Source organism: Carassius auratus, chromosome 23 (assembly GCF_003368295.1).
Source record: "Carassius auratus strain Wakin chromosome 23, ASM336829v1, whole genome shotgun sequence".
In the NCBI taxonomy this organism is placed as follows: domain Eukaryota; kingdom Metazoa; phylum Chordata; class Actinopteri; order Cypriniformes; family Cyprinidae; genus Carassius; species Carassius auratus.
In genome coordinates, this window is record NC_039265.1 from 12,593,690 (window position 1) to 12,661,189 (window position 67,500).

A 67,500-nucleotide genomic window follows, 5' to 3' on the forward strand; every position below is an offset into this window, starting at 1 on the left:
CTAGGGCTTTTCACACTGTGCTAAACCTGGGTAAGTGTAGCTCTGTGTCATATGTTTCACAAACGTATAAAGCGGAAAACAACTTGAAACAATAGCGGTGTCGAATCCTTTGTAGCATGTGTATACGACCCTAGAATTAAACAAGACCGCCTTCGTAGGATGTGCGGAAAGAAAACAGGAAATATCACTTTGCTATGCCGACACATTTAGAGCATCGTTGCGCGCTCACACTACTTAAATGAAGGAAAATTATTTCTAAATTTGGAAAGTTAATTTGCTTTTCCTTTTTTTATTGTGTTCATTATTTGAGGAGCTGCAGCGTACGTAAAGCAGACATCTGTTAGAGAAAGAAGAAGGAGGATATTGAGATCAAAGTGTAGGCAATTTAAACTTTAGAATTCCCAGAATTAGTCAGAATTGCGAGATTTAAACTTTAAACTTTAAAAAATTGCAAGATGTAGTCTGGTGAAAATAAATAAAAAAAAAAGTCAAAATTGATGTAAAAATATATAATACAGAAAGAAAAGTCAGAAATTTGAGATGTTAACTCTTTTTAAAAATTGCGAGATGTATATTTTGAATTCTGGTAAAAAAAATATATATATATAATATATATATATAAATTTTAATTTATGCATTTAGCAGACGCTTTTATCCAAAGCGACTTACATTGCATTCAGGCTATCAATTTTGTATATATATAAAACAAGTCAAAATTGCAAGAGATGTAGACGTAGAATTAAGGGAGAAAAAAAAGTAAAAATTAAGAAATGTATATTTTGAATCCTGGTAAAAAAAAAAAAAAAAAGTCAAAATTGCAAGAAGTAAAAATAAAATAAAGAAAGAAAAGTTTGTAGCATGAGATGTAAATTTAGAAACTTTGAGAATAAAAAAGAAAAAATATTGCGAGATTTATATTTTGAATTCTGAAATATATATATATTTATATATATATATATTTTTTAAGTAAAAATGGCAAGATGTAAAAAATACAATATCGAAAGAAAAGTAAGAAGTGTGAGATGTAAATTTGAAATTCTGGGGAAAATGTCACAATTGCGAGATGTAGACGTAGAATTAAGAAAAAAATAAATCAATTTCGATTTATACGAATTCAGTATTTTATGATATAAACTCACAATTGTGAGAAAATAGTCGCAGTTACCTTAAAAAAAAATAAATAATAATAATTCTGTAACAGAAACAAGCTTCCATAAACAGGTTGAGTTTGTGACACTGGACACTTACACCACAAATATGCAAATGAGAACATCTACCCAGGGTTTAGGTATGAACAGTGTGAAACGTAAGTTTATGAGTAGGATTACCCAGGAATAACTGTTAACCTTGGGTAAATTATGGGCCATGGACTCCATTTACCGCAGGTGTCCTTACCAAAGATTGGCTCTAGCGGTGAATACAGTCCTCTGAAGTTCAGCTTGAGGGACAATACAGTGGACTGTCCTACAGGTGAGACACCAGGACACGTATTAAACACAAGATTAACACTGACTCTACAGCGCCGTTTCATCTGTCAGTGTCCGTCTTCTCTTCAGGAGACAAACCTCCACAGAGCGTGGATCGTGAGGAAGGCTGCGGGTTCGCACAGCTCCGGGTGCCGTCGGCCAAACAGCAGAAACCTCTGGAGAACATCAGCACCAAGCTGTACGTGGGGACCGAGGTGAGACGCTCCTCTGTGCATTTCATAAACTGCTCGTAATGTCACTGATTTTGACGATTAGTCTATTAATACATGTGTTTTTGCACACTGCTGTTCTGGCTGTGCTTGCATCAGGATGGTGAACTCGTTTACACTGACTGGAGAATTGAGAAGGACAACGACTCCGGACGTCTGCTGAGTAAGACACTAAAACAGCCGAACGACACATTTTTACACATATATACGCAGATTTAGAGGTCAGAGGTCATGAGTGATGGTTGAGTTCTATCGCTACTGTGTTCTTGATCGAGAACCTGAACCTCCGGCTGCTCCCGGGTAACCCGGACGTTAGAAAATTAAGAGTAAATCCTTTTGAATTTAAATGGTTTGCTGTGATTTAAACCAAATAAAATAAAATATGTTTTTATTTCCGTTCAAATATATTATTTAGCATTTTTTGATGCAGCTAACACTACATTCTGAAAAAAAGAAACTTCATAAAATGTAAAAAACGTACTAAAAAAGACGTCAAAATACAATAAATTCAGAATCAGAGTTTCTTAAAAATATTAAATATTTGTTTCGAAATAAAGTAAATATTTTAAAAATAAACGATTTAAAATAAAACATTTACAAAAAAACTAAATTATTTATTTAATGTAAGCAATCTATTTAAAAAAATAAATAAAAAGCAGAGCATTTTTATTCAATATAAAAAAACAGTAAAAAAATACCAATTGTAATATTTAATTTGAAATAAATTAGAAATAAAATACACTAATATTCTAAAAGAAATCAATATTTTATTTTATTTTACTTAAACAATTTAAATGAATAAAGAAATGCTTATAACAAAAATAAACACTCACTAAAAAATATGAAATATTTGATTTGAAAAAATTAGAAATGTTAATAAATACTTATTTAAAACTATCAAAATAAAACACAAAATAATAAATATTTGGATTGAAATAAATTACAATATTTTTTTTTTATAAATAATAAATAATGTTTGTTTACCTGCATGTCATGAGAGCATTAACTGCCGTTAGTGAAATGTGAACATGCTTAAACGTTTAATTGTTGAAGTACTAACTATTTTTGAATGTTAAATATATATTAAATATTTTCATGAGACAAAAACAGCATAAACAGCTGAAATCTCACTGTAGAGGCTTTGAGCAAAGCAAACCTCACTAAAGCCTTCACTATTAATGAGGGAACCACACAATTACCTGGTTATTATGAGTCTGTCAGGTATACTGCACTTCTCAGACGCTGACGAGTGTGTAATGAGTCCATCAGTCTCATTGTTCATGCGGTTTCCCACAGGCACCAGACAAACACTGAGCTCATCGCTTTGGGCAGAGATCAAACCTAATTCCTCCAAACCACCACCTTCAGCCTGTAAACCCAGAAATATTACAGCAGATTGAGTTTCATTAGTGCTGAGGGGCAAAAGCAGCGTGTCTGAACTGTGAGCATTCGATCTCAATCAAGACTTTCACTAGGATTTCATCTGTTCTGTAACTCATGCTGCATTGATCCTTCTCCCTTCAAAATACCTTTTGCCTCTATTAGTGTTCACCGGACACGCAGGTCAACAAATACATGACATTTTTTAATAAGTGTTTTATTTTTATCAAATTTAATAAAAAAAAAAAAAGAAATAGAAAAATAATGCATACAATCGAAATAACAAACTTAGTTAAAAAAAGGAATATTTGAAATAAATTAAAATAAATAAATATTTTAAATAAATGAAACAATACAAAAAAAAACTTTTACTAAAAAGACAAAAAACTATCAAATAAAATCAATCCAAATTTAAATTAATAATTAAGCTTAAATAAAAAAAATCTAAATAATTAATTAAAAAATACTAACAATTACTATGAAGATAAAATATTTCATTTGAAAATTAATTTAAATAAATAAATAGCTTTAATATAAAATCAAACCAAAACATGAAATATAAAAAAATATATATATTATGAAATTATAGATTGTTATAAAATAGTTTATCAAATACAATTTTATAATTTTATATAAATAGTATATATTTGATATAAATGTATATATATAATTAAATTAATTTAAAATAAAAATTACTACAAAGATTAAATACTTTTTTTGAAATAAATAAAAATCATTTTATTTTTTAATTATTTGAATGTTTTTTATGGTTTAATTATTAATTTGCTTTTCAATAGGAAATCTGACTGTACACAGAACTTGAGATTAGATTGCACTGTTCTAATCAATACATCACATTATTGAAATATATTAATAAACTACATGTTTTTGCACTGTCGCAGTGCATTCTGGGATTGCCTTCTTTATAGGCTTCCACTGAAGGGACAATTCAGCCAAAAATGATCATTCTGTCATTATTTAATCATCATGTCCTTTCAAACCTGAATGGAAAAATCTCAAAATACACTGTCCGTGATGCCTGGTTTCCTGGTCACTTGTACTGTGCAGATGTTGTGTTTTCTGTCAGGCTCTAAACCCATCCACCGGCTCCTGGTTCACGACACTCTGGTGAACACCGTCAGCCGCTCGCCGTTCTTCAGAGACATCCTCCTGACGGTCAGCAGCTTCAGCTTCTCCATCTGGAAGGAAGGGGTCACGGTGAGGTCACAGCAGTGTTCTTTATACACAACAGTTCAACTTTCTGCCTTCACCTCGTAAAGTTCAACTGATTCAGGAGTTTAGAAAGTCATGGAATTATTATTAGTAGTAGTAGTAGTAGCAATAATCTTCTTGTAGACCCTTTAATATGCGATATATCAATATTTTAGGTTCAAATTTATATGAATTTACAATCTTTTTACCATTTTGCACAAATTAAATTGAAAATGTAATTTTTGTTTCCATACAAATGAATTATTTTGCTGTTTCCCCCATATATACATCATCAAAAAAAGTAAAAAGTTAAATAATTAAAAAAAAAATATCACAAACAATAAATAAATAAATAAATAAAATATTTGTTTATTATTTTTCAGTAATGAATTTAAATAAATAAATAATTTTAAAATAAAAACAAAGTGTAGCAATAAGAAATCTTTTAAAATAAAAAAATATATATATGAAATATTGTATTTGATATAAAATAATTTTAAAATAGAATCAAAGTAAAACTAAATAAAATTAATATCAAATAATCTATTTGAAATAAATAAAAAAATACTTATAAACTACAAGCATAACTTCTAAACTACTAAATAAAAAAATAAAATATGTTTAAATTGAAACAAATTAAAAAAATACTTTCAAAATGAAAACAATCAAAATAAAACACACTAAAACATTATTTTAAATAAATGTAAATATTTTAGGTTCATCAATATTCCAGGTTCAGATTTATATGAATTTCTCTCCTTTTTTATATCACTTAAAAAAATGTTTTGCCTTTTTTTTCTTCCTGTTATAACTGATCCTTTTATAAAACATAACCTTATGTGTGTTTGTAAATAAATAAAACAAATGAATGCACCTTATAAGAGACTAAGTTAATCACAGTTGAGCACGTGCGGTCTGATTCTTCACCTGATCTCTGTTTCAGAGCGGCCCGCTCCTCCGTTCATCCTGCTCCAAGATGCTGCGCACGACGGGTCACTGGTCCCTGTCCCGGCCGGCCGTCTTCTTCATCGGGAAGGAGGACGGAAGCATCGAGGTGTGGGACCTGCTCCAAACCAGCCACGAGCCGTCCCAGATCCAGAACATCAGCAGCGCAGCGGTCACCTGCATCAGCACCAGCAGCATCTCCTGTAAGACACACAGCGTCTGCTGACCAGAAGAGCAGGCCTCAGAGGATAACACTTCCCTTCTCTCCACAGCCAAGCAGCATCTTCTGGCCGTCTCAGACCGTCTCGGGACGCTACACATCCTGCAGATCCCCTGGACCCTGCGCAGATCCTCCAACAGCGAGGTGAGCACATCAGCTAAACTACATGAGACCCTGCACCACAGAAACACTCATCAGAGTCAATTTGTGGGTCATCAAGAAATCATCTCTCCAGTGATGTGTGGTTTGTTCAGAGGATAATATTTGTCTGAGAGACAACTATTTTGTAAATCTGGAATCTGAGGGTGCAAAAAAATCTAAAAATTGAGAAAATCATCTTTAAAGTTGTTCAGATTAAGTTCTGAGCAATGCATATTACTAATCAGAAATTAAGTTTTGATATATTTACGGTAGGAAATCTACTAAATATCTTCATGGAACATGATCTTTACTAAATATCCTAATGATTTTTGGCATAAAAGAAACATTTATAATTGTGACCCATAGAATGTATTGTTGGCTATTGTTACAAACATACCCCAGAAACTTAAGAGTGCTTTTGGAATAAAATACATTTAGGATCAACACTTCCCACAATTTATCCGTTCAGTGCATCGCAATGGATTTTGGGTTTAGCTTAAAATATATACAGTATTTAAAGAAATAGTTCGCCCAAAAATTAGCATTTGCTGAAAATGTGTGAGTTTGTTTCTTCATCAGATTTGGAAAAATGTAGCATTGCATCACTTTCTCACCAATGGAAGTGAATGGGTGCCGTCAGAACGAGAGTCCAAACAGCTGATAAAATCATCACAATAATCCACAGTCCAGCAGTGAACATCTGGAGAAGACAAAAGATGAAATATATCCAGCATTAAGATGATTTTAACTCAAACACATAGAGTCTATAATCCATAATAACACTCCTCCAGTGAAACAGTGCATCTCCTGTTGTCTCTCGCATCAGAATCCAGACACAGATTGGTTTAGAGCACTTTTTCACTGGAGGAAGTGTTATTATGAATTATGGACTAGATTTTAGATAAAACGTTTTTTTTAATTAGCTGTTTGGACTCTCGTTCTGACGGCACCCATTCACTTCCATTGGTGAGCAAGTGATGCAATGCTACATTTCTCCAAATCTGATGAAGAAACAAACCCATCCTCTTGGCTCAAAATGTAGTATCTTATAAGGCAGCTGCATCATGTGGTCAGAGCAGCCTGTAATGGTGACTATGATGCTGTCTAGGTAGGGCTCGGATCAGAGCGTGCGTGTATAACAGCGCAGTGTGTTTCCTGCAGAGGCAGATCGTGAAGAAGTACTTTGAGAAGGAAGAGGAACGGCTGGAGTACTTCCAGAAACGTCAGATCCAACACGAGAAGGAAAAGAAAGAGATGGAAGCCGAACAACAGAGGAAGAAGACGGTGTGTGTGTGTGTGTGTGTGTGTGTGTGATGGCAAACGCAGATGAAACCTGCAGCTGTAGTTGAGCTGGAATGTGTGTTTGAGTGATTCCAGACCCGCTCAGACTTGCTGAATATATATTTACCAAATCTGAAGGTATGCTGCCGTCTGTCTCTCTGAGGGTCAGAAACACACTCGTTTGTTTTTCACACCCCACTGATGCCCACGCACACACGATGCTGGAGGGATTTCAAGACAAACACTGCATGTTTGTGATGGAGGGCGAGCCGCTACAGGCAAAAACCAGAGCTTCTCATGCACCGGTCAATTTGGAGGTTCTGGGATATTCGGCGTTTCATGTTATTTCAGACTAGAGTAAAGAAAACATCTAAAATGCACATTTGTGTTTACTGTATTGCACTAGATCCATTTGCATCTGTTTTTACCAGTTTTATTCCTCTCTATATTCTTACTGAGGGGTTTGTTCATGTATCATTCACACTGATTTATATTAACATTTTAATCTTTAAAAAATTGTGAATATTTTTTCTGCCTTTTGACAGTATCTTATGATTCATAACGTGATAAAAAAAGAGAAATCCAAAATCCCTAATATGTCTCCAATATGTCAACAAAATTAAACAAAAAAATCTAACTGGCTTTATCCAAAGTTCAGATTTATCTTCTGGACGTTTATGCGAGAAAGTGCATATTTAACAAGATAATGCATAAGCTAAAAACAGTAGTATGAATAAAAACTCGTAATTCACTGTACAATGTGATGTTCTTTCTCTGTATTTTCATCTTGATTTTCAAGTTAAAATATCTAAATATAAGATTCATTTATAAATTTAAGATAATAAATAAAACGTTTATCAAAATGAAGGGAGTTTGTGCTTTAAACACGAAAAATATATTTTCATCAGATTATTTAAATTTAACCTTTTTTTTTTTCAGAAAACAAGCCTTAATCTTGACTTTGTTTTTTAAATCCTGATTTAAGAATGTTTAAAAATTAGTTGTGGAAAATATTGAGTAAGATTTGTATTTTTTCTTTTTCATCGTGTGCACTTGTTTTGACTGATTTCGGACTGCTCTTGGACTCACCAAGCCTCGTGAAGCTTTGAAAACGTCTTTGAACTTTCCTGTGTGATGACTTGTGTTTGTTACGGTTTGTTGTTGGTCAGGAGCCGGTGATGTCACTCAAACAGGAAGAGGAACTGGAGGCCGAAGCGCTGAAGGAGTACGAGCAGTTTCTGGCTCTGGAGAAGGTCATTTTGAGGAACATGGGGCTCCTGAGTGAAACAGAGGACAGAGCAGACCTGTAACACACTAGAAGCATCATCAGTACACAATGAATCGTGAAGTTTCTAGAGTTCTGCTTACTGTGCCGTTTGAATCCGATTCGATTCTAATTGATTAGTTCCGAATTCTGATGGAAATTCCATTTGCAAAGTATGAGAATTCCTTTGGTTTTTGAATGTTGTAGCTACAGCAACTTTATTGTTTCTGCTTCCTGAATGTAAAACATTAAAAGCCCATTTTTTAAAGCGGGTGTTTTGTTCTTGTAAGCTTCTGCGCTCTGACCTTGAAGATTGATTCTTCCTCGGGTTACTGGCTTGGGTTCATCTCCGTAATCAAACACGCTCTTAATTCAGCGGCTTCAGCTCCGACAGCTCATCTATAGCAGCGTTCAGACACTAATGTACAATATTGATCAAGCTCAGCCCGGCTCATATTGATTCAACAGATTCTAAACTTAGGTTTTAAGCAGCGTACGTGACAAGAATCCACATGCACAGCAGGTTTGGTCGAAGACTTTCAAGTCTACTTTATGAAAGGCATTTCTATGGGTAACTTTGGAGCAAAGAACTCTAGAGTTGAGTGCTATTTATTGTCTACCATTTAAAAATCCAGTACTGATAAAACATGAGAAGAGCTCATTTCTGTGTAAACTGACTATGTTCTTGGATAAATCATCCCATTCAATCAAATACAATAATTTTATTTTACATCATTTATACAGAAATTAAATTCCGAAATTCCTTCAAATTCAGAATTGTAAGATAAAAACTCACAATTCTGAGTAAAAAAAAAAATGGGGGGACAATTATAAGATATAAAAATAAATTTGCATGATATCAATTCTTCAAATAAAGTTTCCATCTCACAAATCTGAGAAAAATGTCAAAAGTGCAAGATACAACAATCTGGATTATTAGCAATTCAGAAAAAAAAAGTTTTTTTCACAATTCTGACAATTTTTCCTCAGAATTCTACATTTCTCTCACAGTTCTGACATTTCTTTGAATTCTGAGTTTATATCTTACATTTCTGAAAATTGTGAGACATAAACTCAGAAATCGAGAAACATGCTCAAATTGTGAGATGAAAAAGTCACCTTTTTTTATTCTTTAGTGAGATATAAATTCACAATTCTGACATCTCACAATTCAAATTTTTTTTTTTTTTTTTTGCAATTGTAAGTTTCTATCTTTTTACTCTGAGAAAAAAAGTCTTGCAGTTTTGAGATATGAGTTCGGAACTGCAAAAAATATAATAATAATGAATAAATAAATTCAAAAATCTTAACTATATAACTTTAATACTAAATAACTTTATTCTGTGGCAGAAAAAAAAACTGTGAACTTCTAAAAATTAAATACAGTTCACAACTTTACTGTTGCATATTATATTGCATAAAAATCCCATTTTATTTCATTTATAGTTAATTCTTGACACTGAAAATGAAGGTGAAATTGAGTGCATTGCTATATATATTCTGCACATATTTGCAGTTGATTAGTGTGCAATAAGCTTAATTCCCAAACTCGAGTTAATCTTGCACTTTGTGTATCTGTTGCATGAAGCCGCATGTCTTCATGAACCAAACAATCACATCTTCTGTTCTGCTTCTGTAACTCTCATTATCCAGCTGCATTACACGTCTATCTCAGCGTTTTCTTTCTTTAATCTGTTCCTGTTGGGCAAACAAAGGCAGTTTTGACTCAATCTGGCCGCGTTTCAGCAATGATAAAGCTTTTTTCTCCTGTAAGCTCCATCTGATACTCTGACAGACGTGTAATTTTACAGCCATTTATGAGGACGAGCTGCAGATGTTTAGGTATGAATGCTAAACGTACAATGACAGAAACTGCACGATCACCTCTGTGAAGCGCCGGGCCAATCAAAGGTCATCTCTTCAAGGCAGCCAATCAGAAGGCTCTGTTGGACATCAAAGGGTCTTTGGGACGTGAATGAGCCAATCACACGTCTGAACTGCAGCCAAACGCTGACAGATGCTCTGGATGTTTATCACAGAGCGCAGGTGTCGCTGAAGACACACATCTGCGCTGCTGGAGAAACTATTTACCCAGAATACCTGCAAGATGTAGAGAACACAGGGACAACAGGCCAGTAATCTCACAGGGGCTCGTGGGTTTCAGAAAAGATATTAAAGATGTATCAATGATAGTTTCCTCCACAGGGTTAAAATATATATATATATTTTAATTATTTTTTTCTCACAATTCTGAGTTTATATCTACCAAACTACCAAGTAATGTTGGAATTGTTAGATTTTCTATTGCTTTGCGAAAAAAAAAAGTCAGAATTGGGAGAAAAATAAAGTGTGAAAATATATATTCAGGAGTTTTTTGTGATAAATCATAATTGTGAGATTCCAAATTGTGAGCTTTAAAAAAAGGCTGAAAAGTAAGATAAAAAATTAGCAATTAACTTTATTTTTTATTCAGTGGCGGAAACAAAAACTAAGACTTGTAAGATTACATATCTTGCAGTTCTGATTTTTTTTTTTCTTCAAAAACACAATATAAAGTAAGAACTGCGAGACGCCGTGAAAATAGCAAGATAAACTTACAATTCTAGGAAAAGTGTGAGTTAAAAAGTCACAATAGCATTTTTTATTCCATGGCAGAAACAAAACAAAAAGTTGAATTGCAAGATGCAAACTTGTGAGAAAAACTCAGTTTTTATTTAGCATTTCTGCATTTTTTCCCTCAGAAATGCAAGATTTGTTTAAATTGTGATATAAAAGGTCAGAATTGCAAGGTTCCTGGAAAAAAAGTTTTAAAGAATTTAAAAAATATTAACGGTCAGAATTCTGAATTCATTTCTCGCAATTGTGAAATTAGTCATAGATACCCGTTTTAAATCCTGTGATGGAAATAAAAAGTATATTCTTCTGCAAGTATTATTAGATGTTTTTTTATTTGTTGATTCATCAGTTGTCTCATGACATGTCAGCTCGCCAGCTCATGTTCCACTGACAAATTACAGGAACGTTTGGAAACGAAACGTGAATCCGTGGTGGACAAGCGTGACTCATTGTATCCGATGCTGACCTTCGATTCACATGACCATCTGCAGAAATAGGAAGCTAAATATATCCAGACATCAAAAAGAACAGTCGAGTCATCAGAGATGCATGAAACATAAACTTTAATGTGATCATATACTTCTCAATATCAGTACAAAGAATATCTGCTCTAGTCGTACGTTCATTTAAGCACAACCAAACTTTTACAAAAAATGCAGCAGAAACAAAGGAGGAAAACAGGGGAATGTTTATCAAAGCAGCTCACAAGTTTCCTTCTTGCTGATCGATCAGGAAACTGATCTCAAATCAGACTTTAAGAAACCAGATTAAACACTCCAAATGTGTGGTACACACTTGATTCACATCAATACACATTTAAAAACATGCATACTGAAATCTACCAACTGGAATAGCTAATATCCTAAATTTATTATTATTCATAATGCATTTGTGACCATCCCTACTGAGAAGAAACAAATCTCCAGACGACTAGATTTGGTGAGAACACAATTGGTTTATCTCCTTTAACCCAAATTATTTAACTGGTTTCTGCTTTCTGTTTGCTGTGTAACAGTCCTTTATTAAATCTTTTAAAATTAGATTTTCAACCAAAGACTGTAGCATTGTCAGGCGAGAAGCGTAATCAGAAAACAAACCGCTCGTGTAAAGATTCAGCCTTTCTTTCACAAGTCCTGCAAATTTACAACCGAGCCATAAAAGCGAGCAGCTGCCAAATGGAAAAAAACAGAATTTCACGGTAATTAAAATAATCTCTATCTACACGCATAAATACATCCCGCTGTAGGAGACACTGAGAAACACTTAATTTTTTGACCGTAAAGCTTTTGACCATGCAATGCTCACATTTCCTGCACTTTTGTGACCACAAAATACCCAGAATCCCTTGCAGTTCTGAGTGTGGGTTATATTATTACATTGATCCGACAAAATATATATATATTTATTTAAGGCTGATCTACAGGCCAAATACTACAAGGTAGCTGACGAACATTTAAATATGCACAAACTGAATTGTACATCAGTGAAAATACGTTTTTTGACTATATTCATACATACATACATGTGTGTGTCAAATACTGATGAGTTTGTATCCCTGGACTGCTGAGTTACCTAAATTACCATGATTTAGATTTTTAGTCTTAAGTAAAATTATGTCCATTCAGTATATTTTAAAAGAGCGCCCATCGAAAGCGAAATAAACGTCAGCAATTTTACGTTACTTTTTAAAAAATTATTCTCAAAAACTTACATTAAAGTTCTAACTATTTATAAATATTCATTTTACTACTTACTACAATCATATTCATTTCCAGCTGTCCATAGCTTGTTTAGGGGGGAGTTACTCAACTCAAACCGTTTCCGTTTTAATCTCATATGACCATAACCTCAACTAGACCAGCAACGTTTAGTCTCTCTCTGAATGGAAAGGGTGTTGGGTGTCCGATACTGCTCTTGGAGAGCCGCCTTCATGCAAAGTTTATCTTCAACAGATTTGCATGAATGTTAAAAGATGGTAGTTAAAGACTATGATTAGAGTTGGAGCCGAGGTTGGCCTTCCAGGAACAGGACTGGACAACCCTTGTTTAGATAGTAAGGATTAGGATAGGGTTAGGGTTAGTAAACAACATTCAAAGTATAGGGAGCAGGACACAAGGACCTCAAACTATTGGCTAACACCAGTTCAATAGGTAATTTGAATTGGAGAGCCCTTATGTAGGGTTCAAAGTTGTAGGGTTGGGGTTAGGGGACGTAATCCTGCTCCTGATTGATCTACCTTCCCTAACAAGAAGCTCGATTTCCAGGAGGAGGAACGAACCCCCTGGTATGGGTGTAAGATTTAGGATAGGGGGCAGGGATCTCAAACTACCAGATGATGATGTCGATTTAAGGGTTGTTGGGTTGGGGTGTTCGGTTCTGCTTGTGATGACCCACCCTCCTCTTTACTTGAACACCAAGTCCTTGATTGGCTGGTATAAGTGAGTTTGGAGGTACTCGAAGGCAGATATCCAGGAGCAGGAACAAACCAAACCAAAAGGGTTTAGGTTTAGGATAAAGTTACGCTAAAAGTTTAGGGTGCAGGGATTCCAGACTGCTGGCTAACACCACCCTACTAGGTCATTTGCATTTGAAATCTCTGATTTAGGGTTCAGGGACATAGGGTTTGGGTTAGGGTACTTAATCCTACTCCTGGTGATCTACCCTTTTGCTCTTTAGGTAAAGCTCAAGACCTTAATTAGCTGGCGTCATTGGAGTGAACTGAAGACTACAGTATGGTGGATCTCCAGGAGCAGGAACAAACACCTTTGGTAAGGGTGTAAGTTAGATTTAGGCTATAACACTCAGAGTTTAGGGAGCACTTTGCAAGAATTTTAAACTGCTGGCTAACATAACCTCTGCATTTGAAACCACAGATATGAGGTTCATGGTCATATGGTTGGGTTTCGGCTGCTGAGTCCTTTTCCTGGTGATCTACCTTTCTCTTTAATCAAATCTCTGGACCTTGTTTAGCTGGTTCAATTGTGTTTAAAGCACTGGAACTGAAGATTACAGGAAGCTGGATCTCCAGGAGCAAACACTCCTAGTTAGGCTGTAAGATTTAGGATTGGGTTCAGATATAATATACAAACTTTAGGGAGTAGGGTGCAGGGATCCAAAACTACCAACTAATACCACTTTACTAGGTAATTTGCATTCAAGACCCCTAATGTAGCGTTCAGGGTGAGGTGCTCAGTACCACTCTTTGTGATCTACCTTGTTTTTATGTGAACCCAAAGAACTTGATTAGTTGGATTAAGTGTGTTTGGAGCTGGAGATGAAGTTGGTTTTCCAGGAGCAGGACTGGACACCCCTTATTTAGGGTGTAAGGATCAGAATAGGGTTAGGTAAGGATATATCATTCAGACGTTTAGAGAGTAAGGTGCAGGTATCTCAAACAACAATCTAACACCACCTCCACAACAGGTAATTTGTGTTTGAGATCCCTAATGTAGGGTTCGGGGTCTTAGGATTGGGGTTAGGGCAGGGAATTCAATATCTCCATGAGAAGGACTGAGTACCCCTGGTTTAGAGATGTATCTGTAGTACCTAGTTCTCCCACCGTAAGGCTTCACACCTGTACCTGAACTGGCCGTGCGTTTAACAGCAGGCCCCATAAGTGCATTGGTTTTCATGGTAATATTTTATACCTCCGTTAAAAGTTAAAAGCTCTCGCTGTCATAAGCACCACCTTAACACAATGAAGGCACCTGGTGCACCCCTCAGGGTTCAATGAGTTCTTCTCATAAGAAGAAAAAACAACATGGAGACCAGGATACAAACGAAAACACAAATCTGAAGTGAGGAATGTCTTCTTGTACAAGCATCCCAAGTGTGCATGGGAGCAAGAACGTACCATAGCGCTGATGTCTCTAGGGAATCACCACCATATTTTGTCTGTCCTTGTAAAGAGTCAATACCCTATGTTGAGCTTGTTCTTGTTGAGCTCCCTCTCCAGGTTGCCGATTAGAGTGTCGATGCTCTCCTGCAAGTCCCGCAGGTTGACCCTGTTGCTTAGGACTGGGCTGATCTCTTGGATCTTCATGTAGGCCTGGTAGTTGTGCTCTTTGGGTCGGTGCTCTGGGAGGATCTGATCGTAGGGGCTTGTGGGAAGAGAGTCCTCCACTTGTAGCTTGTCCAAAACTACTGGATTCTCTTCCTCACTCACTTCCACTTCCTCCTCTATCTGCATTTCCTCAATCCTCTCAACTGTCTGGTCCAACTCGGGCAACTCTAGTTTGGCGACTACGTCTCCAGTACCCTTTGATAAGTCCCCCAGTTCCTCCTGTCCTGCATTCGGAGGTTCTTCATTGGGAACATCGTCATAGTCTGCCTCCTCCGGGCAGCTCGGTTGGAGGTACGTTTCCCGGCATCTGCTCCAGTCCCCGGCATAGCGGTTACTGGGACTGTCCAGACGGCCAGCTCTGGGCCGCAAAACACCTGCTATGTCTGCCTCAGTTAGATTGAGCACCTGTGGACGCTCTTTCCTCCTCCTTACGGCAGCCGTCACTGATGGACGTGACTCCACCGAGGCAGGAGCCGGAGATGAAGATTTACTCTGAGCATCCACAACTGCAAAAAAAGACAACAAGCAATGGCTTTACCAATTTGCTTATATATATATATATATATAAAAAAAAACACATTTCAGATACTGAGAGTATATATAGAATAACCAATATTGGGGAAATTACTTTGATATTGGCCACGTTTAAAGCAACACAAATTGGAAAATGTTAAGCGTCTTACAAAAAGCATCCTAATATACTGAGAAGCTAGTACAGGAGGGTAGTATTTTTGTATGCATATAATATGATATTGTAGTTTTAGTTACTCCCCAAAACTGGCAAAATATATGTGGCCTGATTATGAAAAAACTCCAAGCATGCAGAACAAATTAGATACATGCCTCAAAACCCCAAACCAACTCAAAGATCCTAACTACTGACACCAACCCAAATTGGCTAAACCTCAAATACTTTGTTGAACTTGGCCCTACAAATCCTCCAAACTTGCCACAAAAGTCGTAAACCTGGTAGATCAGTTGAAGGGCAGGAAAGCTGCAGAACGGTGGCAAGCTATCAGTATTTTTAGCTTCTATTTGAACAAATCTGCGTGCTAGCAAGATATTGAGCTAGTGTCATGAAGGGCTAGCGGAGGACACACAAAGCACACCCATTTAATCCTGTTTACCTGTCTGCCTTCTAAACCCTCTGAGGACTTTAGCAGTGGCCTACATGTGATGGGACAAGTAAAATAAACAAACAAGCACAAATAAATACACAAAGTACTATATAATTAGATTAGCCTTAACGCATTATGTTGTTTTTATAAAAAGACTACTTAAAGAATGTTAAAGCAGGCTTAAGTCTAGACTTTCTATGTACACACTTCCTGTTAAACTGATTTTAACTTCGCTAACTTAGCTTAGTTAATCACCTGACGTTATTTACAGTAGTTAATCAATGCTAAGTTCTGTTTAAACTAGAAAGGCCTGCTTTAGAAACAGCGTTTTGATATTTAAACTGATTTAAATAAATTAAGATACATTTAAGATTTAAGACTCTCTGAAATTTAAAATGAAAACGCTAACAAAAAATACCCTCAAGAAAACAACAAACACAGAGACACTATAGAATATGCATCCATATATCATGTGCCCATGTTGAGACACACAGTTTGACACACAAACAGACAAAAAGACAGAGCGGGACGAGGGCAGCTGGCCTCATGGGAGTTTCTCCACCCCTGACGGAGGCTCTTTTGCAGCGAGAGGCCCCTCTAAACGGGCCGATTGTTCTGAGGGTGAGGCGGGCGGGTCGGCCGGAGTTGAAGGTTAAGACAGGAATGTGCGTAATTACAGACTGAGGTTTACTGTACTGTTCCTGCGTGCTGGAGGAAGTCACGCACACAGCGGGGCAGAAGTCTGTCTGAAACCACGGCCTGTGGCGAGACGCGTCAGGATGGGCAGCAAGAGTGTGAGATTAAAGCCCAACACTAGATTTATGAGACTACCCCGAGACAAGGAACAACTCAACTATACATGACACACTTGTGTTGTTTTAAAGCCGTGTGACTTTCTTTCTTTCGAGTGTTTTGGAGAAATGTACCATACAGACTGGTGTGGTCCGGACTCTTGCTAAAACTAGCTGCAAATACCCAGTGTATTATTTCATTTAAAAACAGGCAGATACTACTAGCACTACTGAGGACGAAATGGTAAAGGAAGGTAATAAAGGAACTACTAAAAGATGAATAAAGGAATACAATAGCAATTTCTCGTTTTCAATGATAATTGTTATAATGATAATACTTGTGATAAATAATTGTATTGCATTAAATTATCCAAATTAAACAAGTGAATCAATCATGTATTATTACAGAAATATTATACTGTAAAAAATATAAAAGTATTAAATTATATAGTACTAAAATTAAAATAGTAATACCTAATAATTAGGATTGAAAGTGATACAAATTTGTCTGTTATCCACATTTTTTATAATAATAATATTCTTTTTATAAATAATTTTATTTGAATACATTTTCAAAATTAAACAAATGTATAAAGAATATATAGTTATAGCAATAATACTATTTTATTGTAAAGCATTATTTTGTATTACATTATATAGTACAACAACAACAATAATAATACTAAAAGTATTATTATTATTGTCAGCATAATTATTTAATTTTATTGACATAGTAATCAACATTAAGTCGCTATAATATTAATAATTTTTCTAAAAAAAAAAAAAATTAAACTATAACTATAAACTTTTTTACAATGCTATTATACTGTTAAAATATTATTTATTATAACCACAATAATATTTTTTATTATATTGTGCATATTATATATATATATATTTATACACACTCACAAATATTTGATTATCTAATTTAAACAAAAAAAGTAATTGTATTGTACTGTAAAAAAACAAAAAAACAAAACAGAACAACAGTAAAATTACAATACTTACAACTCATATTTTTGCAGAAAACCAAAAGTCAACCTCTTTATTTTCATAATCAATTTATAAATGTTAGAAATTATATCTCCTTTTGCATTTCACAGGAGAAAGAGACACTGGTCTGAAACGAATGTGTGTTTGTTTGTTCGTTTGTTTGTGTTTAACACCATTCCAGCTTCTGTGGTGACTTTCATGGCGAGATATATATATACACACACATACACTGAGACTTGAAATAGCTTGTATTTTATTGCTCTTCTGTTGGTTCTGATTGCTTCTATGTTCCTCATTTGTAAGCGTCTGCTAAATGGCTGAACTCTAGTGAAATGGTGTATGTCTCACCTGGCCAGAGCTGGAGCAGGTAATGAAGGACCTCGATGTGTTTCTTGAAGTGTAGAGCGCTTGCGAGTTCCTCGGAGTCGATGAAGACCCGGTTCCCGTGAGAAGACGCCTCCTGTCTCTGGCTGAGCAGAACCGGCCCGAAACACACCGCCAGGTTCTGACAGGTCATCTTATTGACCTCGTGATGGGACGCCACGCGCTTCAGGTGATCCAGAAGCTTCCGAAGGGTCGTCTGAGCACAAACACACACACACACACACACACACGTGAGAGATCAGAAACAGGACAATGGACGAGAAACCTCTTCCCTCCAGAACCGTCCCGTACCTTCTCAACATCCGGCAGGATCTCCAGCAAACTGACGGCGTGATCCGAGTCTGCCGGGTCGTTCTCACAGACGCCGCTTCCCATCTGCAGCGGCCTCTTGGCCATCGAGTCCAGAACAGACTCGTAGAGAGGCTTCGAGATGAGAGGATGAGGAAGCTCTCGGAGGTAGTCCTTCATCACGCCTGCAGAGAGACAAACACACTGGGTTTATGTGTCTCTCATCGCTCTTTTATATCTGTGCTGCTGTTCGGATAACTTTATAAAGCGATACACGTCATAAAAAATAATTATTTATAAATAAATAAATGAAAATAAAACAATAATTTAAAAAAAATTTATTACAAATGAAGAAATTCTAAATGTATTAAAATAAGTAAATATAAAATGACACAAAATAAAAGTGCATTAAAAATAAACACAAAAAAAGTTAAAATAAGCAAAGAATGGATTTAAATAAATAAAATATACTAAATAGATAAATATTGATTAAAGTAAAACTGTAATATAAATAAGCGCAAAATAACAAATTTAAGGGAAAATATAATAAAAGAAATAATAAAAATGCTAATAGGAATTTTAAAAAGGAAATTAGTAATATATATATATATATATATATATATATATATATACTAATAATAACACTAATAACAATTATTAAAATTACTAAACTAATTAATTTAAAATACTTCAAAAGCAGAATATAAATTAACTAATTAAAACATAAATAAATGCATGTTAATATAGACCAATGTAAAAATAAATAAATGAAAATAAGACAAATAAATACTAGATTTAAATAAAAAGATTAAAATAAGCTTTGTAAATAAAACACAAAAAATGAAGTCATAAAATAAATACATGTAAATTATTATAAATATTAAAATAAGTAAATAACAAATGTAAAACAATAATATAAATAAGTAAATAATTAAACAATGCATCTAAAAAGGAGGTATTATTTATTGTTAGTATACTAGTACTATAATAATGCACAGAAAAAAAATGAATCTAATATAATAAATGTAACTATTTTGATGTTTATTATATAAGTATAAGTTTCACAGTATGAGTTAGGTCTTTACACAGGAAACTATAGACTAGTAGGGTTCTGTAGCATCTAAAAGACTGAACATCACTGTTATAAACTGATGAACTTTAATTTATCTGCTGTTGGGAAGATGTGTTATGAGGTGTGAGGTAGTGACAGGCTGCTATTGGTCAGTCAAGCAGGTAGCCCCGCCCCCAGACTCACACCATTGGTCGAGCCTGTTGTTTATATATCAGGCCGCTCAATATAACAGACCAATATTTTGTTTTAATCTTCTGGAAGTCTATTAAATGTACTTCTCGTTTAGCAGAAATGTCACTTTAAATCAGACAACCATCCTGTAGGAAATATAAACTGGAGCCGTTTCTCCAGGGCTCTGATTGGCTGGATTCATTCCCGCTCTACAGGCCTGGGATCAGAGGAAGCGCTATTGTTGTGTTTTTGTGGAAGTGTTGGAATTTGGCCCGGAATGTTGAGGTTGGGAACAAAGAGAGCGAACGGATCCAGACGCAGAATTCCCACCTGAAATATTGTGCTGCACAAATGTTTTCAACACTGATAATAACCAGAAATGTTTTGATGATTTCTGAAGATCATGTGACACTGAAGAGGAATGATGCTGAAAATACAGCGGAGCATCACAGAAATACATTACAGTTTAACACAGATTCACACAGAAAACAGCTGTTTTAAATCATTAAAATATTTCACAATTTCTACGGTATATTTGATCAAATAAATGCAGCCTTCGTGCCTCATTAAAAAACATTAAAACACCTCAAATAATAAACAGAGGTATTATCACAGACAAAAGACAGTTTTTCACAGGCCAATTAACAGACTGTAAACAGAAGCGCTAGTTCAGGCAGACGTGACCTTTGACCTAGGAAGTATATGTGACACACACACACACACACACAGTGGATGGGGGAAGGGAACAACATATCAATAACAGAACTGATGGACTTCATTTCTCAAGAATATATATACAGTATATGTGTGTGTGTGTGTGTGTGTGTGTGTGTGTGTGTGGATATATAGTGGTAGATGAAGAATAGCTAATTATAACACTGGTCATTTATTTATTGTTTAACAGATACAGTGGCAAAAACAGAAGCTGATTGGTTGGCTGGTGGCCAGGTGCATGATGGGACTTTGAGCCGCATGTTGTTTTAAAAGTCAAATAAACACCACCTGCTCATACAACATTACACAGCGGGCATCAACCTCTAACACACACACACACACACACACACACACACACACACTGTGAAATACGACACAGAAGCTTCGGTGTGTTTAACACACAACTGAGATTAAATACATACAGCTGCACTTCATCCAACTGTGAAGCACAATGCTTTATCTCACCGAGGCTGCCTTTACTTGATCAAATATACAGTAAAAATCTGAAATATTATTAGTATTTAAACCAGCTGTTTTCTGTGTGAATCTGTGTTAAAGTGTAATTTATTTCTGTGATTAAATCTGTATTTTCAGCATCATTCCTCCAGTCTTAAGTGTCACATGATCTTCAGAAATCATAAAAAAATGAAACACGACAACATGACAACAATGACCACAGTTTCCCGCCAAATCTTACACATGAACATTGGACTCGGTTCCTTCTGTGTGTCTGTGTGTGTGTGCGCGCGCGTGTATGTGTGTGTGTTTTGTGACGCTCGTAGAGCTGAACACAAAGAAGCTGCTGGCCTTGTTACTGTCTGTGTTTTGCAAGCTTTCTGCTGACCTCTGACCTCTGGTTAATCTCATCCACAAAGACCTTATGACACAGTCAAGACTCACAAACTCACACACACACACACACACAATTTAGAAATGTGGTGAATTCACATTTCTTAATACTCTCAAACTAGGCTTCACGGTAAATGGTGTTAATGGAGTGTAAATCTCAGTAAATGTGTGTGTGTGTGTGTGTGTGTGCTGATATGCAGTACCTGTAATGACGTTGATATCTGGGTAGTTGTTTTCCGAGAGCTCGACGGCGTGACTGTCCCGCTCAAACGCCTCCCGCAGCTCCTTCTTCACCGCAGCTGAACCACACAGACGATACAGACCCACCACCTGTCAATCACACACACACACACACACATTATACAACCTTCAGAGGACCTCACAACAAAATCACGACACTAATCAATAACATGCAATGCTGACACTCACATCACCACTGTAGTAATTAGGAGGAAGCATCTCTAATTGTATATGGTTAGTAAAAAAAAATGTGCGTGGCCGCACACGCACACACACACGCACACACACACACACCCACACACACGCACGCACACACACACACACACACACACACACCCACACACACACACACACCCACACACACGCACGCACACACACACATAAATAGAGAGAGAGTGCAGGAAAGATATTTTGTTTTTATAAAGTGCAACAATAATGATACCCTAAGCAAAAAATAATATTTGATTTAATAATTGTTAATTTCTGAGCTTTATTATTATTGAGAAACTTTAGCAGACGTTTTGTATGTACATCTGGAGGTTGCATATTTTATTAAAATATAATAAAAATAATTAATAATTATAATCATCATCAAAAATAATACTAAATGATAATCATCATCTCATTTGATTTAATTATTTTATGTAATTATACATTTGTTAATAATTTTATTATTTTTGAGAAATGATATATTTTTCAAATTTTTATCAGTATGTTTCATGTTTTTTCAAATACAACAGTAATAATACAATAATAATAATAATAATAATAATACTCGAAAAAACAATCATAATAATTAATTAATAATACAACAATTAATAATTATCTTTGTTGTAATTTGAATATTTACATTTATTCATCTGCAATAAGTATTATTATTATTGAGATACCATTTTAACTCATTTATATCTGTATGTTGCATATTTCTATGAAAATATAATAATATTAATTAATCAATACATTACTTGCTACAGTACTATATATATATATTTTTTAATAAAAATCATGCATAATACAGATGGAAATGTTTGCTAAAATATCTCATTGGCCATGGGTAAAAAGTCTAAAGCGTCTCGCAATTTAGAAAAAGTGGAATGTGGGCCCTGTTTAGAGATGAATGAAAGTGATCAGAAATGTTTTGAATATCCATCAATTATATCAATTTTAGTGCAGGACCAATACAAGACAGGTTTAGGTGAGCTAAGGTCTTTAACTTAAGCCTCTTCTTTGTTGCACAAGATGTAAGAGTGTGACAGCTTGCACGTAGAAGCACATCTCCTTATTATCCAATCCTTAAAGAACATTTCCTGTTGGCTGTCGGAAAGACTGCAGGTAAGGAAATATCCGGAGTCTTAACGGGCTTGGATCCGGACCAGCTCACACCTGAATCCTGCTCAATAACACAGAGTCTGACAAACAACTGCAGCACAAACCTGCACACACACAACACATTCATTCACTTCTGCCACCCGCTGAGGGCGGAGTTAAGAACAGAGGGAGCCAATCAGATTCAGCACTCTGAATGCATACTACACTGATGCATACTACATTGATGCATACTAAACTGATGCATACTAAACTGCATGCTAAATAATCTCAAATAAATGAGATTTGTTACAATTGTTTCATGTGGGTCATATGTCCCTGTCCACTTGAGTTGCTGCATTGACTTCTGTCAAAATGTGCAGTATACAACAAAAAACACTGTCAAATAATGTATGCCACAATGCATTCTGCTCAACTTGATGAATGAGCCTGAGTATCTATACAATATAACAAAATGTTTTTATTATAATAATAACAAATAATAATCAGTGCATAAATGCATATATAAATGCATAAAGGCAAAATAAGCAAATGCAAAAATGGCTAAATGCAAAAATGCATAAATAAATTCAAAAATGGCTAAATGCATACATGCATAAATAAATGCAAAAATGGCTAAATGCATACATGCATAAAAAAATTCAAAAATGGCTAAATGCATACATGCATAAATAAATGCAAAAATGCCTAAATGCAAAATGTTAGTATTTAATATACAATATATATGCACACAGTTTAGTAAGTAGTAAGCTAGTGTTTTTTTTTTTAATCTTAAACACAGCCTAGCCCATTCTGCAAAGATTTCGTAGCACAGGCTCTAATAAACAGAAGAAATTCCCTGCAATGTGGAACAGCAGCTTGGTTCAGACCAGTGGCGTGTGTGTGTGTGTGTGTGTGTGTGTGTGTGTAACTCTAAAAATGTCACCCAGAGTAAATAATAGCTTGACCACAGTCTTGTTAAAAACAGATAAAGAGTTTCCTGAATCCACTAAAACCTTCCTCCTGTCTTCCCCCTAGTAAAGAACACATCCTGTTTCGGGATCGGTCTTCAGTTTTAGCTTCGCCTGTAACTGTGCATGTGACCACAGATTCCAGGCTGCCGCTAACGTGACATGCATTAAACCCAGAGAGGAATTTTTCATTTGGGCACAAGCCAAACGTCTCCACACAGACTCAACGCTTGGCTTCCGGAGCTGCTCTTCAGTAGGTCAAACCTTGGAGGTCACAGGCTAATTTGTAAAAATAACAGATCAAGATGACTCTCATGACTCGAAACGTTGACGCGCACAGAGGTAAAGTATTTTAGGTGAACTATTCCTTTAAACAGACAAGAAGGGCTGTGGAAAAACCCTCACGGCACACGGCTAATCATTTACCCATCCAGGTTGGTGGTTTTCCTGCGGCCATAGTTCAGAAGAAACATTCCTTTAGCTTTCCTGAGCTTTGTATATCGTGCTTTCTTAAGACAAACTATACTGACTGCAGGCTTTACTAAAGAAGTCCACACAGTGAGCAGCGAAGCTCTGACCTTAAACCAAGTTCACTTATTTCAAGAACACTAGAGAAATACTAATTCGGTGAACTGAATGCATAACAACATAAAACAATCACTAGGCTACTGCAAATGCAAATTCCACAGTATATACTGCAGTACACAGTACATAATTACTGTCTTAAACAGCAGTGTGTTATGTCGCTGTCACATGACCAAGAATATTTACATTGGCAAGAAGCATCCAATTATCATCTCAAAAATAAATACAATAATTGCACATTTGTGCATCTCTGGTACCATGAATACCACAAACTAGTGCTTCTGAAAAATGTTAGTTTCAGTAGTGTAGTTTGTTTGGAGCACTTACATACTGCACATTAAGTATTATATACTTTAAAAAAAGGAAAAGCATAAATGCATGAATGCATGAATAAATAAAAATGAGGAATTGAGTATGCTGCACTTGTGACTATTTATGCATAAATAATAGCAAAAATACACCAATGCATTAATGCATAAACAATGCATGCATAAATTCATAAATGCATAACGTACTGCATGAATGCATAAAAATACAAACACATGCATAAATAAAAATGAGGAAAATGTTTGAAAACTGTCTTCTACAGTATGATACATGCAATAGTCAGTATGCTGTACTTGTCACATGAGCTCACTGCATTGCATGAATACTTGAACTATCTTATTGACTAAGGACTTTTAAATATAGAAAGCTGCACTGTATTTAATACGTACTGCATACTAACTTAAAATATGTGAAATAGCATGTTACACTGTCGCCACATGACCTTGCAATGCAACTTGGGAGCAGTGCATGAATAAGTAAAACACTGCTAAATTGTATTTGTAGATATAAGCATCAGATATATGGGCTTGAGCTGCAGATTTAGCATTCAGAGGCTGACAACAGTCCACGAAGGGGTCAGCGGAGGTAAAAACAGCCTGAGAGAAACACATTCATGATCCAAGCAGAACTTTAAAGCCTTTCCAAAGGACCTACAAGCTTTTTAGTTTGTTTTTTTACACCGATAGGGGCTGAAGGTCTCAACTGATCTAGAATCAGATCTGCCATGTGTGAGTATTGAGCTGCAGGGGTAAATCTGATCTGAGGACAGCAATCAGAAGTGTTTTGTGGGTTGACGGCAGACACACTTGGTGGGATGAACGGTCAAGAGCAGCATTAAACTCTGGGTGACACTGTAACAGAGACAGATTGTGTGTGTGTGTGTGTATAACGGAGATGAATGGCTAGGATTTTGGCAATATGCCTGTGCACACAAACCACCGAGAGGCCTTGCTAAGCTTGTTTGTGTGAGTGTGTAATGTCCATGGACAAGGACTTTAGAACGGATGGCGAGCTCACTTTAACCAAAGCCTAACGAATGACAGAAGATACTCACGGGCTACGTTCACACTTCTAACCTTGGTGCTCAGTTTTGATTTATTGCTCAGATCTGACTACTCACAATATTTTGTAAATGTGGCCAACATCAGATTTAAGTGTAAATTGGTAACGGTCCTGAAATGACCCACATGCACAAAAGAGGAAAACCTGGAAGCCTCTGAAGTCAGCATTTACACAAATTTATTTTGATGTGGCATGGAAGCCAGACAAGGATGAGGAGAAAGTTTTGCATGTAGAGAGTTGTCTTCATAATACTTACGCACACCACTCCCTTCATCCAAATTGACATAAAAAGTACCATGAATTGTGATATGACTGTTCAGAGTGAGGTCGCATTGAAAAACATTGGATTTAAGGTTACATATTGAAGTGGCCCAAACCTGAACTGGAAAAATCAGATTCCACGTGGTTTGTGCTGTACACACTGCTTGCATATGAGTATAAATTGTATTTGGGCCACTTTTGGGCTTGCAGTCTGAATGTAGCCATGCGGATACAGTTTGAGGCTAAATGCATAATTTCTGTGCAACTAATAGTAGGACCAATTACAACTGCAAAATACCAATCAAGTTTCTCAAACGTTCTTACTGCTCTTTCTAGTCCCATCTCAAACTCTTCTAGAGCCCCTTTCACACTGCATGTTGGTCCCGGGAAATTGACAGTAAATTGCATAATTGCCCTCTGTGTGAACGCAAACACATCCCGAATTTGATTCCGAGATCGATCCCAGGTTGGGACATAGTAACCTTTGGTTCTGTGTGAACAAAAGGCAGAACCAATGCCGTAAAGGTTGTGTCATGGTTATCGTGCGACTCTTTTACCAGGTGTTTTGAAGGCAGACATACGTTTGCAACGGAAAAAATATGTGCAAACTGTAATGAAGCAGAGTTCAGGTAGTTCATCACTATCTGCGCTAAAGCTGAGATCGTTTGTCTGCTAAAGTAAGAGTTAACGCGACTAGCGTTTTCGAATCATATATTACACATCACATCCTGAAGTCACATGTCATTACGGGATCTTTACGGATCGTGTGTGAACGCATGCACAGATTCCGGGAAATCACTGGTTGTGTGAATGAACCAAAATCGAATGATCCAGGAACAACGGGCAGGATAAATTACCCGTGTATTATCCGGAAACTCGGTGTGAAAGGAGCTTAGGACTCTTTTGAAGGTGAATCAGCGTGACAATCTTCAGAAAGTAAATTTCTCAAACTCTAAGGGTGTATTCACTTGCCAATGGCTTACATATAGTTGCAGATCAAACTTGCATAGAAGTACTTTGGCATCATAAGAATTGCACACTTCACCTTAAATGGGAGATTAAGTCTGGAACAGCATGCAGGTTAAAGAAGCATAAAGATCTGCTCTACTTACTCACCTGACAACCCCTCCTCTCGATCTCAGAGATGCATTTCTCGATGAGCAGTGGAACCATTAATCCAGAAGCTTCCCGTTCCACCACGCGCCGAGCCTCTATGCCAAACACCTGCATTTCGTGATCCCCCTCCTGGCCATCGAGAGAGTTCTGCCTCTGCTCCATGAGGCTCAGCTTCACGTACATCATTCCACGTGGTTCCAGTCGGACCGCAAGCTGATGCGTCTTACTCACACGAAACAAAGCCGGGAGAACCACAGTCCCATGGCAGCATACCCGGTTCCTTCGTGGTGTGGACTCCCAACTGAAAACAACAAGTTTGAGGTGCTGAGCATTCTCCAACTCAATGTTGAAGGTGTGGTCCATGCCCAGGAAGGCTGTCCGACAGGTCAGCAAGGCTGTACGAGCTTTGTTGACAGAGTCCACCTGGATGGCGCAGTAGACGTCGCGGGAATCAACCCGCGGTGGCTTCAGGTCCTCTGCGCCATAGAAGTGCAGACTCATTAGTCCAGAGATAAACGTTAGGCACTTTGGCTGCTCCGAGAAGCTATATGAACGGAAGGCGTCGATATCCAGCTCTGTGCCAGGGAACCTCAGACTTCCGCCATTCCCATTAGGATCCCTGTCCCGGGTTTTACCATTCTTTCTTTCTGAGTTTCCATGCTTTCCTGACTTGGCGACAAGTTCGGGTGAGTCTCCATCACTTAAGTAACCTCCCTTACTGGCCGATTTGGGAACGCCGCCACTATTGCTCCTCCTCTTATCGAAGTTGTGCTGCGTAGAAACACTGCTGTCCAAATGGTACCACCAAATCACATTACCGCTTGCCAATGCAGTCGTCACACCTGCTGGGGACAGTCTGGACTGGGACTGGCTCAGCTCTGCCATCCCATTGGTTCTTGGTAAGTGAGCTCTGGGTTCTGATTGGCTGTTGCTGATAACCACATTGCTAGATGAGTTCCCTTTAACACTAAGCTTCCGACTCAGATCAGGCAGCTTCTTCATCTTCATAGAGAGTTTTCGGACAGTCCGTGGTGACTTGATTTTATCAGGAAAAGACCAGTTGATAGTAGTGCTCCTTTTAGCTGGGTTGGGACTCGAAGGGGGAGAAAGTCCACCAGTGGACTGCTCTGAAGGATCTGTGGGATAAAAGCGGAGGGTTTAATTAGTAGAATGACCAAGTCATTGACCCCCAGGTCTTAGCCGATCCTTAGATGAACTCAATACCATTTGTGGGTACATGTTTCAAGTGTATCTTATACCACAAGATTATTAAATTCCAAATTAAGTTTGGAGTTGTTGATAGATGCTTAAATGCTTTAAAGCCAAATTCTTTCCAAAAGGTAACAGTGATTGGGAATATTCAAAGCAAGGTACTTAATTGCTGGAATATTTAGAAACAAGAGTGCTTTAAGGACTTAAAAAATGTCATATAAAATCGTAAAAACGTATGTCCAAGATGTGACAGTTCAACACTTCTTATATCTTCAGTTCTTCAAAAACATTTAATCATTTATTCCTTTACCTAACCAAATCTCTTGTTGCCTGCTCGAAACAACCCTAGTAACTAGTCAATTTCACCCATTATCCATAATTCTTTCCTATTGCCTTTGGCCTGTTCGCTCCTGTTTAGTCCACAGGATTCCCCTTTGCTCTATGCACATACATGCCATAATAACTACATATATCCCAAAAAGTCCCTTTCCAGCTCAGTCACACACATCAAAAACTAAGAACATCTGTGTAACATTCCAGAGCGGAGCGATAAACCAGACCTTCCATTGGCCAAGAGCGTTGTGGTTAAAACGCTCCATCAGTCTCAGCGTAATTTGCTCTCGCTCTCTCGATTAGTAGAGATTTCCTTTTACGAGAGACTTCTGGACCTGGGAGGCAGTTATCTCCGCAGTGTGCTACCACAGTTATTATGCAGTGGCCGACAAATCAGATTTCTTGAACATGCAACCCAGATCAGTCTCCTTCCTCAACCTCGCCCTCTCTCTCTCTCTCTCATCACATGGCACGTTCATCTGCTTTACTACAACAGCGGCTCTGTTGCCACAGTTCAGGGCCTCCTTCAACACCCGCCGTTTGATCTGGTACTTACCCGCCTAGATAAAACAAAGACCCGATTCTGTTAAAGAGAGAGAGCGAGAGACATGCCAGTGTGAAGAGACCAAAAAAAAGAGGGAGGCAAGGAGAAAGAGAAAGACTGTTTTGAGAAAGATCGATGTGGAGGAGATGGAGCAGAGGTTCACACTTTGGCAAGTTTGTGTGTCTTTTTAAAAGGACAGTTCACTTAAATATAAAGATTTTTTTATTATTTAGTCATAAACCAGGTCGGAAAGGTTCACTGAATCCATTTGCACAAAGGCTTAACTATACCTAGTTTGTTGTTTATCAATGCATGTTATGGTGAAGAATATAATTTTTTCAACTTTTTTTTTCAACGACATTCCATTCCGCTGATGTCACCAAGGCCATGTGGGCGGGGAAAAATAATGTTAACCAACAATATCACTTTCCACAAGCTTTGAAATCATTGGTTACCCGTAAGCCAATCAGATAACGTTTGGTTATGACGTGTGTTATTCCCCTCGAACTTCCACTGAAATTACAGGAATGATGCGGAAACAAAACCATCGAGCGGAATACCGGCGTGAACATGGTAGTTCACAATCACAATTATCGCCTTGCTGGACTTTGCCCTCCCCAGTTTCTCGCTAACGATCAGTAACAATTGATAAATTTTACTTTTCCCAAAACTTGTCGGGACTCGGGAGTAGGGCCACAACTTCACCTCCATTCAAGATGTGAAACAAATAATCTTCTTGTCTGAGCTTCAGTTGGCAAATGCCGGGAATATTCTCCACAACAGAGCAAATAGCATCCCGTGTCTCTGTGTCCGTTTCGATTTCCCTAACCTAAACTACAATCATAAATTCAGTGCTTAGAGTCTACGTACAAGTATTATATACAAGCAAATATACAAATAGTTCACACAAACTGAACGCAAAGCGTGAATAAGATCTGAAAGCTAATTTGATTTATTACAAGAAGTAATTTTAGAAAATTTTAAATATTCGCCAGAGCAACGGTTTATAACAACGATAATAATTAAAAATATTTATTGTGCACAAATGTGCATATTAGAATGATTTCTGAAGGATTGTTTAATACTGAAGACCAGAATAATGATGCAGAAAATTCAGCTGCGCATCACACCAATAAAATACATTTTAAAATATAAACGTTAATCACATAGAAAACAACTATTTTAAACTGTAATATTTCACAATGTTTTTCTGTATTTTTGAGCAAATAAATGTAGCCTTTATTGAGCATAAGAGACTTAAAAAATCTAAAATATTTCAATTTCAGTGTATGCAAAGCGCAATAAATTAATTAGATTAATTAACGCAATTATAGTTTTTAACTTTTCATGCATACCCAACTAATTTAACAGCATAAATCCCTACACGCAACTGAAAACCTACATGTGAATGTGACACCACACACACACACACACACACACACACGCACACACACACACACACACACACACACAGAGTCTCAGGGGCCCAGATTAGGAGGCAAGGTTGCATTCCAAAACACACACACACACACACACACACACACACACACACACACCCCTGCTCTCGTCCACTCAGAATACAGCATCTCTAATCAAAACACTAGATTTATTTAAAGGGTTTATATTATTAATATATAAATATATATATAATTTCCATTAACATACTGTAAGTTGCAGAATTTGATTTTGTTGATAACACTGACTGACTGTGTGTGTGTTTATTATACATGTTTAATTGCGACAGGTGGTGAGTGGGCCAATCTGGTCACTAGTCACACTAATTATAGAGTGTCAGAAGACATTTCACAGCCTTATCTGCCACACACACACACACACACACCCTGTGCCATTAGTGACAGAGAAAACTGGAGCATTTATCTGAGATCGTGAAGTCTGATGTCATGGACTGTGTTGAACTGATCTCAGATCTGCTCTCTAAATGATTCAAGAGCTTTATTTAGAACCACAGAACAGAGCTTCGTTACACTCACACACACACACACACACACACACACACACACACACACACACACACACACACACACAAGGTCAGGGTGGACGGCTACCTTTCGCAACGCCACACTCCGATCCTGTTACCTGCCACCCACAGGATTGTGGGTAATATTACCTTCTCCATGTCATCACTAATGTAAAAGGCGAGCGTGACTCAGTTTGTGTGGCTCATGTTTCGGAGGGGTGTTGGGACGCACATGCAGCCGGGAGCTAAAGTCAACAGCACATGAGGAAAGTTCCGGAATGGAACACAACACAGCATTCAGAACAGAGCCTAAAACACACACACACACACACACACACACACACACACACACTCTTCTCACACAAACGTGGCAGGAGCTCAACCAACGCGCTGAAGAACTTCACAACACACTGAAAAGTCACAACAGTGACCTTTGAAAACAAAACAGCCATTTATGTATTTTTTTTTGTAAAGTTTGAAGTTGTTTTTATCCGTCAGAAATGGATTGGATTGGAAAATAGTGGACTTTTGTACTGTGTTCAGAAACCAAGCCGGCTCTTACACACTTCCTGTGCTGTTTCCACACTATACACCTGACACCTGGATGAGCTTCTACAATCACCGAAATGTGCATCACGCAACAAATGACGATTCATATATAATGTGAACAGTGTTATTCATATACTAATACTTACTGTACATTTTATTAATAGTAAGAGTTAGCTTTTATTTTCATAACCTTTAATTTCAGTAAAACTTTTAGTAATTGTGCTATGTGCATTTGTCATTTTTATTAGTTTTAATTTCAAATATTAACATTTTATAGTTAATTTATTTTTATTTTAGCATTTTAGTTTTTGCTTTTATTATTCATTTCCAGTTTTAGGGCATCGACTGAAATAAATTAAAATGAGATTTTAAGTATTTTATGTCAGTTTGTTTATATATATATATGTATTCTTTTTTTCATTAGCTTTTATTTTATGCTTTATTTTTATTTGAATTGTAGTTAATTTTGAAATGAGCTTTTATCTTTTTATTAGCTTTTGTTTATTTTAATAATATTATTCAGATTAAAAAAAATGTATTGCAGTTTTAATTTTAAATCAGTTTTAGTTTTTACTTCAACTTAAAATAAATAAATATTAGAAATATTGTCAACAGACCATAATAAGTTCAGGTTTGTCATCTAATATTTATATTTTATTTCAGCTTTATTTCAATTAAGTTTTATTATACCACTACTATTGTATAGTTTTTTATTATTATTAATTGCTTTTATTTTCATACTTTGTTTTTATCTTAATTTTACTTATTTTGTAATAACTTTTATTGGTTTTTGTTTATTTTAAATATTACTAGTTGCATTATTTTTTTGTTTTAGTTCAGTTTAATTTAGTTATTAATTTTACTGCTTCAACTTAAAATGAAACGGTGTAGTGTTTGTGTACTAATATAAATCTAAACGTAATGCAAATGGTTTCACATGATGTTTTAAAGTACACAGTTCATTCAGGACTAATGTCAGCACATCAAACGAGCGCTAGTCAAACAAACAGAGCCGACGCTAACACCCGCTAACAGACATGCTAGTCAAAGACGTGTTCGTAGCCTCCAGAGAAGTGTTACACTGACAGCTTCACTAGTTCACTGACAGCAGTCTTTAATAGACACGACTGCATTACTGAATAATGTCACACGTTTATCTGACGCTAAATATAGAGCCGCGGGTTCATTTACACGCTAGCAGCTCATGATCCGAGTCCACAGCTTTCAGACTCAGGTCTTGGCTTTGAATTGTTTTATACATGCATCTGAAAATGTGATATGCACCAAACATCTTCACAAACTTGTATAAGAAGCACCTGGTTTTCCTTCAAAATAAAAGCGGTATAACATTTGAAAATTAGGAAACTAAAACCATTAAGGGCATAAATATTAGTATTACAATTTTACTGTTGTGCTGTAAAATGAAATAGTAAACTGATAGAGCTACTACAACTGTTATTATTATTATTATTATTATATATTTATTTTCTGTTTTTATTTTTTTATTGGGCCCAAACGGTGCAATCTTACAAACAAGCAAAAAATGTAACAAAATGTTTGTTTATTTTTTATGTATTAAATTTTTTGGAGTAAATTTGACAAGAAAATACTCTTTAGGTCTTTCTGCTTAAAAAAAAAAAAAAAAAAAACATATTTAAGAATACATGTTCAATGTTTAAAATAAAATAATTATTATTATTATTAATATTTTTTTTTCTTTAAATGATTTTAAAGTCAAATATTACTATAGCAATATTTATAATTTTAGCAATATAATTAAATAATAATAATAATAAAATGTTATTATTATATTTTATTTTAACTATTTTAGTCAAGTATGACTATAGTAATATTATTCATTTTAGTAACAATTAATATATATATATATATATATATATAAATTATTTTACAGGCAAATATTACTAAATAAATATTTCTCATTTTAGCAATATAATTAAATAATGATAATAAAATGTTATTATTATTATATTTTTATTTTTTACAGTCAATAATTACTACAGTAATATTTTTCATTTTAGTAATATAATAAAATAAAGTAAATTATTTTACAGTCAAATATTACTAAATACATTTTTCTAATTTTAGTAATAAATTATTATAAAAATCAGTGCAGCTCACATTTTTTGTTGTAGTTGTTGTTGTTTTTTATCGCATTTTTTTTTATCCCAATAGCAGTTTTTTTTTCAAATCAGCAAATCCCAAATAGAAATACAAACAGATCTGAATAATACTGTTCCAGACAGGTTTGCTGAAGCTGTACCTGTGGCTCTGCTCTCGTCCGGCGTCTGTCTCTCGTCTGCGTCCGCTCGTCTCGTCTGGACTCTGATGACGGGAACGCAGCGCGGCTGATCGGCCTCTTCATCCTCCGGGATGGGGTTGTACCAGATCTCTCCCTCGTCGTCTGCATCGTTCTCTTCGGCCGGTTCGGTCCGCTGTTTGACTTCAGCATCGGCCGGACGGCGAGGACGAGGACGAGGACGCACTTCTGCAGACATCAGTGAAACAACATCAAACCAACAGCAACCAACTATTAAAACATTAGAGGAGAAGCTGGAGAAGAGTATTGGTACTAGTGTTCATTAGTGTACATTATAAGTAAAGTATGAAAGATTCTATTCATTATAAATATTAGATGTAAAACAAAGTAAAAAAAAAAAAAAATTGAAATGTGGCTAGAACTGCAATTAGTGAATTAAATTCAAACTGAAATAATAATAAATTATTAATAAATAAATAAAACTATTTAGAAATATATTGCCAAAAAATTTTAATTTGAAGTACTAAAATTATAAACTGAAATAAACATTAAAACTGAAATAAAAATAAATAAATAAAACTATTTATAAATATAAAAAAAAATACAATTAAATAAAAAAAATAATAATAAGTGAAAAAAGTACACAGTTACTAAAATAAACTTAATTGAAAAAAAATGAAAACTCAAAATATAAATATAAAATAGCTTGGCAAAAAAAAAAACTTCAAGTACTTAAATTATAATTGAATTACTTAAACAGTTTACTTAAAACTGAAATAAAAATAAATAAAAGTATTTAGAAATATAAAAATGTACAAAAAACAAAACATTTTTTTTTGAAAAAAATGACAAAAGTACTCCGTTACTAAAAATGAAAAAAACTAAACTGAAAAAAATAAATAATAAAACTAAAAATATAAAATATGAAAATGAATTTGATGTACTAAAATGGTAAACTTAAATAAACCTTAACATTTTAATAAAAATGATTAAAGTACTTCATTACTAAAAAAATACAATCTATAAAACATGAAATATTAAAATAAAATGGCAATTAAAAAATTAAATTAATTTTAGTTAATATTTTGAGGTGCTAAAATTGTAAACTGAAATAAACCTTAAATCTGAAATAAAACTAAGTGAAATAAAACTATTTAGAAATATAACACCCTCTCCCCGTGAATGAAAAAACTAATGAAAATGACAAAAGCAATAAAAAATACTAAAAATAGAACTAAACTAAAAAAAAATATATAAAAAATGTGTTAATTTAATAAAGCTGAAATAAAATAAAATGCATATTAGATGTAAAAGTAGAAGAAAATGTGACTTGTGTTACATTACCAAAGTACTGAAATGACTAGATAAAATAAAAGTAAAACTGAAATAAGACTGAATTAAAAACATAAATAAAAAAAAACAAAATTAATAAAGGCACATACCAAAAATACTAAAAACTAAAATTAAAAAATAAATAAAAAGGCATATTTTTGGTATACTTTTCTGTATATGTATTTTCAGTTTTAACATTCATTTTAAATTTAATTCGGTTTTAGTAATCATGTTATGTGCTTTTAAATTGTATTCTTATGTTATCATTAATGAAAATGATTAAAAACATTTTTTGTTAGCTGTAATTAAATCAAATATAGAGGCTGAAGTTGAACTACTAAAATTACTAACTGAAATAAAGGTATATTAAAAAATATTTAGAAATATAACAAAGCAAACTGCTTGAAAAAAAAAAAACGAGTTGCAAGTTACCGAAGTGTAGTTACATTTAATTTGATAAAGAAGAAAGAGAGAATCTGAGTGTTAGCGGTGCACACCTCTGTCTGTCAGTGTTTGTGTTTGTGTTTGTTCCTCCTCGGCTGCAGGGGGCGCTGTGACGGAGCTCTGCTGGAGCCACTGACGCTTCTTGGAGACCGTGATGTGGTTAAACGGGGTCTGACGCTGACAGACAAACTCCATCGCTGCGGCAAACACAAACGAACAAAACCAACACTTCTGCTGATTCAGCTCATCTGAACGCTGCTATTAGCGCAAAACATGCAAGTGCATCCGCTCAGATCGAACACAAGGCCAAAATCAAACCCTAAAGAGTCATCTATTGTTTCTGGTTTCATAAAAATCTCAAAACCTGACAGCATCTTGCATCATGAAACCATTTACAGACTCTCTGTTGTTATCGTAAACTAAAACTAAGCTACTCGTTCGTTCATCGGTATTGCGCTGGATTCAAATAAAATATTAAACTTAAACCTAAAACTGGAATATGTTTCCTAAAATTACTAACTGAAACTAAAACTGAAATAAAAAAATAAATCGAAACTATTTAACGAATATAGAACAGCTAATAAACGCACTTAATAAATTTAGTAAAAAACTGAATAAATAACATTTATAAAAATTTAAAAAAAGTAAATATCAATAAAGAATATAAAAGTACATAAAGGAAAATAATTTTTAAAAAGCCTTTGCAAGAAATAAGTGTAATCGGAAGTATAGAAATTACTAACTAAAATAATAAAATAAAAAACGATTACTATATAACTATAAAAATGACAAAAGCACATAAAAATATTACTTAAAAAATATCATAGCTCATTTAAAATATCAATATGTAATATCAATAAATAAACAAAAAGGAAAAATGCTTAAATTTTTAATTTCAATAAAATCGCTACATGGAAAAAAACGAATTACATATTTTTATGACAAAAGCACTTAAAATTACTAAAAAATAAACTAAAATAAAAACTGAAAGTATAAAAATATTTGAAAATATAAATGAAAACTGTTAAAAATGTTGCCTTGCTACTAATGGAAATAAGTTTAAATACTAAAATTTCTAACTGAAAAAAAAAAGAATAAAAGGAAAAATTATAATAATAATAACGAATAATAAAATAATAAAAATTACAAAATCACATAACTAAACTACTAAAAATTATACTAAAATAAAATACTGTTGATCGCACAGCCAATAAAACACTGCAAATACGTCACAATTAAACAAACAAAAACAAAAATACAATTATGTATAACTATACATCTGAGCAGAAGCAGCACTTAAAACATACAGCTACATATTCATAAACAATTTTTTTTTTAAGGTAAGTGGCTGCAAACAATTTATTTTAGCTACATTTAAAAAAGTAAATGTTGAAAGTTATTCAACTAAATCTGTTTATTTAAATGTAGCTAAAATAAATTGTTTGCAACCACTTACCTTAAAAAAATGTATTTGTATTTTTTTGGGAACCCTCCTCCAAGCAGCAGAGGCTTGATAAAGCGATGGTCTGTGTTTGTGGATTACAGGCTGGTGCTTGGACACTTTCACACGAAACAATGCAGCAGCGGTGTGTTATTGTGCCAGGATGAGAAACTCGCTCAGTGTGTGTTTGAGAGGTCAGTGAGCCCTAAAAAACCCTCAAACGCTTAATTAGAGCTGCTGTTCTGTCCGAGAGCCAACAAAACATAAATGTACGCTAGCGTTCAAAACCGTTTGGGTTCGACAAGGTTTTGTAATGATTGTGAGAGTTTCTTCTGCTCACCAGTTGCAAAATATTCTTACAGTTTAAAATATATGTTTTATGTGTGCTTTTTATTGTTGTGATCAAACCTAAATCAAAAGCTGGACAACAAATTCTGAATGGTGCATAATCAAACTACTTAACATATAAAGAAGTGCACTATATATATATATATTAATTAGTGCCGTTGAACGATTAATCACATCCAAAATAAACAGTTTTGATTACATAATATATGTGTGTGTACTGTGTATATTGATTATTCATATATAAATACACACAAATGTGTGTATATGTTTTGGAAAAATATGTGATGTTTATATTTTAAATATATTTATATATAATATCAATTATATGTATTTAAATTATTTAAATATTTAAATATTTATTTTATACATACAGTCTTTTAAAAATAAATATATATAAAAAATATATATTTAATGTTTTAAGACATTGGTTTTGTTTTACAGGTACCTATACCTATAAATATTTATATAATTTTTTTTTTAATAATTTACATTTTTACATACATATTTTAAATATTTTAACAAATAAATAAAAATAAAACAATACAAAATATGTAAAACATTTAATAAATAATAACATAAATATTTCAAATTTTGAAATGGTAACTGAAATATTCAAAAGTATTCAAAAACATATTTTAAAAATGTAAATAAAAACTAAAAATATTTATACAAATATTAAAAATGTAAATAAATAAATAATGTACCAAAAAAATAATATTTAAAATATTTACACAAATATTTAAAAATTAAATAAACAAATACAACTTACTTATACAAACATTTTAAATATTTCAATAATGAACCTTCTTTAAAAGCAGAAAATAACTTCCGGGGCAGTGACTGAGTCAAAAGCACACCAGTGCATCTGATGTTCTTCAGTTGTTATGATCTAGATTTAGTCTGATACACATAACCCTGTCTGTCTCTGAGTCAAAGCGGGTCTGGGGTGAATGAGGGCACATCAAACCTGGATCATTTCACTGCTAAAACAGTCACAGTATATGATTACAGACGCTCAGATGTGTTATTACAGCTCAAGCATTTACCAACAACACAATCATGTGATGCTGCACTTATATAAGGTGGATTTGAAACTCTCGCTAAGCTCTTTAGCGGCTCTTTCCCGCTCCGATGATTTTCCTCTAAGAACGGGGTGGAAAAGAGAAAACAAGGTGTTGGAAATACGGGTCAGATTCGCCCAATCACTGAAAAGCAGGCCTCACGCGATCAGATTCATTCCTTCTGTCAGCATTATCAGCACTAATGAGCTGTAAATGAATCTGGATCGTCTGCTGACATTCGTAATCCACACCACAATCACAGAATTAACCCTCGCCAGACAGCCGTTCATCAACCGAAACCTGTGACTTCATCAGGAACTCAACCATGATATGATTTCAGCTGAAGTGTGAGACGGTAAAAGATGCATGTAAAAATGTGCTTGCTTTCTCTAAATCTGCATGTGACTACAGATGTGTTTACTATTTATTGCATTAAAACTCCAATCGCAATATCTGATTTAAACATGCATGGAAAAGACTTTAGCTTTATAATACTAACAAACGAATAAATAAAGTTCATTTCATTATTAAATAAACGAGAAATGCAGATTGACTCAAACATGCAAGAGAAAAATATTAAATGCATAACTAAATAATAAGTTAATTAAGAAATGTATACGCGAGTGAGATTGACTCAAACATGCAATGAAAAAAATAGCTGAATAAAATCCAACGATATTAATAAAATAATAGAATGCAAATTGCAAACACTCAAGAAAATTACCAAAACATTAAGTAAAATGACAAATATAAAGTAACTCGCATCTCAATGCTAGAACAGGAATGCTTTAATAGCGGATGAAGTTGACCGAAGACTGTGCTGTAAACCACTTCAGAGCGGTTCCTGATGCACAGAGAGTGTGTTTGAAGAGCGAGGCATGCGTGACTGTGTGTGTGTCTTCAGTCTGACTGCGCTGCTGCGGGGTTTGGGTTATTGTGAGGTTACACAGTTCAAAGCTCAGCTGTGACGCCGTTAAAGGGTCTTTCATGAAGGAGGACGAGCTCAAACACGCCCAGGATTCCTCTGAACTCACTCACACACACACACACACACAGACACACACACACACACACTCACACACACACACACACACACTCACACACACAAACACACACACGCACACACACACAGACACACACACAGACACACACACACACACACACACACACACTCTCTCACACACACTCACACGCACACGCACACACACGCACACACACACAAACACACACACTCACACACACACACACACACACACGCACACACACTCACACACTCACACACACACACACACACACGCACACACACTCACACACTCACACACACACTCACACACACACACACACACTTACACACACACTTATACTATGGATGCATCGATCCGATAATCAGGATCGGTGTCTGCTCCGATACTGGCATTTCCTGCAGATCGTGTATTGGTCAGACGGTCAGATGATTCTGCATGTACTATTCTGTTATTGTTGAACCACATGACAGGCACTAAAACATTATAAAGCACCAAACCGTTTTCATGCACATATTTCAAGTGTTCTGAAGCTGTCCCATAGTTCAATGTGAGTTACAGATCAATATTGAAGCCATTAAATTCAAGTTCACATAAACTCTTCTCTCCGTATGTCCTCCATTCAGCAATCAAACTATGTCTCGTTCAGTTACTAGAGTCAAAACAATGAAACTCTCTTCAAGAGCGCACAGTAACTGAGGTTTAAAACTGTTCAAAGAAAAGGCACATTAAACTTACGCTCAGATTTAATATACTACGTATCAATATCTTTGAACCAGTTTACCAAATCAGACTAAATCGTTTCGAACCGGTTCGCATCTCCAGTAAGCATTAATCCACAAACTACTTTAATTTCTATATAAATGTATATACGTGCTTTTTCATGAATGTATTTTACAAAGAGCAATGTGTAACATTTCACCATATTTTAGACTTATTCACTTTTATTTGTAAATATTTCATTAGATTTTATACAATTATTGTGCACCCGTGATTTTTCTAGAATCTAGAGTATTTTATGCTGCTGAATTATCCACTAACCTAGTTTATAATAATATTTTTGTCAGATTATGATTATATTTTTTTTCATTTGTTATTTTTAATTAAAATGTGGTTGTGTTTATGCAGTAGATTGTGTTTAACACGGATAAGAGTGATGATCAGGTCAATTCTTTCAATTCTACAGTGATTTAAAAAAAACTGTGCTGGTATCAGATTGGATCGGATTGGATCGATATCGGCCTGGATCTGTATCGGATTGGATCGGTTTCAGATTGAATCGGAATCGGACTGGATCGATATCAGATTTAGAGCTGAAACAACGAATCGATTTAATCGATTAAAATCGATTATTAAAATAGTTGTCAACTAATTTAGTAATCGATTCGTCGCTAAATAAATTTTATTTGCCATAAGCGGCTCATTTCGTGCATATTTCAAATCTGCGGTGACCAAAGTGTGGCAGTAATGAGCCACCGGAGGTTTTACTCAGCCAGTACAGCAGGTGAAGTAGCGAATAGCCAATAGCTGGCCTCGTTTTATGTCACGTGCTTCCCGAACAGCGTCTCTGCAGCATTCAGCGGGAAGTGGGAGTACTTTACTTTGAGCCTTCAAAATGAAGAGTAACCTGTAAACTCTGCACTACTGAACTGTTTAAGGGGCCGTTCGCATATTGTGTCTTTTGCGTGCTCAAGTACATTATTTCCTATGTAGGCGCGCAGTATGCACTCTCATAATGGAAGCGACGCGGTCGCGACACGCACGCGGTGCGATGCGCCCGTTTTTCCAGGCGCGTCCACACCGCATCCATTTATCCTTTGCTGAAATTTCCGGGTCTTCATGGAGAGGGCACGTCATGGTTGCTTAGCAAAGGCAGACGCCTCAGGGGCGCTTTGGAAAGAAGGAGAAAGCGGCGCGACTAGCGTTTTACACGCGTTTTTAGAAACGTTTGTTTTTAAATGTTTGAGTATATTTAAAATGCACTTCTTTTCTAAGTATTCACTGCTCTTTTTCACACAGCAGGTTTTTTGTGTGTGTCCCAATTTTTTTTCTGGACAACCTTCTGATGGATTTTACTTTAAATTGTGAGTTCCATTCAGGTTTCATGCCATTGGCACTTTTTTTTTTCCGAAGGATTGTTTACAATTTCACAGCATAAACTATAAAGCTTTTTCCCAGTAAATAATAAAATACAATGCACTGCAATTTTATTCTGTTTTATCCTTATACTTCGTGAAAATATGTTCTCAAAGATTCCTTAAGCTTTGTTTGGGATGTTAAACTACTTTAGGAGCTCTAAGGACTGCCATGGTGAAAACAATATTTGAAATCTCCTTGTGAATTTTGCTAGAGTATGGGTCAGTGTTTTGATTTCAGAAGAGTTCGACAAAGGATTACTAACATAATAAAACAACTCCATGTATATTTTTGATGAGGATATGACAATGCAAAATGGTTAAAATCTCTTAAAAGTCTATGCTGAATGATAAAGACCCTTTATTAATAATTTCATTGGGGAAAAAATGGAAAAAACTAAAATATAAGTACATAAACCGATTAATCGTAAAAATAATCGACAGATTAATCGATTATCAAAATAATCGTTAGTTGCAGCCCTAATCAGATTGGATCGATATTGGATTGGATCAATATCGGATTGGATCGGAATCGGTCTGGATCGGAATCGTTCTGGATCGATATCGGATTGGATCAGAATCTGATTGGATCGATATTGGATTGATCGTATCGGATTGCTATCGGATTGGATCGGTATCGGATTGGATCAGTATCGGATTGATCTGTATTGGATTGATCGGTATCAGATTAATCAGTATCGGATTGATCGTATCAGATTGGATCGGTATCGGCAAATACTCATTGGTATTGGATCGGATCAATTCTGAATTTTTTTTATTGTTGCATCCCTAACTTATACACACACTTATTTACACACTTATACACACACACACACACACACATGCATTTGTGGTTCAAGGGAACTCTGCACAAGCGTAATGGTTTTTCTACTGTACAAACTGTATATTCTATGGTCCTGCACCTAACCCTAACCCTCACAGGAAACTTTCTGCTATTTCAGATTTTCAATACACTCCATTCTGTGTGAATGATAAGCTTGTTTCCTCATGGGGACCAAAAATATGTCTCCACAAGGTCAAAATCTACTGGTATTTCTATCCTTGTGAGGACATTTGGTGCCCATAATGTGATAAATACCAGACACACACACACACACACACCGCACACTTACACACAAACAAGTGTGAACTTTAGTCAGGTCTAAATATGGAGAAGTGGACTCGATTACAACAGCCGTCACTCAAGGGATCGGCTGAAACAATTACAGAGGGAAAAACCACTGATGCAAACACTTCCCAAGAACAGCTTTCAAGGAAATCCAAATAATAAAAGCCAGACCAAGCACTAGGAAACAATTTGGAGACTTTAGGCATATTTTGTCATCCAAAAATCTGAGCAAAACTTTTTAAATGTGTATAAATTTTTTTATATATATTTTTTATATAAGTGATAGTAAATCAGCATCTTATTCTGATTTCTGAAGATCATGTGACACTGAAGACTGGAGTAATGATGCTGAAAATCTAGTTTTGAACAAATAAATAAATTACATTTTAGAGTACGATAAAATACAAAAAACAATATTTTAAATTGTATTAATATATCACAATTTTTTCTGTATTTTTGATAAAATAAATGCAGCCTTTTATTGGCAAAAGTAGGATATATATGTCATTTCAATTGTTTTTCCTCGAAAAAAATATTTTGCTTGTACAGTTTGTGTTTTAAAAAAAAAGAAATGTTATCTTAATATTAAAACTTGATGCTTCAGTTTCATGGAGATTGTCTCAAAAAAACAAAGCTCATTTTAAAGTCCTACAACAACCCAAAAATACACAGCAAAAGTATTAATAAATATAAACAACACTTAAAAATATCTGAATGTCATTAGATTACATAATAAAATATCAAATTAAGTGTCTGTATCTGCATGTATCAAATGCTGAAAGATCTTTAATCTCATCTAACGCTTCATAAACAATATTTTTTTAATAATGTCATAAATCTAAATCTAAAGTGTACAAACTCAGCAAAATGGTTTGCCATTAAAACTTCAATCACAACGTCTTGACGCTTCAGTTTCATGGAGACTGACACATTTCTCCTTTAAAAGTCCTAAAACAACCTAAAATCCACAGCACGTTATCTATCCACAGTAATGACAAAACATCTTTCCTAACACTTCACAAACACAAAGTGCCAATATTTTTTCACAATAACATCATTTCAACATTTTTGCTTTATCATTTCAGACTCTACACCCTGCTCTTTCCCTCAAATGTGTGGCTTGCACAGGGTTTCTTTACAAAAAAATGACACTAGTTTTTATATTTTTACATTCAGTGCAACAGCATTCAGACTTCTGAGGAGTTGTTTGTTTGTTTTACAATGTGACATTATTTTAACGAGGATTATGCACATTTTTTATTACAAAAATAAAAGGTGAAACATAGTAACAATACATTTATTTGTTTATTTATTTATTAGTTTCAAATAAAGTAACAGTAAAGAGAATCATAAATGGGAACCTTTTTAAATAATTAAAATATGCATAAATTATATGTATTATAGTAGTTGGTACTTCATAGGCATTTTTTTTTTCAATTTACTAATTAAATATTTATAAAATATATAATTGTAAATATTAATATAAAATATTTACAATTTAAAAAATAAAATATATAATATTTCTTTTCAAACTATTAATACAAATATTTCTAAAGATTAGAATTTGGGAGAGGGCAAATTCAGGCATGAAGAAAATAATGTCACAATGCATATAATATTAAATATACAAAAAAAAGGACTTGGGCAAAAATAAAATGTCTTTTTTTGGTGAAATATGACTTGAACATGTTCTAAAAGGTTTGTGTGTGATTAACCAGCGTTTTTCTAAATAGATCAGCACACAAATGCTACTAAAATAAGTTGAGTGTACTCATTCAGACACCTAAGATTAAAATAAGCCGTGGAGAACAGGACGGACTAATCCTACCTTAACGAACGGGTACTGTCTCTTTTCTAATCCCCGCCTGCATTCAAGCCCTCAGGAACACAGAGCAAACAAGTGAAACGACGGCCTTGGCATTCCAAATATTCCCTCCCTGGGGCTCCGTGTTTCCAAGGGACGGGAATTCACTCCAGAACAGCTCCCTCCGGCTCCCAAAACAAACACCACCGGCTCATCAACAGATACATTTTTTTTTTTGTGCAAAATTGTTAAAAACCATGTTGTCAGGGAGATGTACGCTCAGTGTTTATGTGTAGCCAGTTTGTGTGTGTGTGTGTGTGTGTGTGTGTCAACAGTTGTCTTCTCAAAAACAAACACGCTTCCTGGCCACACTCCATGAAAATGCGCAAGCAATGCCAAAGTCATGAGTTCTATTCTCAGGAAATGCACAGTGAATTAAAAAAAAGAGAAAAACAGTCATCACTTGCTCACAAATGGATGCTCTGCAGTGAATGGGTGCCGTCAGAATGAGAGTCTGACAAAAACATCACAATAATGACAGCACTACAGTCCATCAGTGAACATCTGGAGAAGACACAAGATTAAACACCTCCATGCATTAAGATGATTTTAACTCAAACACATAGAGTCTATAATCATAATAACACTTCCTCCAGTGAACAAGTGTTCTGGTCTGAATCAGGAGAGAAATCTGCACAGATCAAATGTGTGTCTGTATTATTATGTGAGAAACAACAGATGCAGCACTTTTTCACTGGAGGAATGTTATTATGGATTATAGACTCTATGTGTTTGAGTTAAAAACATCTAAATGATCGATTTGTTTTATCTTTTATCTTCTCCAGATATTAACTGATGGACTGGAGTGCTGTGGATTATTGTGATGTTTTTATCAGCTGTTTGGACTCTCGTTCTGACGGCACCCATTCAGATCCAATGGAGAGACACTGATGCAACGCTACATTTCTCCAAATCTGATGAAGAATCAAACTCATCCACATCTTGAATTAAATGTTCATTTTTTGGGTGAACTATTCCTTTAAGTCACTTTGGATAAAAGCGTCTGCCAAATGAAACGGCGTTGTGAATTTCCATGAACACCACGTCCACTTCCTCTAAAGCTGCTCACAACAGCATCCAGTCTGAACTGATCATTTATACACCAGCCGCCCAAAAGGCCAAATCAAACACACAAGATGAGTTCTGCTTGTGCTAATGTGCTTGGAAACCAATTTACAAAGCTTTTGATCTTTAATGTTGTAACATCGTATGACTATAAAGTGCATTTGAAGCATGCTTTCTGCAGTTCATTTGTCAAAAAAACCTTTGTTTACATGCAAGACACCTAAAAGAAGTCAAAGTTGATGCTCTACACACAAACAAAATACAACAAACTTGCATGAAATCCTAAGCACTATGAAACACATTCTGTCCCCAAATGATGCATTCAGATTTTTGGTTTACACTGAATTCAAAATCACAATGATTCCTGTCGGTTTCATGATACAAGATAGCTGTCAACCACCTGTTTTCTTGGATACACACTTGACAGTGTGCGAGTGACCTCTAAAACACACTGATAACCCAACCATCTGCTGGGTCACGTCTTTTCAGGGTTTCAGTATCTCAACACAATAAACATTCACAATCAACATCAGCATAAAACCACCACCATCACCAAGACGCCAAGCATGAAATTAATTATTCAGAGAGTGAGTGTGTTAGTGGAGAGGAACCAATCGAGCCTCCGGCACGCTTCTGCCAAACGTGTTACGTGAAACGCCATTAAGGCCCGCTCACACCAAGGACGATAACGATAAAGATAACGATAAAAGATCTAGTTCTAAAAATCGTTCTCAGTATTAAATACTAGCAGAGTCCACACCACAGCTATAACGATAAAGATAGAGAAACGATGAACGATATCGTTAGCTGATGAACGATACAAACACTGACAGCCAATCAGAATCAATCCTGCTATAATGAGCGAAGACGATCATGTGTTTAGAATAAACAGATGATATTGTTCGCTGGTTTCGACGCTGATATCTTTATCCTCATAGTTATCTTTAGAAAGTAGTCAACGTTTGAAGTGGATCAAAAAAGTTAATCAAAGTTGTCCTAAGACAAGAATGCATTGTGGTTTTATGTTTTAGTAGAGCTGGGAATCTAAAATCAATTCCAATTCCAGAATCATATACTCAAGGTCAGGAATCGGATACTTGTATACTTAAAAATTCAATTCTGCCTTTCAATTCCTGTGTGTGCGCATCTTTTTTTTACTATTATAAATGTATTTAACTTTGAATCATTCATTCAAGAAATTCATTCAAAAACACAGATTCATCTTGAGTGAGTCATTGAATCATTCCATTCGTAAAAATCGGAATCAGAATCAACACCCAACCCTAGGTTTTAAAGACAACTTTGATGAAAGGTTTTGATCCGCTTCAAATCTTAACTAGTGCAGTTATCGTTCTTGGTGTGAACGGGGCTTAAGTCATTAAGTGGAATGAGAAAAAAAAAAACCCGGCACCGGTTAAAAGACACCCAGAAGCTCTCCAAGCGTTTTCCACAGGAGATTGTGAGATGAATGAGATGGTCTTCCACGACAGCGGGCGTCCATACCTGTCTGCTGTCGCGCCATTTTTGGCCTCACGTGATTGGCTCTCAGCGAAGAACCCGTGATCCTCTGCTTCATTTCGGACGAAAGCACGCGACCTTTCTGCATCCACTCTTGCATCTTGTTGACGGTGACTCCGTGATGTTTGGGCACCGTTGAATCGTGGCAGGATTGTTGCGTCAAAACAGACGTCGGTATGGTTTCCGTAGGATTCGCCAGTTGCGCATCGCATCCCGAAGCGACCGCGGATCGCGTCTCTTCCTTGCGATCTGACGAGTACTTCACCTTGCTATCGCTCACCGACCGCTGGAGCATCGGTTTGGGAATTGCGTTGCGAATATTCTGCAAACTTCTGCTTTGCGAAGACCCCGTCAACCCCTGCCCACATCGTCCGATAAATGGCGAATCAGAATCATTCCGACGTTCTTCCGACACGTCACTTCCAATGCTAACGCTATCGTTGGATTGACTTGCGCTACTGGGCTGATCCACAAATCCGTTATCTTCAACCTGACCGTCGAAACTGATGTTATGCATTGTGTTTATTAGCAAATAATACGCCTCGTTTAGTTGCGACTTCAGCCGGTCTGTTTCTTGCGTGGTTTTGTTAGACCCCGACGCCGATATTGGCGCACCAATATTTTTACTTTGGTGGTCGTTCGACTGCGTGCACGACTCATAAAAGGGCAGAATTTGGTTATCGTAATAATCGTCGTCCTCGCTGTCGACCGAGTGGTGTCGAGGGACCCCGTCTCTCAGCCCGGGGGCCAATGTTATTTCAAGATCAGTGGGGAAAAAAGTCGGACTTTGTAAGGGGGGCATCCTAAAATCACCATGATACTCCAGAGAACTCTCTATAACCTGAATTAGATCGCTTTCTGCGTCTATATAATCATACACGTGACGTTGTGGGCTTCTAAAGCCGCCCGTATTGTTTTTTCCAGACTTTTCCTCTAGTAATGTAACATTCGACTGTTTATTCTTTAGATCCCGACTATCTGATAGCGTTAAAGCCTCTCGTTTGGGTTTTAAATCGCAGCCGCCGAAGCCGATCGAGTCTCCGATCGTGTGGAAGCGCTTGAGCTCGGTGTGTTCGCTTTGATCAGCGGGACCCCCGGTGCTCCGGGGAACCGGATCCGCGCTCGCGCAGCTCCGCTCAGCCCTCATCGCGTTAGATATGCGAGTTCTCTCGGTTTGCGTCTGAGAAACTTTTCTTTACCTTCTCTAGGCCGGTTCACGGTGCTCGCGTCTTTCCCTTTGGGTTTCTTGCCCCTGAGTTTGGCTAGAATTGTCCTCCGCAGAGGATCAGCCATCGGTACCGATCCGATCCTCCAGCTTTAGTTCCGTTCAGCGGCGCTCCGGAGCAAAAGTAGCCGTGTTAGAAGTGCATCCGTGCGGTCAGGAGACTCCGACGCACCGCGGTCAGTGCGCTGCTCCATGATCCACTGAGATCAAGACACATACGCACACACATTCTCTCTCTCTCTCTCTCTCGCTCTCTCTCTCTCTGTGTGTGTGTGTGTGTGTGTGTGTGTGTTGAAATAGTTCAGATAGTTTCTGTGGGGGTTAAAGGTTTAGAGGCGGAGCTCAAACAAACTCCACATGCAACCAGCAGCTCTGCGACTCAAAGAGCTTCTAAATAGGCTTGAAAGTACTGTGCACACTGAAACACTTGTATTTACTAGTACAAACTACTTACATAATACTTAAAGAATATATAAAAAAAAAAAAAATCAAATTATCCGCGATTATTAACTAACCATTATGACTTTTGCCTTAATTAACTTCTAATTTGCTGCTTATTAATAGTTTATAAGGTAGTTGTTAAGTTTAGGGTATTGGGTAGGATTATGGATGTCATGCATTATATGTACTTTATAAGCACTAATAAACAGCCATTGTGTTAATAATAGGCATGCTAATAAGCAACTAGTTATTAATGAGGATTGTACTCTATACTTAAGTGTTATCATATATATATATATATATATATATATATATATATATATATATATATATATATATATATATATATATATATATATATATATATCAATACACATTATAGAAAAATATAATTAGTAATAGGTAAAAAAATAATATTCCCTTTTCTGTATTTATTTTATATTTTAATCTTCATAAATTGCTGGTGTTTTCAGCATGATTTGTTAAAATCGTAAAGTTGCCTAAAATAGATCTGGATTCTTTCTCATGTTTGTAGTGTTGCTGTTTTATAAATTCAATTATGATAGTCCATTAACTTGATTAGACTGTTAATCTGTGAGTTATTAAAGCTGATGATTTATGACTGGATGGTGTTGGATGAGCAGGCGATGGGTTTATGTTACAGTAATGATCAGACCTGTTTAAACAGATTACAGCTCAACACTGATGTGAACTAATAGGCTGATTATGTCTCAATGGGATAATCATCACAGGAATGACAGCCTCTGTGCTCAGCAGGGAAAGTGTTTTTCATTCATATTCCGGTCTTCTTGTTTACTAACTTGTCAGCACACGTCTGAGACGGACCGAAGCACGCAGAGATCCCATCAACACACCTGCATGTCCCTGCAGCCTCCGGCTTCTGGGAATAATCGGGAATTTTGTCTGAAAGACAATCACTAACCGGCAAATCACTTCATCTCTTCCCTCAGAGATCCTGCGATTAAAATCCTGACTCATGCTTTTCTTTTAGATTCCACAAACATCCGACCGAGAGATGCAAGAGCAACAAACAACATCTGAGGATTTATGTGATTGTTAATCCCCTATTCATAATCACATCATAAATCTGTTACCTCAGCAATAAATGCAATTATTCATATCCGCTGATTTCTTTTATGTTCTGCATTTAAAGACTGCATACAAAAATTCAATATGACTGCAGCCTAATAAATATTGAAATCTTTCGTGTTTGAATACAGAACAGTAAAATCATATTTAATATGCATTAACTAAAATAAATTCACTAAAATTAAAAGTTTATTTCTAATTTTAAATTTAGTTGTTTTCATTATCTCAAGACTCACTTCAAATTTATATATATATATATATATGAAAATATTTGATTTTAAGAACAATTTATAATATTTAAAAATATTTGATATTAGATATTAGGTAATATAAAAAAGTTATAAATGGCACTTATAATCATAAATACATTCATATACAATTATGAAACATAATATACAAATTATGTATATTAATATTTAACATTATTTATAATTATAATAGAAATAATAATATTTATATAATTTATATAATATAATTCATATAATAATAATAATTATAAAATAAAAATATAAAATATAAAAAAACAATATTATTTATTATTTATAATATAATTATAATATTATTTATTATTTCTACAATTATTTATTGTTACAATATAAAAATGCAATATATATATATATATATATATATGTATATATATATGTGTATATATATATATATATATGTATATATATATATATATGTATATATATATATATGTATATATATATATATATGTATATATATATATATATATATATATATATATATATATATATATATATATATATATATATAACGTTAATATATAATATATAAACCTCAAGTTTGTAAATAGCTTTTGGAATTGGATATAAAGTAGTTTAATCTCTTTTCTTGTAAATGTGTGCTGCAGATAAAGCGGATAATTTAAATCGTCGCTGGATCTGAACATTATCTCAAACTCTGAGCCTGTCCCATCATGCACCTCTCATTCTGTGCATCTGAAGGAACGTTTTGCTGCAGCAGACTGAGGAGACAGATTAGGATGTTCAGTTATGAAATCAGGGAAATTTATCAGAAAAACAACACAAAGCCCCCTGAACACAGTCCCTCTGTCACACACACACACACACACACACACACACACAGCAGCAGCGCATGCCTGTCTTGTCTGAGCATCCGTGTGCATGTCGCAGCCTGCAGCAGAAACACACACAGTGAAAAACAAGGATGCAGGGTGACGTGAGAGTGTGTGTGTGAGTGTGTTTACTTACTTCTAGCACTCATTTAGTTTCTTCACCGCCTAGAGTGTGTTTTCAGATCAGACTCACAGATCTGCAGGATGAAATCACAGCAGTTTGTTAACTTTATGACCACGTTGTACTTTATTGTACATTCAAAAACACATTTGTAGCAATTTAACAACAACAGAGATCAGAGATGCTGAAACCAGGGCCATGCCATATCATGCTATATCTTCATTTCTTAGTTTAACATTCGGTTTGATTATTTTTTTGTAATTTTTTTTTAATTTATTTTTTTGCATTTGAAATGTAAAAAAATGTATGTGAATTTGATTTAAAATAATTACATTAAAAAAAAAAAGTTAACTAGCTGAAATAAAAGTGTGTGGGACAGAAGTGAAAAAAAAGTAAAAGTTTAAAAAACAAACACGCAACAAGCATATATTCTTTTCTCATTTAACATTGTATTATTTATTTTTTTGCATTGCTATATGTATTACATATACTGTATATATATATATCATTTTTATTCATTTTTATTATTTTAAATGTTCATATAAGAAATATTGCTTTGAAAACTAGCTAAAATAAACCAGTTTTTTTTTCACATGTGGAAAATTTAATTTAAGCACGACTTCATTTCTGATTTAACGTTTAAAAAATGACTGATAAAAATCAGCATAATGTTTCATTATATTACATTTATTCATTAAAAATAATAATAATACATTTTAATATAATATAATACAACATAATTATGCAATGCAACATTTACTTTTGGACCATGGCCCTCAAACAAGTTAGATTTTTGGCCCTTCAGGCACCTCTGATTTAGAGTTTACATAATAACATGAGAAAGAACTCTTTTAAGAAATGGAGTATGAAAGCAAGAAATCTGATCAGTGTGCATCAGCCCCTCTCTCTCTCTGTGTGTGTGTGTCTCTCTGTGTCTCTCTCTCTCTCTCTCTCTCTCTCTCTCAGTCTTTGTGAAGAGGAACATCTGTTTCTCCGTCTGTATTGATAGTGATGCGCGTGTGTGCAGTCGTGCAGCTGTCTGCGTTCACTGCGACTCCCTCCTCATTGTCTTTCGGCTGTTTGCAGTGTCTTTGAGGCTCTCGCACCCCAGCAACACAATTTATGGGGGCGATCCACACCCCTTTCTCAGGACGTAAATTAGCAGGGACTCTCTCTGCCGTCTGCTGCGGGACAGGGGTGAAAGAGACGCTCTCAGCTGATCACTGCATAAAGTCACTCTGTTTACTGCTTTTGTGCAGTGCTGCAGCATTAGGACATTTAAACGCATCATTCAGATTGAAGTGCCAGGCATTTTTTAATCAGAAAACACACACACACACACACACACACACCATGGCTACTATAGGTAAAACATTGTAACCACAAAGTAACCATGGTTTTGCTACACTTATAATAGTTTAAACGAGTTAAAAAAAAAAAAAAATGTAAAATGTTATCTAAATGTAATCAATTAAAAACACTTCTTTCTGTGTTTTGTTTTTATAACTGTACTGCTCAAATGTTTTCTACTGTTTAAAATATTGGAGGAAAAAAAGATTTGCGATCCGTGCTTCGAAGTCCCACTCTGAAGTTTCGATCTAAATCAAGTGATTCGAGATCTGATCTAAATCAAGTGATTCGAAGGTTGATCTGAATTAAATGATTTGAGATCTGTGATACGAAGTTGCAATCTAAATACTTGCGATGTAAATCAAATAATTAGAGATCTGTGATACGAAGTTCCGATCTAAATCAAATGATTTGAGATCTGCGATACGAAGTTGCAATCTAAATACTTGCGATCTAAATCAAATGATTCGAGATCTGCGCTACGGAGTTCCGATCTAAATCAAATGATTCAAGATCTGCGCTACGGAGTTCCGATCTAAATCAAATGATTCGAGATCTGCGCTACGGAGTTCCGATCTAAATCAAATGATTCGAGATCTGCGCTACGGAGTTCCGATCTAAATCAAATGATTCGAGATCTGCGCTACGGAGTTCCGATCTAAATCAAATGATTCGAGATCTGCGCTACGAAGTTCCGATCTAAATCAAATGATTTGAGATCTGCGATACGAAGTTGCAATCTAAATACTTGCGATCTAAATCAAATGATTCGAGATCTGCGCTACGGAGTTCCGATCTAAATCAAATGATTCAAGATCTGCGCTACGGAGTTCCGATCTAAATCAAATGATTCGAGATCTGCGCTACGGAGTTCCGATCTAAATCAAATGATTCGAGATCTGCGCTACGGAGTTCCGATCTAAATCAAATGATTCGAGATCTGCGCTACGAAGTTCCGATCTAAATCAAATGATTCGAGATCTGCGCTACGGAGTTCCGATCTACATCAAATGATTCGAGATCTGCGCTACGAAGTTCCGATCTAAATCAAATGATTCGAGATCTGCGCTACGAAGTTCCGATCTAAATCAAATGATTCGAGATCTGCACTTTGAAGTTCCAATCTAAATCAAATGATTCGAGATCTGCGCTACGAAGTTCCGATCTAGATCAAATGATTCGAGATCTGCACTTTGAAGTTCCAATCTAAATCAAATGATTCGAGATCTGCGCTACGAAGTTCCGATCTAAATCAAATGATTCGACATCTGCGCTTTGAAGTTCCAATCTAAATCAAATGATTCGACATCTGCGCTTTGAAGTTCCAATCTAAATCAAATTATTCGACATCTGCGCTTTGAAGTTCCAATCTAAATCAAATGATTCGAGATCTGCGCTTTGAAGTTCAAATCTAAATCAAATTATTCGACATCTGCGCTTTGAAGTTCCAATCTAAATCAAATGATTTGAGATCTGCGCTACGAAGTTCCGATCTAAATCCAATAATTCGAGATCTGCGCTACGAAGTTCCGATCTAAATCAAATGATTCGACATCTGCGCTTTGAAGTTCCAATCTAAATCAAATGATTTGAGATCTGCGCTTTGAAGTTCCAATCTAAATCAAATGATTCGACATCTGCGCTTTGAAGTTCCAATCTAAATCAAATGATTCGAGATCTGCGCTTTGAAGTTCCAATCTAAATCAAATGATTCGACATCTGCGCTATGAAGTTCCGATATAAATAAAATGTTTCGAGATCTGCGCTACGAAGTTCCGATCTAAATCCAATGATTCGAGATCTGCGCTACGAAGTTCCGATCTAAATCAAATGATTCGAGATCTGCGCTACGAAGTTCCGATCTAAATCAAATGATTCGACATCTGCGCTTTGAAGTTCCGATCTAAATCAAATGATTCGACATCTGCGCTTTGAAGTTCCAATCTAAATCAAATGATTCGAGATCTGCGCTTTGAAGTTCCAATCTAAATCAAATGATTCGACATCTGCGCTTTGAAGTTCCAATCTAAATCAAATGATTCGAGATCTGCGCTTTGAAGTTCCAATCTAAATCAAATGATTCGAGATCTGCGCTATGAAGTTCCAATCTAAATCAAATGATTCGAGATCTGCGCTATGAAGTTCCGATATAAATCAAATGTTTCGAGATCTGCGCTACGAAGTTCCGATCTAAATCCAATGATTCGAGATCTGCGCTACGAAGTTCCGATCTAAATCAAATGATTCGAGATCTGCGCTACGAAGTTCCAATCTAAATCAAATGATTCGAGATCTGCGCTATGAAGTTCCGATATAAATCAAATGTTTCGAGATCTGCACTTTGAAGTTCCAATCTAAATCAAATGATTCGACATCTGCGCTTTGAAGTTCCAATCTAAATCAAATGATTCGACATCTGCGCTTTGAAGTTCCAATCTAAATCAAATGATTCGAGATCTGCGCTTTGAAGTTCCGATATAAATCAAATGTTTTGAGATCTGCGCTTCGAAGTTCTGATCTAAATCAAATGATTAGTGATACACTTTTTAAAATCATTAAAATTTAAGTGATGTTGAAATTTGAAAATGAATGACTCTTTTTGAATTGTTTTGAAAATATCTTAAGACTATTATAAAAATGAATGTTAAATAAATAAAAATATGATATGAAAACATGTCTATGAAAACACAAACACATGATTAGAACACTGTTAGATTATGATGCAGACACTTCCTATGATATTAATCAGATAACTTAGATATATAACATAGATAGACATCAGTGCAACCTTTACAAAAATTAACCATGGTTTTATTACACTAAGCATAATTCAACCATGGAATTTTTAGACAAAATAAATACAGAGAGCAATCAATTTACCAAAAAAAAATCATGCATCATCATGCAACGGTCTTGCAAACACCCTGTGACCGCATGACAACACACTAATAACAGTTGAACATCATGCTAACAGGTCTGGCCCGGTCAGATGTGACTCCTCTCAGTCTGAACTGAACTCTGCTCTTTATTAAACCGGTCTGTCCTCCCGCTGGTTCTCGGGCCGAGGGTCAGACTGTGTGTCTCCCGCTCCGGCCGTCCATCTGTGCTGCATGAATAGTGCTGTCCCACACACATCGTGAAAGCTGCTCAATCCGTCCGTCAAATCTCAGACTACTGAACTACACAGAGTCTGAGATTACAATTAGTTCACCGCAAATCACTGACAGCAGCACTTCATGAGAGTCCGGATGAAGAGTAAAAGAGAGGGAAAATGATTTCACTGCACTCTTAACAGTACTACAATTGCGTCTCAAATCATAGTAAGTGTTTGAATGGCTCACTACTTAGGGTGGATTTTAGTGTACACAAGAACATAAGAGTTAATCAACGTGAATGTGTTTTAATGGTTGATCTACGAGGAATGAGACTGGATGCATAACTGCTTTTAGTATGAAAACAGTAACAATTTATGGTAGAAATGATTGTAGAATATATACTGTATATTTCAATAAACTCAATAAATTATAGAAATATATAAAAATTCAATTAATGTAAAAATAATTAAATTATTATCAAATTATTAATATATATATATATATATATATATATATATATATATATATATATATATATATATATATATATATATATATATATATATATATATATAAAATTTAATGACATTAATAAGACATTTTAGAAAATATAAATATATATAAACAGGTATTCATTATACAATAATATATTAATACACATAGAAATACATTTTAATATCTGTAATTAGTAAATGCAAAATATAGAAACACTATGCGTATATATATTTAATTAATAACATTGAAGTTTTTGTTAAAGTTGTTAATATAAGTTTAATGGCTTATTATTTACAGTAATAATATATTAATTATATTGTAAAAGATGTATATGAATAATACATTAAAAAAACAATAATCTAAAACACAAATATTTTCACTAAATGTAAATATGAGCTTATTGCAAAAATTGGCTTTCTTAAAAAAATAAAAAAATGTGTAATTCAATAAAATACCATTTCTACTGACTCTTTGTTTCTACAGAATCAATATCTCCTCATCTTCAGAGCTCCTCGTATTATGAAAACTCCGTTTATTTATGGGTTTTTGCTCTTTATTGACATCCGTTCTCGTGTACTTCCCCGAAGTCTAGCATCCCACTGAAGGTCACTGCTTCCGGTTTCTCATCGCTATTATAACAGACACCCGTCTGGCTTTAATGAATACACACATTCATAACACACAAACGCCACAGAAAGCTCAGATCTGAATATGTATTAAGGCTATAAGTCTCTGCGCTCAGAGACATGATTTTCCACAAACTCCAGTCCAGTCTCAGGATGCAAACTGGAGCTGGAATTCAGGTCAGGCTCTGTGGAAACTCTTAATAGATGCATGCTTGTGGTCAGCGTTCATACTCTGCTCGTGAATCACATTTACAGGGTCAATCATTCACTAAACGTACAAATATCGCTGTACATTTCCATGAGAGCTTGACAGATTCAGCCTGTATTCACACAACAGCTCGAAAACATGACAGAGGGTTCAGAGCAGGACACTTCAATGAATAACTCTTTAGATCTTCAGAAGAAAATGTAAGCAGGGTTTGCGATGGGGAAATGCTGTGAGGTTGCTAAGATATTCTAGGTCATTTCTAGCAGTCTCAAGGAGAGAACAAACAAAAACAAAAGACACAAATGTGTAGACGCATTAAAATAAACAAAAGCTTAAATAAATGCACATGCAATAACTGAGAGAAACATCAGGGTTTGGGTATTTGTTGTTAACTAAAATTAAAACCATTTAAAAAAATTGTTAGGTAAAAGTGGTTTTCATTTATATTTCAGAAGAAAAAAAAAGTCAACATTTTACTGAAATAAAACAACAAAACTTGAATTTAAATTTTTATATATAAAAAAACAACTAAGTTATTTTTATTTCAGCCTTTTCATTTCTCATTTTCATTTTTATTACTTTAATTTGAACAAAAATAACTGAATGCCTAAAATAGTTAAATCTAAAACACAAAATAAAAAAGTAAACATAAAAAAACTAAATCAATAATAAAAAAATGAACGACTAATTAAAAGGAAATTGATATATTAAAAAAGACAATATAAAATTTTTATCTAATTCCAATATATATATATATATATATATATATGTGAACTCACACGTCTTTCAAAAATATAAAAACACACACATAAATGTATAGTAAAGTATATAGGGCTATTGAAGTTCTTCTAGAAGTAAACTTAAATATCGTTTCCTCTACATAATAATATTTTAATATTAATTATTAAAAATGAAAACAGGAAACATAAAATAAAAACTAGTTAAAAATATATATATATATATATAAAAAAATCACTGATTTTTGGTTTCTACAGAATAATAAATAATAAATAATTGATTAATCGTTCTGGAGCACAAATACTAAAACTTTAATACTTAACATTAAATTATCGCTTAACTAGTCTATCAATAACAAGTAAAAAAAAAAAAAAAAAAAAAAAAAAGTTTGGGATTTTTTCTGTTCCTGTGCTGAACTTCCGGTCCTGGAAAAGAAGCGCATTGTAAACCCTGAGAATCCTGCAGCATCACGGCGCGCCGCTGGAATCTCCTGAAGTTCATTCATGCGTGAGGAAAACACACCGAGGACTGAGACAAGGCCAGGCACATACCTGCACGCTGGAATCTTATCATCTGCATTTTTACCTGTTTCACGTCCACAGGAGACGACAGAACTCCCTGGAATCCCTCTGATCACTTCATGCTCCCGGGAGAAAAATTACACACGCTTTTCACATCCTTCAACCGACAGGAAAACAGATCTGCCCTGACACATTACACAAGAGACTCCTGATCATTCACACATTAAGAAATAAACATTCAAACATTCAATACAATACATTTCTTTATTTACTAAGGTAATGCATGTTTAAATGATCATACACCATTGCATTTATCAAAAAATACCAGATTTACCTTATCATATTTGCATGGTATATGTGACCACCCCGGACCACAAAACCAGTCATAAAGGTCAATTTTTGGAAATATAAATATATAGTTTTTGGAAACTATAAAAAATAAAATAAAATCTGAAATCTGAGAGTGCAAAATATCAAAATATTTAGAGTTGTCCCAATTCTAAGCAATGCACATTACTAATCAAAATTTTAGTTTTGATATATTAAAGGTAGAAAATGTACAAAATATCTTCATGAAACATGGTCTTTAAATAATATCAATGATTTTTGGCACAAAAGAAAAATGTATAATTTTGACCCATACAATGCATTGTTGGCTATTGCTCCAAATATTCCTGTGCTACTGATGACTGCTTCTGTGCTCGGTCACTTATCACTAAAAGAAATTAAACATTTATCAGGTATATGGTTTTGTTAAAGTAAATATCTGAGCATGATCTCAAATAGTTACTTATGACATTTCTGCATTGAATTCCATTTCTAAATGCAGTTTTAATTCCAGGTTTTCAATGAGCCTTCGAAGCCACTTTGGATCAAATCTTATTTAGTGTCGCCACCTAGTGACAGTAAAACATCAGCACACAAACACACTTACACATATGAGACATCCAAACACAAACAGAGACTCAGAGAGAAACAGTTTATACATTTGAGAAGCTACAATTTATCTGAAATATACAGGAGACCTCATAAACAGTGGAGAATGTTCCTTTACAAGCTATAAATTTACAGCTGAAATCATACTCACAATGAAGTCCAAAACACAGACATATCATTAAAGTAACCTGCAGGGAAATGTCCTAAACAAACCCTCCTTACATGGAAGTGATACTGGAATAATGATTTAAAATATCCCAGACTAAAGATTCAGGGATTAACACAAATGTCATTGTCAGTGTCTCACAAAAAGAGAGTAATAAAACGTATTTGGTATGTTTGTGAAATATACTGTTTAAATAATAAAAAGTAAAATAGGTTACATTTAAAATTGCACATGGTATACAGTATGTCCAGCAGATTTAATCTGGATACTGATTATTCCTGTGATTTTTGTTCAATGGAAAAGGAGTCTTGTTATTGGGTTTAATATAGAAACTTTCATTAGAAGGAAAACAAATATTATATTCAAGTTAAATGGTTTTCATATATGTTTGTATTATTCCAATGGCAATAATAATACTTTACTTTTACAACTTTGTGTTATTTTGGGAAATTTTACATACATAAGCCGCAAATTTCATGTTTTCTTAAGGAGACAAATGACTACTGCACCAGTTTTTCACAGATATACAATTGTTATTATTTTTAATGAATTGAATTAATTGTCTATACACTTAGGCATGTTTTTATGTAAATTTTTCTGGTCAAAAAAAAAAAAAGACAACATTTTGCATAAATGATAGTTGAACTGTCTTTGTAAAAGGTGTTTTTTCAAATGAAGGGCTATTAAGATTAAGGCACAATTTACCATTTAAATTACACAAAAAGAGGAAAACAAATATGTCTAGCAGTACACACATCACAGGAATTAAATTAGTAATCATAATAATAATAATAATAATTAAATACTGTATTTGTTTATTTATGAGTTTGTTAGTAGCTTGTACCTGCGATTGTTGATGAGTTAGTTACTAAGTTTTTTTTTTTTTTTTAAACACTACCTAAATGTTATTATACTGTAAGAAAACTATGTAGAGAAATGGAAAAGGTGACAGTAGTTTTCCAGGACATTATACGTTGTCCATTGTAACCCAAAACACAAAATACAATTCGTAATTAAAAATGCACGTAAAACAAACAAAAAAAAAACAAAAAAAAAAACATGTTTACTAGCTAATAGGTCTTATTTGGGTAGAAGACAGTAGTGTGTCAGGGTTAATGGGGTTAAGTCTCCCCTGCAGAGATAAACAAACAGGAGTACCGCAAGGTTCGGTACTTGGCCCTCTGCTGTTTACAATGTACATTAATGACTTACCAGATTGCTGTCCAGGTTTCGGCTGCCAGATGTATGCTGATGACACGGTCATCCATGTGTCCACTACAACACCCAGCCAGGCAGGTGAGCATTACATAACATCTCGAAATGGCTTGACTTGTCTCATTTAACTCTTAATGCTAAAAAAGTTTCCATGTGCTTCTCCATAGGAAACTGGCCTAGAAGGGATGTATTTGAGGTGCAGATTAAAAATTAAATAATTGAGGCAGAGAATTAAATCAAGTATCTAGGTGTTATTCTAGATAAAAATTTTAAATTTGACAGTCACATTGAGTACATCTGTAACAAGGTCCAACCAAACGTAAATTGTTTCTGTGTTATGAAAAGGGACTTGTCATGTCAAACTGCAAATCTGTACATGCATGCAATGATTTTTTTCACGTTTATCATATTGTGTCACATCATGGTCCCAAGTCTCTCCAAATAAATTAAAGCCTATTAATTTGATATACAAACACGCAATAAAAGTTATGGAACAGAAACCCATGAAATGGCATCATTGTGATGTTCTAAAAAAGCATAACCTTCCTAGTTTCAAACTTTCCTTTGATAGTTTCATTGATAGTAATTATACCAAATTGGTTTATCTAATGTCTAATGAATCATGTTTCACCACTGTTTTCTGAATTGGTCAGCATTGTTGGGTATAGTTACTTTGGAAAGTAGTTAGTTAGGTTACAACGTTACCATCAATTAAAAGTAATCAGTTATGATACAGCGTTACCTATTCATAAAAGTAACGCGTTAGAGTACTCATGCGTTACCAAAAATTAAAAGCCGTTTGCAGCGGCTCACACATGACAGACACAGCCCCCGGCCCCTTTAAATGCACCTAGAAGTCGTGACTCCCGACAATGAATAACGTCAGACATCCGACTAAATTAACACTGCAGGATAACAATAACAGGAAAGACAGTCAGCAATCGGCTATTCCACATGGCGTTTTATTTATTTACTATCACAGAACATATTATTAATCAAAATTCGCACCTAACGTTACCCAGCCCGAGTAGCCTAGGCTACTGTATATTATGAGCACCACAAGATAACTCCTGATTTTTCTTTAACTTTAAATAATGCAGTTATCAAAGTACAAGTATGCTTACTTGTAAACACAACCTTAAACAGGCTTGCAGATTTAAATCCATTTAGAAATGATGAACAACCAGCCAGCCAACGATCTAACAGAAATTAACAGCTGCCTGTCAAACAAAAATGATAACAAACCGAATTAAATCCTTCACTGCCACACAGGCAAATGACAAATCGCTTAATAGCCGAACTAATTATTATTAAAGTGTCACTCACAGACACAAGCCTAAATTCGCTTTAACACAGTCCTCTTACATTTACTCTTCAAAGTAGTGATTACAACGTAGCGTTAAATTTGAGGTAGAATTTTTGGCGGTCGACAGAAGCTTTTCACCAAAGCAGATTGTGCATTTTACCGTTATGTTCTTTTCTTTTTCGTTGACAAATTGAAAATAATGTGCGTACTTCCATAAACCAAATGCTGTCCTCTCTGCTATCTTGCCGGGAGTTCAAAAAAAAAAAAAAAAAAAAAAAAAAAAAAACCCACACGCACACACACACACACACTGGGTCAGGCGCAGGGCACAGACGCATCACAGCCATTGACTTTACGATCACAGAGCTTCGGCTCCGCTGATACTGTACATCCGCAGGTGGCACAGCAGACCTAGGACTACTGTCTGACAAAAAGCAGGCTGCAGTCGGGATTTTCCTTTCCTTAAAATAACGGATTACTTTTTTTAAAAAAATAACGAAGTTACTGATTACTTACGCACGAAACTAACGCGTTAAGTTACAAATTTCAGGAAAAAAGTAATTAGAGTACTCTAACGCGTTACTTTGTAACGCGTTACCCACAACACTGTTGGTCAGTAGGCGTCAGATCTCTCACAGGGCAAACTGTCTTGTTCCAAAGCGAGTTCGCGAATCATTTGAGTCAGTTCGGGAGTTCGGAGCGGGTTCATGAATCATTTGAATCAATTCGGGAGTTCGTAGCGGGTTCGCGAATCATATGAATCAGTTCGGGAGTTCAAAGCGGGTTCACAAACCATTTGAGTCAGTCTGGGGATTGCGAATCATTTGAGTCAGTTTGGGGATCGCGAATCATTTGAGTCAGTTCGGGAGTTCGGAGCGGGTTCGCGAATCATTTGAGTCAGTTCGCGGATCGCGAATCATTTGAGTCAGTTTGGGGATCGCGAATCATTTGAGTCAGTTCGGGAGCTCGGAGCGGGATCGCGAATCATTTGAGTCAGTTTGGGGATCGCGAATCATTTGATTCAGTTCGGGAGTTCGGAGCGGGTTCGCGAATCATTTGAGTCAGTTCGCGGATCATTTGAGTCAGTTCGGAAGTTCAAAGCCTGTTCGCGAATAATTTGACTCAGTTTGGGATTTCGGAGCATGAATAATTTAAGTCAGTTCGGGAGTTCGGAGCGTGAATCATTTTAATCAGTTTGGGAGTTCGGAGCGGGTTCGCGAATCACTTGAGTCTGTTCGGGAGCTCGGAGCAGGATCGCGAATCATTTGAATCAGTTCGGGGTTCGCGAATCATTTGAGCCAGTTCGGGAGTTCAGAGCGGGTTCGCGCGAATCATTTGAGTCAGTTTGGGGATCACAAATCATTTGAGTCAGTACGAGTATAAGAGTATAAGACCTCTTTAGGTCAATCTGCTTTCTCAGGAAAGGGGCCAAAACTTTGGAATGCCTTACCTACTAATTTAAAACTAGAGACCAATGGTAATGCTTTTAACAGAGGACTTAAACAATGGTTAAAAACCAAACAACAGCGCTCACGTGAATAGTTCTTTATATCATATTACTATTTCGATATTGTCTGAATATTTTTTCTTTGCATTATAGCTTCTGTATAAATGTATTGTCTTTCTTTTCTTGTTGTAATCTTATTTTTTATTCTTTATTAGTATCGTTATTTTTAACTTTTAACTTTTTTTGTTAATATTGGTATTGTTAACTATTATTATTAGCATTGTTATTGTTTTTTTTTTATCTTCTCTGAAAAATCTTCTGTGAACTGGTGTTGAAAATTAGCACGCGTGCTAAAACACTTATTAAGCCAGTGCATATGGTTTGTCCAATGTAACAGTGATGTCCATGTTAAATAAAATTTTTATAATAATAATAATAATAATAAAAAAAACTTAAATTGTAATCATTCAAAAATGTTTTTCGTTTTTTCAAAAATTAAATGCATTTAAAAATATATATTTTTATTTTTATATTATATTATGCATTTATATTGTTTCAAACTAATGTAAATTAACATATGTAAGATATATGTTTTTGTTGAGATTTGACACAATTTTGCGTCATGATTACGTAATGACGTCATCCCGCAATGACATCACAACATAATTTACTGACAAATCAACCTTCTTTTAACAACTTTCCCTGAAAATTAGTTGGCAACACTGTTTCCTCGGGTTGAAGCAACTCCAATAACGTGATATTTAGCCCCTAAAATACTATTTTTACTGGGGGAACCCCACCCAAAAATGTGTATTTTGTCCTCTGAACGCAATTTTTATCATGGGACAATTATGGGATAGTTTTGAGTAGCAATTGGAAGTATTTTGTTCTGAAAACATGCTAACCTTGTTTATAGTATTGAATTATAATTTAGTGCATTCAAGTAGCTAGGCTCTATTTTATTTTTACGTTATTTTTCATCTCAACATCAGTCGACGCAACAAAATAATTACAAAACACACTTTATTTAACAAACCCATCAAAATCATTACAAAGAGCAAAGACACAGAGTTAAAGGAATTATGGGAGATACAGAACACATCTAAAAATCCTGAGACACAGCTATCTTACTGATCGACTGACCGCTTTAAAAATCATTTACTTTTTAGAAAATACAAGAGTAGATATAAAATACGGCAGGCAGCATGATCCTGAAAACCTGAGTTGGTTTCTCTCTTTTTTAGGATGATGACAGATTCCCGCATGAAAACTCAGGGTGAACTGAGGTTCATGATGAAACACGAAATTCTTTCTGGATGAGCAGATCACTAATAAACTGCGGTTTCTTTATGATATGATACAGTGGGACTCACGACAACTGCCAGATATTTTACAAGTGTTTTTCTGGCAGAGAAATAATGCTAACGTATTTTGCAAAGCATCTAGGAGATGTAGAATGAGACAGATATATAAAAGAAAGACAGCTGCGCTTTCATCGTGGCCAATAATTCACGTCCTTATAAAAGGCGGCTGATGTGTTTATCTGTCGACATCGTAAAAGTGTTGGGACAACTCTAAATCCTGTTTTATAGAGGCAAGCCCATGGCTTTAAATCTTCATTTTCTTTTCAAGAGGTGAAATAAACTGAAGCGTTAGAGGAGAGCAAAACACTTAACATTAAAATGTAAAAGAAAAGCTGTTTTTCGAAGCTAAACGCATACCTAGGAAAATAAGCAACTTGAGCGAATTGTCACATGCAGAAAAATATGGAAGCCTGTTCCCGCCAAAATAATAATAATAATAATTTTTTTTATCATACGTTCTCTTTTTTTTCTTTAAAAAACTTGTACTTTCTCGTAATTTTGAGTTTGCAATTCTGTTTCTTTTTTGTTTCCCTTTTTTTTAGTTTATATCTTACAATTCCAATTTTTAGATTTGTGAGATTATATTTTGCAATTCAAAGTTACATCTCGCAATTATGTCACAATTTAGAAAAGTCTGAATTGTGAGAAATAAATTCAGAAATGTTAGAAAAAAAAAATTAAGAATCAGGAGATTAAAGATTGTAATTACCTTTTAATTCATTTTAATTTTTTTATCGTGTGCTGGAAACAAACTTCCACAGAAAACTCCACCAGAAACAAACTGACTTGATTAATCAGCTAATATTACCCATAATTCATTGCACCGGACAATTTGACGTTTTTCTAACAACATTTAGTTTAGTAAAGTTGTGAAGAGTGAAGCTGCAACCACAGCAGGTTTTATGCTAATGAGTTATTGTTGTTAATGATAATTCAGCTAGGTGCTAACACTATGCTAATGCAACGAGATGTGTGTGGTGTCAAGATAGCATGCACCAATACTGGTGTGCTATTTAACTACAAAGATGTTAGCAAAATTCTGATTGGACGTCACAGTTTAGATTGACATCATAGTGAGGAAGCTCGTCCAATCAGCACCTGAGGATGTTTGAGCATACTACTATATTTCTGCAGTAGGTAAAGATTGCATAGTCCTAGATGACCTGCTACATCTGCAATACTGTATCCCACAATGCATTGCGCTCCAGTTTACCTATTGTTTCCTGTAATGGCAACCAACTAATATCAACGGTGATTGTCAACATCAACCTCTTCTTCTGGTTAACACACAAAAAATGTAATATGCGCTACATACTAGATTAACACAGAGAACATTCTGGCAAGGTAAACAGAACGTTAATAGAACGTTTTTTCAAAGTTATCTGGTCGTTCGTAACGTCACTACTAAAACATTAAATCATGAAAAAAAAAAATTCAGTAACATTTTAATTCAATGTTTTTTTTTTAAATGTAACAACTGAGTAGTTTCAGAGAACTTTCAAAAAGAACGTTTCGAAAATGTTCGCAAATGTAACGTTTACTCTAACATTCACATAATTGAGAAAAAACTGTGGTTGTTGTTTTATTTAAAGAAAATATGTTCAATAATAACTTAATCGCAATGTTAGCAAAACGTTCTTGGTACATATTCGTTTACTATCAGGGTTCTGCCTTCACAACTTCAGGACAAACAATCTGTACTTAAAAATAAATCTATAAAAAAAAAATTTTTTGCTTTAATTACTCAGTAAAAGCACTTCACTATGGCTTGTTTCACACATGACATCTGCGCAGTCGACAGATATTTATTTTTCCAGAAAATACATTTTAAATGCTCTATAAATCTATTTATGAACGTGACAATCTGCAATCTAGGCAACACAAAATCAGCATTCATTGTTTAAAAACAGGCTTTTTTTGGGGCTTGATGGACGATTAAACGTGATAAACACTTTCAGTGCATTCGTTCTGAGTGGATCCAGATGATTTTTAGCAGTTTACAGCTACATTTTGAGGTTTAGGGGCAATTTTTGTCATGCAAATTAGATTTTATAACAATTGTAATAGTTTTAACTCACTGTTGCTAAAAAAAAAAAGTCAGTAGCTAGACGAGCCGGTTAAACTAATCAGCATGGTCTAGTTAAACCAGCTAAGACCACAGTGTGGCTAGTCAGAAAAATAAATGTACTTCATTTTCCACACATATTTTGAGACCTGAATTTAGTTTTATATTGTCCTCCCTTCGGATGAAACGATCTGATTTGTTTTCTTTGAGTGTGGTTCAGATCTTCTTCTTCATGTTAATGAGCACCGAGCAGCAGGTCAGCCCTCCGTCCACCTTAGCTTTCTCCTGATTGGTCACTGGGATGAGCATGTGATCCTTCAGCTTCTCAAACACCTGCACACATTAATGTATTATTGAATTTAATATAGTATCAAATAATGACTGAATTCGTTTTAAAATAAACAAATGCTCAAACTTAAACTTAAACATTTATTTTTATTAATATATATATATATATATATATATATATATATATATATATATATATATATATATATATATAAATAAATTAATAAATAAATATATATAAATAAATATCAAATTTAGATCAAATTCTGAGCACATCATTAAATCGTGTATTTTTATGTGAAATATTACTAATAGATAAATACTATATAAATAATAAATAACATTTATGTGAAACATTATACT

The 67,500-nt window shown here is 35.0% G+C and overlaps 3 protein-coding genes across 3 annotated transcripts in view; 1 reads left to right on the forward strand and 2 right to left on the reverse strand.

The window, feature by feature from the left end:
* The window catches only part of dnai3 (dynein axonemal intermediate chain 3), a 17,700-nt gene extending 9,293 nt beyond the window's left edge, over window positions 1-8,407 (forward strand). The window contains exons 16-23 of the mRNA XM_026199829.1: window positions 1,386-1,470; window positions 1,557-1,681; window positions 1,796-1,859; window positions 4,164-4,294; window positions 5,232-5,436; window positions 5,506-5,597; window positions 6,756-6,878; window positions 8,045-8,407. Coding sequence (XP_026055614.1) covers window positions 1,386-1,470; window positions 1,557-1,681; window positions 1,796-1,859; window positions 4,164-4,294; window positions 5,232-5,436; window positions 5,506-5,597; window positions 6,756-6,878; window positions 8,045-8,185 — 966 coding nt within the window. The 3' untranslated portion in view covers window positions 8,186-8,407. The remainder of the gene's footprint in view (window positions 1-1,385; window positions 1,471-1,556; window positions 1,682-1,795; window positions 1,860-4,163; window positions 4,295-5,231; window positions 5,437-5,505; window positions 5,598-6,755; window positions 6,879-8,044) is intronic.
* A 2,894-nt stretch (window positions 8,408-11,301) lies between these two features.
* Window positions 11,302-48,824, reverse strand: LOC113041359 (rho GTPase-activating protein SYDE2-like). Its single transcript, XM_026199833.1, has 8 exons — window positions 47,307-48,824; window positions 35,792-35,935; window positions 33,966-34,190; window positions 27,069-28,204; window positions 21,405-21,531; window positions 18,399-18,580; window positions 18,072-18,303; window positions 11,302-15,324 (listed from the first exon to the last, which is right to left on the reverse strand). The coding sequence occupies exons 1-8, from the start codon at window positions 48,466-48,468 to the stop codon at window positions 14,666-14,668; spliced, it is 3,867 nt and encodes a 1,288-aa protein (XP_026055618.1). The 5' UTR covers window positions 48,469-48,824; the 3' UTR covers window positions 11,302-14,665.
* Window positions 48,825-64,426: 15,602 nt separating this feature from the next.
* LOC113041361 (N(G),N(G)-dimethylarginine dimethylaminohydrolase 1) overlaps window positions 64,427-67,500 on the reverse strand; it is a 59,467-nt gene continuing 56,393 nt past the window's right edge. Inside the window, exon 6 of the mRNA XM_026199835.1 lies at window positions 64,427-67,182. Coding sequence (XP_026055620.1) covers window positions 67,066-67,182 — 117 coding nt within the window. The 3' untranslated portion in view covers window positions 64,427-67,065. The remainder of the gene's footprint in view (window positions 67,183-67,500) is intronic.

Excerpts from the sequence above, each read along its gene's own strand:
- LOC113041359 (XM_026199833.1), bottom strand. The coding sequence starts at position 48,468 with ATGAGGGCTGAGCGGAGCTGCGCGAGCGCGGATCCGGTTCCCCGGAGC. Across the intron at positions 34,191-35,791 it reads ACAAACACTGACAGACAGAG|AAGTGCGTCCTCGTCCTCGT; the intron begins GTGTGCACCGCT and ends TGATGTCTGCAG. Across the intron at positions 18,581-21,404 it reads AGATATCAACGTCATTACAG|GCGTGATGAAGGACTACCTC; the intron begins GTACTGCATATC and ends GTCTCTCTGCAG.